Source organism: Papio anubis, unplaced genomic scaffold, assembly GCF_008728515.1.
Source record: "Papio anubis isolate 15944 unplaced genomic scaffold, Panubis1.0 scaffold52, whole genome shotgun sequence".
In the NCBI taxonomy this organism is placed as follows: Eukaryota; Metazoa; Chordata; class Mammalia; order Primates; family Cercopithecidae; genus Papio; species Papio anubis.
Window position 1 is genome coordinate 17932 of NW_022165406.1, and position 72089 is coordinate 90020.

The 72089-nt window shown below is 43.5% G+C and overlaps 1 long non-coding RNA gene across 3 annotated transcripts; it reads right to left on the minus strand.

Annotated features, from left to right (window-relative positions):
* Positions 1-12458: 12458 nt before the first annotated feature.
* LOC103885863 lies at positions 12459-21497 on the minus strand. Of its 3 annotated transcripts, none has more exons than XR_649175.3 (5): positions 16502-21497; positions 16285-16364; positions 14366-14450; positions 13396-13503; positions 12459-12661 (listed from the first exon to the last, which is right to left on the minus strand). It is a non-coding gene; the product is annotated as an uncharacterized LOC103885863 (long non-coding RNA). The 3 variants fall into 3 exon arrangements; XR_649173.3 differs by lacking the exon at positions 14366-14450 and adding an exon at positions 15435-15701; XR_649172.3 differs by lacking the exon at positions 14366-14450.
* Between the last annotated feature and the right edge of the window lie 50592 nt (positions 21498-72089).

The following is a 72089-nucleotide window of genomic DNA, read 5'->3' on the forward strand; positions in this document are numbered from 1 at the left end:
TTTCCTCAAGGATTAGTGAGACAGACACCTAGTCACAATTCAACATGCTAAGTGCTATTAAATTTTGTGGATATTGGACATGTTTTCACTTGCGAGTGGAAGCTAAATGATGAGAATCCACGGACACATAGAGGGGAACAACACACACTGGGGCCTTTCAGAGGGTGGAGGGTGGGAGGAGGGAGAGGATCAGGAAAAATAACTAATGGGTACTAGGCTTAATACCTGGGTGATGAAATAATCTGTACATCAAACCCTATGACCTATGTAACAAACCTGCACTTGTACCCCTGAACTTAAAAATAAAAGTTTAAAAAAATACTTTCTGGATATTGGTGAAGACCTTTTAGAAGAAAGCACATCTCAACATAAGTCTGAGAAGTAGTTCACCAAGGCAAGTCAATGGGAAGCACACACCAGGCTGAGCATGTATGAAATCCAAACGCAGATTCTAGGACCTCTGAAGACCTAACGTAGTATTACTGAACATTGACAGCCTGTGTTTCTTTCACCTGCTTGGTGGGGTACACTCTTATCCTTCTCATCTACCTCTCTCTCCCCAGGACTTAGCACAGTGCCAGTTATTTTATAAGAATACAATCATAATGTCGAATGAATGAGTGTTCTTATGACTTTTTTTGGACACAAATGTTCTTCCCCTGAGATGGTAAGTTCTCTTAAGACAGGGTCTGAGGCTGTTTTGATATAATCCAAAGATAACTTAATCGATTTAGTCTGTGAGTAAAAATGGCTGTTATTTTTAAAATCCAGGTAGACGTTATCACTCTCATTGTTATTATAACACTGTTATCATATCCAAGCATTTTTAATGAAAACACCAAAGTTTATCTTACAAATAATGAATCCATTCCAAATCTAAGACTCTGTTAACAATCAAGATCCATATTCATGGAGTTCCTGACACTTTACTACTTCAGAAACATTAGTAAAATAAATTAATAAAATAAAGCAGTCAAAGCAATAAAAGAAAGATTTCACTTTCATGCTATGGAATTATGTCTGAATATACCCATAATTTCTTCCCTTTGCAGATATTGGTAAAATTGCCTAAATCATACACCAGTGGTGCTCTAATGAGACCCGATTTGGATTCACTTCTATTAAAGGCAAACTAACTGTATACAGAGGCCTTGCTTCAAATATTCACAATATTATACAAACTTTAACAACAAATCCCACTGAAGTGAGTTTGGCCTGGTGAAGAGTAAGGTGTGGAGACTAAATTAAGAATTTTCCAGTGTTGGCTGGGTGTGGTGGTTCACGCCTGTAATTCCAGTACTTTGGGAGGCTGAGGCGGGCGGATCACAAGGTCAGGAGATCAAGACCCCATCCCGGCTAACAAGGTGAAACCCTGCCTCTACTAAAAATAAAAAAAAAAAAAAATTAGCCAGGCATGGTGGCAGGCACCTGTAGTCCCAGCTACTTGGGAGGCTGAGGCAAGAGAATGGCGTGAACCTGGGAGGCAGAGCTTGCAGTGAGCCGAGATCGCGCCATTGCACTCCAGCCTGGGCAACACAGTGAGACTCCAGCTCAAACAAACAAACAAACAAACAAAGAAAAAAAAAAGAATTTTCCAGTGTTAAAGAGGACAGGGTGACTTTCTCCTCACCAGCCTCACCCTCTGGGGACACAGAGAGAGCTGCGAATTTGGCCTTACCCCGTTGGTGGCTGGTGTGACTCACACGGAGGGAAAATCATGGCTCAGAAACTGAAGATGTGTTGAAACCACTTTGATCTTTTGAGGCTCTGCCTGCTCACCCTGCAGTGGCTGAGTCCTGACCACCCTGGGAGGTCACTCCTGCTCCCGGAAAGCTCTGTTCCTCTGCTAGTACTTTTTAGCCTTCTTAGCTAACTCTTGACTTATTATTATTGCTCAAACCTCCATCTGAAAACCTGGGCCCTGCAGAAACAGCAGCTATTGGAAGCAATACTCCTATAAGGACCTACTGTGCTTATTTTTCTAGATGAAGTAAATTATGTCTGAGGCAATGTCTTTTCCCCCAAGTTCACGCAGTGGGTTGGTAAAGGAAAAATTTCCGTTAGGTAGGCCTCCCTATAGGTATCCAGAATTGGTGTCTTATCCTACAATCTTTAGTTTTAATTTTCTTAATTTAAGCTCCTTGGATTCCAGACCTCCAGACCAACGGTGGATCTGCTCATCAAGCTCCAACTCAGGCACTCATCTGTTAGCTTGTGCAGGTTTTGGGACTGGATCTGAAGACCTCCAATGACCTTTCTAGTTCTTGGAGTCATGATTTCTAAGATCTGGCTGGCCTTGGTCTTCTTGGCTACCCAGGTCCTCTACTGCCTAAGTTCCTGTGTGACAAAATCAACTATTTCCATGCGTTAGAAGCATACACTTCATCTCCACTAGCAGCAGCAAAGAATGATCATCTGTCTTTGCAGGGGAGTAGGGGTTTACTGCAATAGAGAACCAGGTAGTGTGGTCCACAGTGCTGAGTTTCAATCTGTTGCTAGTTGCTAACCAGGTGGCCTTAGAGAAGTTTTTTTTTTTTTTAAACCTTTCCAAACCTCAGTTTGTTCATCAGTCAGTAACATAAGAATAATTATGGTACCCATACATCATGGGACTGTTGGGTAGAGTATGTGAGATAATATATTTAAAGCCTTTAACAGAGCCAGGCACACAATCAATGCTAGATATATTAGTTGTTCGTGTTAGTGTTACTTAGAGAAGAGAAAGCAAATAACTATCAAAAGTCAATAAAATGATACTCTAAACATCTAATTAAATGCAACTCGATAATCACATAACTGTACATTTATATGATTGGAAGCATTTTTTCCTAAAAAGAACAGTTAGTTTCTATGATTAATTATTTAGATTACAGAAACAAATTGGAGGACTCACTTTAAGAGGACATGAAGTGGCACCAATGGAGATCAGACATAAGAGGATATCAACGACATTTATGTCTAACAGGCTAATAGCACTGAGGGCTAGGGTCAGGGTTCTGGAAATTCCTCTCTATTAAAAGGAAATGCTTTTAAATGTTACTTAGCAGAAACAATTTCCTTTTTCACCCCTTGTAAAATAAGTCACGAACATAAACTTTCTACCTCTATGCACCATTTCAGAATGCCATTTCCTTTAAAAGCAGACATACAAGCCATCCGCATGAATGTGGGATTGTCAACTGGGTCAGTAGATATAGGAGATTTATAAAATCTGTGACAGAATTTCCTGTAAGCATGATTTGAAGAAGTAATCTACTCCTTCACCCATGGGTCCTGGAATATGGCCTGCACACAGACAAATGTGTAAGATGTAAGGAGCAGTTCTGCCTACCTCAGAGGCTAAAATTCTTTCTTCTGACCAATCACATCTCACTTTACCCTTTGGTTTCCAGGAACATTTAAGGATCAACTACTGGAAATCCTGTAGGTCTATAAACCTATGTATTTCTATTCCCTCACCCACTCCTCACCCTGGCATTGGTTTGGCATCCACCTCTTCATTCTATCTTACTTTAGGTCCTAATTTCTAAACAATGATTTCTAGTAGGTCAACCCTACTGTCATTTGTGTAGGTCAAAAACCATTGAATTTCAAGAACTTCATTTGATTCAACCTATTTTCTCTCTTGTTAGCATGGATTTGTTGTAGGCCAGCTCAAAGCCTCTGGAAAAGGAGAAAATATACGCATATAGCAATAAACAGCAATAGACTGGTTTTTATAGATATTCAACATAATACAAAGAACTTAAATTTAATACATGTCTGACTTGAGAAAGCCAGAAATAAAAAAACTCTGCCAATGGGTTTAACTTTTTTTCTTAGGGTATGCCTTGCTTTAAAGGTGAGGAAGGTACTAATCTACAAAACAAATCTTGCCACCCGACACCTCAGCCTCTATCTCTCACCCCTATTTTAACCTCAAGGCCTCTTCTGTAGACCCCACTATGGGTTCCTCAATGGTTAGACAAATGCTGATCTAAACAAGGATTAATTAGGAGTTAGTTGAAAACAATGCTCCGTGCTCTGCCTTTCTCACACTGAGTCATGACTCCAAACTTCATCATGCTCTTCGGACCCCTGCTGCACCTTTCTTATCGTCAACCTGGCCTCTGCTTTTGGACTGCACTTGTCTTTCTTCCAGCTGCCACACCACACTCCTATGGCCTCCTAAGCTGCATGGCTCCTGCCATTCCCATATCTGGACACACCCAGCATGACTGTCTCTGCTGGGGGCTAGAAACAGCCCCACTAGAGAGAGACCCTCATCAGGCCAGGACGCCCCAGACAGGCACCTCTGACCAGCCCTGCTGGGACCTAGTGCTGCCCCACCACTTCTCCCAAAGGGTTTTCTCAATATATTCAACTGTCCTGAAATCCCTACTCTACCCATTGGATGAAACACCATTTTACCATTACTTAGAAAATCAGGATATGGCTTAAACTATGAGGCTGGTCATTAGAGTTGAGGCTCAAAGCACATTTCAAAACCCAAAATGGCCACTCTGTCACTGTCATTTCATTTTGAGTAAACCTCTAGCCTTTCTTTTACCACCAAAAAAACAAGAAGAGAGCGAGAGAGAGAGAGAGAGAGAGAGAAAAGAGAGTGGGAGTAAAAGGGAAAGTGTTAGAAAACAGGGTGACTTTTTCTGAACAATGGTTGCATTAAAAAGTGTCCTTAAGGCAGAGAGACCACTCAAGAAGGAAATAAAACCTCAAACCAGGGGGCCATTCACCAAAAAAGAGTTCACATTTGAAGCTCTTTGCAAAATGTTTTCCTGTATCTGTTTTCCCTTGTTCACTACAAAACTGATGAAAAATAAAGATGATAAATATGTTTATACAAAAAGAACCCATTCAATAATTCATCACCTTGTTGGCTTACAATACAACTACTCCAAAAGAAATGTGTTTTCCTACCCACTGACCATGAATGGACACCTGAGACTTAAATATGACTCAGAGCATTGTCTTCCTGTGCACGTGTTGTGGAACTGTCCCCAGCATGCTGCCTGTGCTAGTTAACCCAGGTGGGGCTTCCTCCTCGATTTGCCCCGCTGTTCTGTATCTTCCATCTCTTATGTCTCCCACTACAAAGCATGCTGGCGAACACCCAAAGTTTTGTTTTGTTGCAAACACTAAAATTCACTAGACATGGAATTATAGTATTTTTCAGCCTACCACAACATTCTCAAATAGGGGCAATTTTGTCCCCCAGGGTATATCTGGCAATGTTTGAAGACATTTTTGATTACAACAACTAGGACGGGTGTATGCACTGACCTCTAATGGGCTGAGGTCAAGGACGCTGCTAAAAACATCCTACAATGCACCAGAAAACCCTTCATGATAAAGAATTTTCTGGACCAAAATGTCAGTAGTGCTGAGATTGAGAAACTCTGGCCTAAGTGGAATACGGTAATAAGCATCTGCTAGGCCAAAGCCTAGGGAGGGAAGGGATGACAGGATTTGCCTAGAATTACCCAGTTTGGAGGTGGTAGGGCTATATGTGGCACTCAGGTTAGGTAGTACTATACATTTTCTCTACAGCATGTTTATTCTAAAAGGATTTATCCTTCAGATGGAGCTTAACTACACACACACACAAACACACACACACACACACACATACACACACACACGGTCTAGAAGGATACACACCTAGACTCATTGGTGATTATTGCTGGACATGGTAGGATTGTACTGAATTTCCCTCCTTGTTCTGATATGTTCAGCCAAAATTTATTTGGTTTGCTACTTTTGTTTTACTTTACAATAAGCACTTACTGCTTTTATAAGCAGAAAGAATAAGAAAATATTTTTATTTTGAAAAACTATATAGGGAGGCTGAGGTGGGAGGCTCACCTGAGGTTATGGGTTAAGAGTTTGAGACCAGCCTGGCCAACATGGTGAAAGCCCATCTCTACTAAAAATACAAAAATTAGCTGGGTGTGGTGGCAGGCGCCTGTAATCCCAGTTGCTCGGGAGGCTGAGGCAGGGGAATCACTTGAGGTGGAAGCTGCAGTGAGCCGAGATCGCGCCATTGCACTCCAGCCTGGGCAACAGAGTGAGACATCGTCTCAAAAAAAAAAAAAAAAAGAAAAAGAAAACCTACATAAAAATGCAGTTGAATTTAGCTCGATTACTATTTACTGCTGGTGTGAGCACAGCAAGGACAGCAATACAGAGTCATAGGGAAAGGATGGATATGTGGTACCAATAGGGATTCTTCCAGAAAACTGACAACATGGATTCAGAGTATTAAAACACATTCTGTCGTTGACTTAGCAATTACTCTATAAGGGATCTGTGCCAAAGAAAAAAAGGACGTCAAAGATGGAAAGCTAAGCGAAGTATTATTTTATAATAACAAAACAATAGAAATAATCTAAATATCTAAAGTATGGCTTAATAAATTCTAGTTTGAACAAAATATATAAATTATATTAAAAAGTGTTGGTTTAACCCCAAATATGTGCAAATGATGGAATGGTATGCAGCTGTTAAAGATCACGTTTTCTATTATTTCAGTGTTGATCTCCCCATTAAACTGAAGTCCATGAGGCCAGGGATCTTGCCTTTTCCGTTCCTTCTGCATTCCTGATACCCAAAGCAGTTCACACAGTAGGTGTGTAATAATTATTGTTGAATGATTACAATGAATAAATGAATATGATTATCAGTGACAGTATTACAGATAATTAGAATCTTTTTATTTTTCTATTAATATGTTTATGTTTCCAAGATTCTCCAATAAGCATATGTTACTCTTATAAATAAAAGATAGATTGTGTTGTTTGTGCAAAAAGTAAGGGAACAGAGAACTTAAATTAAAAACAAAAATGGAGTACAAAAGAGTATACGAAAGGGTGTTGAGTACTTGGGAAGCCCATTCCACGATGCAACTGAGGGATACAATGATGTGGCTGCCATGGATTCAAAGTGTGGGGGTTATATTTAGCCAACTGATGGCCAGCACTCCTTTGTCAAACTGGTTTTCTCTTCCAGCATTCTTCCCTGATTTGAGCTTTTCTCCCACTGGTAACTCAAGAGCTAAAACAATGGAGAAGCTACAAATCAGGTTCGTTGGTCATAGCCTCCAGTGTCCCCCACAGTATTGGAGGCATTGTGGCAGCCGTAGAGGCTGGGGGTGCTTTTCAACTGGATTGCGTCTGTGGCTGACAAATGGAATAAAAGAGCTATGCTGTGGTGCTCAAAATAGAACAGAAAAAAAAAAGTATCCCAAAGAGAGAAAGAAAGAGAGAGAGAAAGACGAGAAGAAGAAGAAAATGGCACAGACATGAGAGGCTAGCTTCTGGAACAACCTAAAAAGACCAATGTTAACCCAGACCCATGGATATGATTCTCACATCCTTTGTAGAACTTTTTTTTTTTTTTCAAAAGTGCCTCTTTGGGACTGCAACCCTGAAAAATGTCATGTGCCCCTTTGCTGGAATGACTGGATCCTTATGTCACCCGTAGAAAAAAAATGCCTGGTGATTTTATGTATATTTGACTACTTGTGGTCATCTGGGTGAGGTGATTGAAGAAACAAACAAGTCTAAAAATATAAATCCACATACGTGTATGGAGAGAGAGCAAAAGAATCTGAGTGAAAAAATGAAAGAGGGATACAGGGAGGGAGACAGGGAGATGTGGACAGCCTATAAAACAGGGTGGGCCCTGCAGTAACTGTCACGGTTTAGAGTTAGCAGTTACTGAAGTGGTCTGGAGTTTATTGGTTCTATTAAGGTCCTATGTCAAAACCCATTCTCTCTTGCCTTCTTCATCCCCCCAAAACTTTGAGATAATATGTCTTTACCAAGAGAATAATCCTTCCCTCCTTCAATTAGAGCTATAGCTCAAGATGAAAACAGTCCCCAAAAGAGCATGGGAGTCATGAGTGTCTCGTTGTTCTTGAGCACAGGTTTTAGTGACAGAGCAAGGGTGACTGGGAATCCGGGGGTGAGAGGAAGGTGGGAGTCACTGAAGGAATAATAGGCCCCCAAAACAAATGTTGCTTTCCTTATAGTTTGGACAATAGCCCTGTCTTTAAAAGCAGCCTTTTCATTTCATTCTATGAAAACAGCGTATGTGACTGTAGCAGATTAAAGATGGCTATATATTTTTGACACTCCCTTCAGTGAGAAGTGGGTTTGATTTCCACTGGCCTTGAATCTGGGCTGGTCTATAATACTTTGACAAATAGAATACAGTGGAAGTGACACCATGCCCCATGTAAGAGGACTGGTAGCTTCAATCACGCTCTCTTGTAGCCCTGATCTTCTACATAGTAAGTCCAAGTTCTCTGTAGTAGAACCATGTAGAGATAACCTGAGAAAACATGGAGTGTGCAGTTGAATCCCAGACTTCCAGCTATCCCTGCCAGGTTACCAGATATACGAGTATTGCCATCTTGGACCCTTCAGACCAGCCTGGCTGCAGTTGAATACCAACAAGTGACTCTAACTGATGCTAGGCAGAACAGAAGAATTGCCCAGCCTAGCACTGTCTGATTTCCTGACCCACGAAACATTGCGAGATATAACAAAATGGCTGTGGCTTTGGCTACAGAATTCTGGAGTAGCATGTTATACAGTGATAGACAGTCTGGTCCAGGCAAGAGAATGACAATGTCTGTCTACTTTCAATGTTGGCTTTGAATAAAATATATATATATTTCAGATAGACCGACAGAACGAACACGATTTTCACTCTTTATGGAATGCAGCACAATGCAAACGCTATCTGTTTGTCTCAGCTCAAATCTTAGCCTTGCCATTTGCTCCGTAGTATATAACTTTGACAAACTACTAACTTCTTTGAGTCTCAACTTCCTCATGTGTAAAACAAGGATAACAACATTGCCTTGATAGAATGGTTGGAACTGTTACATGAGAAAGCAAATGTGAAGCACGGAGCTCAGGAAGAGGTGTGCACAGCCTGTGCTCCCTGAGCCATCTTGTCTGTGTTAACTTCCAATTTTCGAATCTCAGGCAGCTTCTCTGCTGCCTCATTTCCTGGTCACTCCGACTTTTCCTAGGGAATCACTTCCCCATGGTTTGTCTTATTGACATTTCGACCTGACTGACTGTTAGACCTTCAGCAAATAGAGGGAATCTTTAAAAGAACCATATCTGGTATCCAAAAGGTCCTTCAGTAGCAGAGAAGTTGTTATATGTGGAGATTACATTTCTCCAAAAAATCAAACAACATGGTTTGTTGTAAGGCAGATTATCTAAACATCCATAATATGAACATTAAAAAAAGATCAAAAAGGAGTTCTAAGAATTGAGATGGTAAGAAAAAGAACAAGAAGGTTCTAAGTTGGGATTTCATTGAAGTGACTGGACAAAGGTGAGCAAGTGGGGGCCCCTGGGTATGTTTCCCATCTCCCTGTCCTACAGCTCACGAGGGCTGAGGCAGTAACTAGGTCTCAAAGGCTATACACTGCAATGTCTTTTGCCTACAACCAAGTGCAGAAATATCCCACATGAAAGGCTCGAATTCCATGCCTGGGTGGTTCCTGTGGAACCTTTCCTTGCACTTGCTTATGTTAAACTCCTTATAGAGTCAGCCTGCCAAGGGCCACCCAGTGACAACCATGGATTTCAATTCTTCCTGCAAAATATGTCAACCCATTTGCTTAGTCAATATAGACTGCTTTGATCTCCACCTGAGGTGGCTCTAAGAGTAATGAAAAAAAGCAACTTTTCTTGCATAAACAATTGTAAGGATGATGAAAGAATCAAAACTCTGAAAGAACAACTTAAGACATTACTAAAAGGACTGTGTCCTCATCCAGGTTTTGCAATGGGGATATTTTATAGTTACAACTTCTTCCTAGACAACCGAGTCTCTTTCTGAAATGGTTTGGCACACCTGCTAAGAGTTTGTGGCATAGACTTGGAAGAGGACTGAGAACTTTGAAATCCCTACCCTTTGCAAGGACCAGAGGAGACTCACAGTTGCCACATTTAAACCTAACAGCCCACTAGAACAACATCATCTGTGATTATCTCTCTTGTGCTCCTCGGCTACAAGATCGTCTTCCTTGATAGTTTTCATCGCTTCTGGAAGTAATTTGCTCTTCATCAGGTTATCACAAATGAAAACCAAGACAGGTCAGAAGAAAGCTGCCTTCTTTGTCAGCAAGACACTTCCCTTTGCCAGAGCTGAGACAGAGAGAGAAAGAGAGAGAGAGCTGGAATTAGAAAAAAAAGATTTCAAGTCCCTTTCTGACGTCTGTGATCTTTTAACAGAGATGTAAAGCATATGAGATTTGCAACCTTTCGTGGCCTGAAGGCATCCAGTTATTTGGTCAGTTGTGAAGACATACTCTTGTTCCTACTCTCACTGTCATGCTGTCATAGGGGGGTGCATGCCTGTTTCATGATAAAAGGAAGCCAAACTGGGTTTTTACAGGAATTTCAGAAGTCTCAGAATTATTGAAGACTCATACCAGGATGAAACCCAAGTTCCTCATACCAAAGTGAAGCAAATGTGACATATTATAGACCAGAGCAGAGGAGCGGGAAGAAAGAGAAAGAAATGGCAAAGAAGTAGGAGGACAAAATGAACAGGAAAAAAAGCACATTTTCATGCATGTTGGATGTAACTCCTGGGACATCAATTTCTTTCTATGTGGTTATACGTTCGTGGTTATTTGGCATTTGGACGGGCAGAATGGGGGGAAGGGGTTTTTAAAAATAACACACTCTCTTTGGCACAGGACAGTACTAGCATGAAAGGATGGTTGTTTCAAAGGACTAATCCAGGCTGTGGGGCTGTCCTGCAAACACTGAATCATGACCTTGCTGGCACCTTGCTGCGGGCATCAGCAGGAGATGATGTAGAGGTTCCAGCAATGGTATTTTGTTCCACATAAGACCAACCACATTCCCTCACAACGTACTTCACATAGTCTAGCACTCCGTGTAGTCCAATATGGGCATGTAAGAAGCAACAGGCTAATGAGAACCCAAAATGAAGAAAATCTAAAAATTAGCCCTACTTAGCCAATAAAAAGTAGCTCCAGCTAACCCAGCCAGACCTTTACGAAAGAGCCCAGGAAGGTGTATCTCCATCCTTGCCCTGCTCCTCAGCCTCCCCTTTGTTCACCAGGCTCCCAACCTCTCCTTGCCTCATACACACCCGGCCAGAGATGCTGTTTCATTGGCTGGATGCACAGCACTTGCACGGAGCAAGGGCTTTCTGTTGTTGTTGTTGTACCTGCCTTCTTGCTCCATCAACTCCAGGTGAGTATTTCAGGGCCCCAGCTGGGCCGTCCTAAACCTGTCAAGTCTGACCACCCCACCTCAGGGCACACCGGCCTGCCTGAAGCAAGGGCAGCAGGCCGGTGGGCCTGGTCACCAGTCCCCGGAGAAGGTGTTTCTACCACGTTCTTTCAGTGTGGTGAAAAGGACATGTGTGAGTGCTAAGGAAGAGAGTTACATGGGGTGAACACGGAGAGGAAGATCACGTGTGCACATGCACACACACATACGCACACACACTCACACCGGCAATCTTCTCAGGGAAAATAGCTGATGATCATGTTTCCGCAATGCAATAACATCAAACCCAAACCACAAGGTAACAGCAGCCGTCTGGCCTGTCCGACACATGGCATTTCTGGGCACAGTGTGGCCGATTATATCCTTCACCCCACGGCTCTTTCAGCCCTGCTGTTTCTGGCTCTCCTCAAGATTCTCTTTCCCTTTAAGACATCAGGCAGGTGCTTGTCAATTAGAGTGAACCACAGAGAAAAGCTGTCTGTGCCTTGGGAGAGGTGAACCTGCTTCTTGATGAGCCCTTTCTGAGCCAGCAGCAGGCCTCCTGCCCAGAAAGGATGGGGCAGAGAGATCCGACCAGGGGATGGGCAGAGGAAGCCTCACATTCCTGCTCCGAGGAGTGGGAGGGTGGAGGCAGAGAAAGAGCCTTCACCACAGAAAAACAATGTGTCTTCAATTGTACAGAAAGCCACTGGGATCAGAAACTGCTCATGCTGTTTAAGAGGTGCTTAAGGAAAATGGGGCCACCTCAGAGGCACCTCTCCTGACCCATCTCTGCCACCCCTAGCCCTGTGCTCAGGGTCAGGGTGGCCTCCCATGTCGCGCACTTACCCAGTGTTTACCCCGCCATTATCCTGGCTGCAGCTGACTACTTCCCACTTGATGAACTCCTGGAGGCAGGAACTAGATTCTCCGGTGCTGTGCTTCCAGCACCATGCCCAGCACAGAGAGGGGGTTCACTCAATGCTTGTTCAAGGACTGACATCTAGGCAAGCTTCCTTTTGCAGAAGAGGAAACTGGTGCTTAGAGAGAAAAGATGGGGAAGGGAGTTGGGGGCGGGGGGGAAGAAGCCACCCCTTCTGGAATACCAGGGAGTATGTTAGGCATCTGGCGCTCATTTGTTAATTTTCCTCTCAGAACCCTGGTCAATTAGGCTTCACTGCCTTGCAGACTTCCTAGTGAGTGCTGGGACACCCATTTATTCGGGAGAGAACAAAATGCACAGTTGTACGAAGGCAAAGGCTGAACAGTTGGGGAGAGTGACGGTTGGAGAGAAGAGCATCAGTCGCCTCATGGTGAACCGAAATGAGAGCTGCGCTGTGTGGGAGGATGCCTGGGAGGCACCAACACCCCTGGAACTCAGATCTGGCCTGCCTTGCAGGCAAAGATACACAATCCTCCAAGTTAAAATGTTGAAGGGCAACAGACCAAAACCAGAACAACACAGTTTCCACCTCCTCCCCTTCACCTTTGCCCATTAGCAGAGTTAAATTTATACCAGGGTTAAATTTCTATGTATGAACTCACACACAGAAACCAAAATACACTACTACTGGAAACATAAATCATAACAACTCTTTTGGATGGCAACGGACGTAAAAATACCTTAAAGATACAAAATTACTTCTGACACACAAAGAATAAGAGATTATTAAACAGCACCAAGTAATTTACCAATTTTGAAAATAGAGGAAAATGTATCACACATGTATTCATGTACTCTGGAAGGTTCCCTTCTAAAGGCAGGCCCTATTAGGATTCTCGGAGTCCATCTTTCCACAGTAAGTCCCTTAGAGGTCACTGTCTTATTTTCTAACTGTCTGTGCTATGCACATATGCATCCCTGCATCATATCAGCACTTGTTTAAAGTCACCTGATGTTAGAGCTGAAGGCACTTTCATGATCATTTATTCTAACCCCCTTATTTCACATTTGGGAAAATTGAGAGCTCAATGAGTTTTCTCAAAGTTAATAGTAGAGGTGGGCCTGGAACACTGCATATTTCTAAAATGTCCCATTTAATGCCATTCTTTAACTACAGACCACACCAACTCCTCTCAGAAGAATGCAAGGTACACAAATTTTAAATAAGAAAGAAATTACATGCTTGCCATCAAGAGATGTACCGCTTGTCCACACCATCTCCACTTTTCTCTTGCCCTGGAGGCCCCAGCAGTGGAATCGTGAGCACATAAGCCATGGAGGATGACGCTGCAGAGGAGAACATGTGTTCCTGTGGTCAGGGCATCAGCCACCATCGCCCTGCTTGGGGCCCTTTCACAGGGACCGCAGAGAGCAGTGGTAATAAGGTGTGGCTGAGGGCTGTTCTTTCTGTGCCATTTTAGTGATGCTGGGATGTTATGCAAGGAAATCTTTGGCATTGCAGTAATCCTGGATTATAAATAATTTAGCATATTTCTTTGTAAACTACAGGCCAGAATCCTTGCAAATAAGAAAGGATTAACTTTTTTAGAAGTACTTGCTCTTGAGACTTTAAGTTCAAGGCAGAACAATGCTTGCCGTGGTAATTCCATCTATTTTAAGATCACAAAACCATACCAAGTTGAAACCAGAGCAGAAGATATTAATGCAGTGCTCTCTCTGAAGTGCCCAATAGTGGGACGAGAAAGCTTTCAAAGGGAATTAAGTAGACAGAGAAAGCTCCCTGTTCATGTCCAAATCACAAGGAGGCGGCTGAATAGGATTCACAGTTCTCCATGGGAAGGACCCACACCACAGCTAATGTTCAAAACAGGGGGGAGATGTCTCGGGAAGATCAAGGACCCAGAATTCTGCTGTCAGAATCAGCTGCCTGCCCATTAGAGCCTCAAAAGGACCCTCTACCATGTATGAGCCAATATGATCCTGCAAATGAGCCCATTTTTCTTTTTGTAACTGGTCCAAACTTTATCTAAAGGAAGCTATCATTATGTAATATTTCCAAAGCACCCTTGATGTAAACTTCAGATCTGATATGTGGGTGTACGCATGTGCATGTGTGTGTGCTCACTGTGTGTGTGCATGTGTGCAGTGGGAGAAGGTGAGGGGACAGAGAAGAGTCAGATGTACATACAAAGTAGAAAAACTGATGGGCAGCTGCTCTGAGTACGGAGGAACAGAGAAGCATCCAGGGAGACCCTCAGGTCAAGTCTCAGCACCTGGTACATCACACAGACAACAGACGTGAGGGGAACAATATTAGCTCCAGAGAAAGTCAGAGCCAGGAACAGCAGAAGAGTCAAATGGGCAGCAAGAGGCGGAGACTCAGAAAACATCAGCCAGTAAGTAGGTGGCAAGGCAGGGGCATGAAGGACTAGGACAGTCAGTGAACTGCACCTCCAAAGCCTGTCCTCCAATGCCCACTGTGCTCTGCCCTCTGCCTGTCTTTCTAGCATCATTTCCTGCTATTCTGCACGTGACTCCTTTACACCACCAAATTATATATGCAGCCTACTCTGCATGCTGTTTTCTAGCTTCTTGTCTTTGGTTTTTCTGTTCTTTGTGCTAAGAAAATCCTTTCTCCCTTCTCCTAAAAATGTATCTCACTTTCCAAAATTTAGCTTTATGGTCACTACCTCCTGGATACCTTTGTGCCTTCCCAAACCTTCAGGGTGGGTTTAGTACCACTCCTACATGCTCTGATGATATCTTGCCAATTTCCAAGCTTCCTCCAGAGGAAGACGGCAAAGAAGTTTCATCTTTGAAAAAAGCTCTAAAAGAATTATGGCTGTTTGGGGCAGGCACTGTGTTGAGAATGATTCCAAGGCCTCATCCAGAATCCATTGGAAAGACTGCGGCAGTCACTAAAGATGCCTGCCATTTAAGGGTGTGGCTTGAAGTTTAGCCATTCCTGATGAGGCCAACATCTTCATTAGGCAGATGAGGAACCTGAGGCTGAAGGATGGGAAATGCCTTGCCCAGTGTTACAAGGCTGGTTAACAGCACACTCAGAGGAATTCCAGGTCTTGGGATTCCTAAGCAAGTACTCCTTTTAAATAAGATTCCCAAAGATTCTAAATCTGGAATGTTGAAACTCTTAACATATTTTTAACTTTTTCCAGGGGAGGAAGGTAATTATATAGTGATGGAACCAGTGAAGAAAAACTTGAAGCTTTTGCAATTTTGCTTGGACACCCACTCACCTGAACCCGTGTCTTATGATGTTTTCTCCTGTCCAATCCTCCAAAAGTCCCTGCCTTTATGCTTTTTTTAAGTGAGCACTGTTGGTACCGCCAGTGTCTATTACCCAGGTTAAAACGAAGACCTCTGAGCTGACTCTCCTGATATCACTAATATACAATCAAAATGGATGCATACACCTCTATGTCGGGGAGGAAAGGTAGAGGAAATTGAAGTCACATTTTCCAACTTCATCCTTCACTCCTCTCACTCTGGAAGCTGAAACTTTCCTGACAAAGAAATATACTTAGAAAGGTTTCATTAGATAAACTCTTTCCTTATCTTACTGTGAAAGAAATTTTCCAGTGAGTTCCAGTTTCTGGAGGTTACAAGGTAAAAGGGAAGGAAAGTTGGCATGCTCCCAGCCTGACAAGAAGTTGTCGCATTACCATCAACGTCACATAAATTTAGCTGGAACACTGTATCGGATTCCATAACGCACTTACCTGAGCCATTAAATGGTGAGAAACACGTAACATTTGCCTGCCCACCCCCTCTCCCATTGCCCTCTGCTTCCCTGAGAGTTTAGATTCCAGATGAATTCTCCCAGCATAGCCTCAGCTTGCAAAAGGTCATCTAACCTTTAAACTTCCATCCAGCAAAGCAGGCTGAAGAGAATCACCAGGGTGTCTCCTGTTATGTGCTTCAACATCAAATGACCTGCTTCACCAGGTTACCCAAGGACACAGCTTTAACCAAAGACGTGAGAATTCCCAGAACTGGAAGCAAATGCGGGCTGATGATAGGACATTCCCTAAACCTCCTATCCCAGGATGCTCGACAGCAATTAGCAGCCATGTCCTTTTGTCTCACCTCCGCTGTGTTTTTAGCAGCTCAGTTTCTTCAGAGGACAAGGCCAGAGGGAATGGGATTAGGCTGGGAGCCCTGATTTTCTGAGGGAAGAGGGTATTAAACATTTTCATTTGGAGTTTCTCTGAAGGGTTTCTGGACAACCAGCACCCCCACCCCACGCCCCCGCGAAACTTCTCCCCGCACCACCCCTCTCTGTTTCTTTAGGTGCCCACCTTACCCCTCAACAAGAAATCAAAGCAGCCAATATGCAGTTGAATTTCCAAGTCGATGAAGAGATTCCCCTGTATCCGTTTGTCTGGGTGTGTGCGTTTTTTCTTTAAATTTTAAATTTTGGATAAGCCCTCCAAGAAAGAGGCTCCTAAGGGAAGCGGGGGCTGAAGGAAGGAAGAAGTGGGTGACAGAGTCTCTAGGGGATCAATAAATTCAGCTACTCCTGTGTACAAGGGGAACGACAGTGCAGGAAGTCAAATGGGAGAAGAAATCCCAGAATCATAAATTTTAAAGCCGAAAGGATCTTTAGAGGTCACCTGGCGTAACCTCCTCTATTTTATAAACGAGGAAACTAAAAGGCAGACATGCTAATGGACCTGCCCAAGGTTATGCAACTTGCGATGAGAAAACGAGGACCCAAACCCAGACCTCTCAATTCCCCCGTCTGGGTCCCTTCATCTTCTTCACAGCCCAGAGCAGTTGCCACCTCGGCCAAGCAGCCATTTTGATCGCCGAAGTGCCTGCGGGAGGACCCCAGGGCCACCCCGAGACACCTCCCATGATGCTCCTCTCCTCGGAAGCCACATCATGGCTGCCCACTCTCTCCGAAGACTCCCTCCGCCGGCCACGCGGCCCGCAGCCAGAGTTCTTCCTGTGAAGAGCCTTCACTGCTTCACTTTTTATGTGAAGCTGGCAAAGCTGCTTCAGCGATCATTTTTTAACACGGCAGCTCCCTGACAAGAGGATTAAAGCAGGCGGCTTTCAAAAAAGTATCAAGAATAATTTAAAACGCAATATGTTAATGCTTGTCTAGAGTTTTGTACACTTTCATGAAAAGTCATAAATCTCTCCCGCCACACCCTAACGACAATCCTGTAACTGGCACGGTTTTCTAACATTAAGAAAAAAAAAATTAGTGAACACAGTCATAAATTAGGACCAGAAATCTAACTGCAGATGAGGCTTCCGAAGTCACAAAGCAAAATTGGGCGTGGAGTCACAAACTGAGGATTTTTGAGGGAGTAGGTGGTGGTTATTTTGGAGGATGGTTCCTTTGCAGTCTTCCTGGAGGATGAGCAAGGGGACTAGAAAACTACTGCTCAAACGCTAGTGTGCATCAGAATCACCTGGAGAGTTTGTGAAAACAGATTGCTGGGCCCCCTCCCTAGACTTTAGTATTCTGCAGGTCTGGGGCAAAGCCTGAGAATATGCATTTCTAGCACGTTCCCAGGAGCTGATGCTGCTGACCTGGGGAACCATGCTTTGGGAATCTCTGGGCTGGAAAGACACCTTTAGGCCTCTGCTGGTGTTAGGACTTCATTAAAACATGGAAGCAAGAATGTGAGGTGCAACTTCAACATCCCTGCATAGGCACAGCAGGCAGGGCGGGAAATAAAATCGCACACACACGAGGGCTCGTCATCACAGCATCAAGCAGTGCCTTAAACAGGGAGGTGAGCAGTGTCCTCCAGCTGCTACAGTCACCTCTAAAAAGATAATGCCTGTCTGAGCAAAAGTAAACACCAGAAGGCTTAAAAACCCGGGGTCCACATGCTCATTCCTCAAGCAGTAGAAAATGTCTTTATGTAGAGAAAGTGCAGTGTAAATAGAAAGTAGGGCTCGATTTCCACAAGCTCAAGTCAAAGAATCTGCTGAGAAGGCCACATGACACACGAAATGAAATCCAGGTCCTTGATACCCGGAGGCAAGAAAGCGAACGGAAGATCCAAGAAAATCCAAAGGTTCCTGAATTTTTACAGTAAACAGTTCTGATCGGATTCACTTGCTATTTTGGAACATACATGAAGTTCATTAACTGGCATACATTAAAAAAGAAAAAAAAAATAGAAAAAGAAGGAGATGTAGGACAAATCAGTAATTGCTCCTTTAGAGCAAACCAAAGTTACTGAGAAAATCTCCTATAAAGGCTCTGTCAAAACAAGTCACTTAAGGATTAGTGAGAGCTAAATCCTCCGTCAGAGAGATTTTTCTCAACAGTCGTAAATGGGTTTTAGTATCGGAAAATCTTAGAAAATATACTTCTCCTGCCTCTACCCCCCTGTCAGAACGGCTCTTTCAATAGCTCGGCATCTTGTGGGAGCACAGTATTTCCTTAGGCTGAGGCCTTTTATTTAAAAAATAAAATAAAATAAACTCTGTAATTCATGGCAAAGTCAGTGACTGGAAATAAATCTTTATGGGCACCAAGTGCATGTTTCAGAGGCTTGCCCATACAACGCACATGGTCAAGTACAGTCTCAGCAATTTCCCTCCTAACAATTAGTATAAGCTAGGGCTCTTACTTCAACTTTTTACCTTGTTCCATTTTTGGTCTCTTTTTCTTAAGGTTTCACTGCTCAATTTGTTCATTTTGTGAGGCAAGAGCTTAAAGTTCATCCTTAAAATGCGTAGGTGATACAGTTTTTTAATTAGAAAAAAGCAAACACTGCTAATCCCAAACCTTTTCAATGGCAGCCTTCTAGGAGCACATATTTTAATTCCATCAGTAAAGGGTCATCTTATTCATTCTCTTACAATCATCGTGGTGGCCCATGAGGTATTTCTGGGCAGTCTCTGGAGTCTATGACACTGGATTACCGAGGTCTGTCTCTGTTCATTAAGTGAGTGTTCAGAGAAGACCCACTCATCCTTTAAGCACTTACAGACACTCTGGAGTTTGATCCTCATGAGACGGGGAGACGGCAAGGCCATTTTCCTGTCTGCTTCCCAGATGGTCACACTCTTCTTTGTCTGCCCAAGCCTTTTTTCTCTTATCAGTACTCAAAGCTAACGCCTCTTAGACAACATTGGTACCAATCAATGGAAAGCTAACACACTTACACAACAGTCCATATGTGAATAAGCTTTGATTTTACCCCCCTTGGATATAGACTGCGTTTCTAAACTTTGCATTTTCTCCATTAGACCCTTTAAAAACATCCACTTGTCAGACATGAATATTTCTCCTGATACCCACATAGCAAGTCTTAGTTACAGGCCTGGTTTTAGGCATTACTATACAAGGTCATTCCTTAGCATGTGTGACATGAGTGAGTAATCAGAAATCCCAACCCCAAAATACTTCCCTTCCCAAACTACCTTATGCCCAAAATTTCACCACTGCAAAATCCTTAAGACACTTTTAAGTCCAGAAATACCCTTTTAATATTAAATTATTCTGAGAGGCAACCCATTAAGTCTATTTAATTAGCAAGACTCTGGAGAATTTAGCTTTTTTTTTTTTTTTTGGCTGCATAGCCAAGGGAATTTAGGGTTGGAATGACACAGGCCTGAGTGGAAATTCAAGAGCTGTCATTTCCTAGCACCATGAACTTGGGCAAGTCACTTAACCTCTAAGAGGCTCAGCTCTATCACTTTATCTAAGTGGGGCCTGACACTTGGATAGTACTCAATAAGCAAATTTCCTTTCTCATGAGCTGGCTGGTCAGGGAGAGGAGGTCAGGACAGAGTATCTACCCAAGGTTGAGAAGACAGGAGAAACCAGGGCACATCCTGGAGAGGGCAGCTTCAGGAGTGGGTCCTGGGGTCTGAGGTGGGGTGGGAGATGTTTTCAATGTCGTTTAATGGGCAGTAGTGGGAACAAGGAGAGTTTCGGTCACTTGGAAAAGAGGACTGCAGAGTGGAGGCAAGAGCCACAGAAAAGAGAGAAAGCCCCAGAAGGGGCTAGAAGGGCCATCTTCTGCCTGCTTCTCTCATCTGTGGATCACCAGGTCTACCCACAGTTTTACAAATTTCACTCCAGTTCTGCCCTAACTTGATTACATATCAGGGCCTTTCACTCATTATCTCAAAAATGACATACTGAGATCTTTGCCTGTGGGGTTAATGAGTAATCAGGAGGTATCACATTAATCTCCATTTCACTATAGAATAAGTTAAACAGTTGCCTCAAATCCTTTTCCTGTAGAGGAAGAGAGGTATGAATACTAGGTGAATATGTAAAGAAAAGCACGAACCAATGACCTCGGTAATGGTTCCAGAGACCAAGATTCCCTATTCTGGGGGTGATGATAAAAGTTTCCATGTCTGATGTATCCTTGCTCAGGGATGAACCCATGTTTCTGTATTCCACATCCACTGGATAGATGCCCTGTGGCTAAAGACATCTTTTTGAGCCCCCAAATTGAAGCCTTTGGATTTCCCTATGACATGTGAATTGAATTTATGTAGGTATTCTGATGAAATTGCACTTTCCTCAAGAAGATGAAACTTAAATGAAAGAGGATGAACCCAGAACATGTACAGTGTGAAAATTTACACAGCAAAAGAGCTAAGTCTCAGCCACGATCAGTCTATATTGAGCTTCTTGTTAAGCAACAAAATGATGGAATAGGACAAAGAAAAATTGTACCCACAATAAATAGAGGATGACCCCTGTGGAAGGTAAAGATAGAGCCCATATTGAATTAAAAAAAGACTTGATGTTTCCCTCCACCTTTACCTCCTTCTATTTCTATCCAGGAGTAACACAAATGATGAACATGGGAACTTAAGTAGTCAAAAAACTGTAAGATTAGGAAAGGAAGCTGTAATTGTTTAGAATCTACTATGTGCTAGGGATTTTATGTGTACTGGCTCATGTAATAGATGAGAGGAGAACACAATGAAGCAGAATCCTTTTCTCCACTTATGGGACAAAGAAGCAGAGGCTCAGCTTGGCTCAACTGCATATCAGTAAGTGACTGGCCTAAGATTCAAATTGAGTTCTGATGACTCCAAAGAATGTGTGGGGCAGGGTCAGGATGGTCTTTAGGCTTTAGAGGCCTTCTCTTTATTGGAGGCACAGGCTTTGTTCTAGGCTGTAGGAAGAGAAGTAAACAAACTGGTAAATCTTTCTGTATAATTTTCCCAGGGTTGAAATGGTGGCAGGAGAGCTGGCCCCAGTGACTCACAACTGCAATCCCAGAAACTCAGGAGGTTAAGGTAGGAAGATCGCTTTGAGACCAGCCTAGGCAACACAGTGAGACAGTCTCTAAAACAAAAAAACAAAAAAACAAAAAACAAAAAACTTTTAAAATTAGTCAGGCCTGGTGGTACATACCTATAGTCCCAGCTACTCTGGAGGCTGAGGTGGGAAGATCACTTGAGCCCAGGAGTTTGAGGCTGCAGTGAGCTATGATCATGCCACTGTACTCAGCCTGGGTGACAGAGTGATACTCTCTTAAAAAAAAAAAAAAAAAGAAAAGAAAAAAAAGAAAAAGAAAAAAGAAATAGAGGCAGGAAAGGCAGAACTCTTCAGAAAACAAGGCAATGTATTCTGGCTTTTTTGGTTTTTGTTTCTGAGAAACATCACAGGGGTTGGATGGTGAAGTGCTCTAAGAATATCTATTCAAAATGATTATGAAAAGGTTCTGTCTAGCATACAGTTTTCAGGGCGCAGATATGAGGGCACAGGGGATGGGTTTGGGGACAATGAATGCATGTTCTCAGGCTTACTAATAGATGAGACCATGGCAGATGTTCCCTCGAGCTTCCAGAAAGTACCCAGCAAGTTACTGCATTCATGCCACTGTAAACTAGCATTTGAGAAAGGGGTGGTCCACACCCTACTTATGGGGGCAAGGAGCAGCATCTCATCTGCAGGCCACTAGGGGTTGTTCGCAATGCAACAGAAACCACATCTTATCTTTGACAGGGCAGCTGATATGTAATCATGTTTTACATATATCATTTCCCAACTTCATCTTCTTCCATCTTTCTGTAGTATGTCCTAGGGAAGATCTCAGAGAAGCAACTGTATATGCCAGTTTCAAAAACTCTTAATACGAAGAGCATGGAACTCTGCATTCAGCTACCTGGGCATGTCAAAAGCATATCATGCAATAAGCCAATGTTTAGTATATGGCCCAACATGGACATGGTACCTTCACAGCTCTTATCTGATTGAAATGCACAGATGTGGATAGGAAATGACATGATTACTAATTTTCTGAGAGGAAAAAGGGGAAATCCAGTATAGTGACTGAGTGAAAAGTTAGTAATAAAAGGTAAGTGACCCAGACAGGGAGTTTCCTGAGCAAGCATAACCCGGCAGTTCTTAGCCACACTTCTTTCATGGCGTTCTCTTCAAGTTAGGTTGACAGATATCTGATCCAGTGCTTGGCCATCTACTGAAACCACCTCTTACCATTCCACCAGGTAAGGATGTCAGCAAAAAGCCTTTTCACCACAAGTAGCAACCTACTTTCCAAAACAACTCCCCGTGCTTCAAACTAAACCAACGACTAAGTAAACCCAGATTAAATAGAGCTTTATCAGGATGGAGTTTCAGTAATCTCTGAACCAACAAATTCTAGGGAATGTGTGTACAGAATATCCATTATACAAATGTCAGACCACAAAGTCAAACTCTTTGTTGAGATGCTGTTAAGACCCTCCCTAATCCAGTCAATATAGGAGAGTGGGAGAAGCAGGGTCATGCTAGCTGCTACTCCAGTGCCTGTTTTTCCTTATGCAAAGGCCAGTAAAGCAAATTTTCTGCAGAATTATTTTAGTTGTTCCTAAAAGAAACAAGATAGCCTTTTCTCATTAGTCTGAATAGATAGCTCCTTTTCTGAGTTGCTTTAATTGCTGTGGGTTAAGCTTCACTATCACACATCCTCACAACCATAATACAACTGGCATCATTTGGCGCTTTTTGACTTGGTTAAGTACAAACTACAAAGTCTAACATGGAAAAGGTCATTTATTGTCTGCCAGATGGGATGTTTCAAAATGAAATGATTTAGTCACATCATTAGGAGAAAAAGGAAGAATTAAAATGTATGCTCACATACAGATTTAAGTATGCACACAAAATGATTAGCACAGGAAAACATAAACAGTAGCCCAACAGCACACAAGTTACTTGGATTGCCACAGACTTCCTTAAGTGATATCTTCTACATTTATGTTGAAACATGTGGATTGCTATTTTAATATTGCTATCATAATAGTGTAGTACAACTGGTAGCATGAGGCTGAATATGCCTCAGAATCAGACAGAGCTGGGTCCAATATGAGACTGTTCACTTACTACCCATGTGTGTTTGGGGCATATATCTTATTTCTGAAACTGCCTTATAATCTATAAAATGAGGACCATATGGGCTGGGCACGGTGGCTCACACCTGTAATCCCAGCACTCTGGGAGGCCGAGGCGGGCAGATCACGAAGTCAAGAGATCGAGACTATCCTGGCCAACATGGTGAAACCCCGTCTCTACTAAAAATACAAAAATTAGCCGGGTGTGGTGGCGTGCGCCTGTAGTCCCAGCTACTCGGGAGGCTGAGACAGGAGAATGCTTGAACCCAGGAGGCAGAGATTGCAGTGAGCTGAGATTGTGCCACCGCACTCTAGCTTGGGCGACAGAGGAAGACTCCATCTCAAAAAAAAAAAAAAAGCATTAGGACCATATGGCCTTCCTCCTAGGTTTTTGTATAGATATAATAAGGTTACATGTAAAGTATCTGCCCCGACACATACTACTTCCTGAATATTATTCCTTTCCACCTCTCCTTAGGCCAGATACTTTGTGTGTGCATGTGCATGTGCATGTGTGAGAATATGTGTTTAGTATTGAAATTATGCCTATATGTAGAAGGCAAACAATAAATACTTCTTGTCATTTACTCAATAGTGGACATTGATCATTTACCTTTTACATTGTCTAACTCAGAAAGTCTTAAATGCTCTTGACTCATGATTTTTTTTTTTTTTTTGAAATGGAGTCTTGCTCTTCTCACCCAGGATGTACTGCAGTGGCATAATCTCTGCTCACGGCAACCTCTGCCTCCCAGGTTCAAGCGATTCTCCTGCCTCAACCTCCCGAGTAGCTGGGATTACAGGCACCCGCCACCACACCCAGCTAATTTTTGTACTTTTAGTAGCGATGGGGTTTTGCCATTTGGCCAGGCTGGTCTCGAACTCCTGACCTCAGGTGATCCACTCACCTCAGCCTCCCAAAGTGTTGGGATTACAGGTATGAGCCACCGCACCCGGCGATTCATGATGTCCCTAATGGTTCCGTCCATTTTTACAGCCCACCTCGGCGGAAAGAAATACCTAACAGTTCTGTTTATTTGTAAATTAGACTCAAATAACTTAACAAGTATTTATGTCCTAACAACTTGATTTCTGAAAAAAGAATACACATAAACTAAAAGAAAGATGAGTCCTATTCATTGTTAAATAATCATAAGTGCTTAATAGTGAGATGTATGGGCCTGTTAGGCACTACACAACTTCTCAAACTCTGGTTGCATGCCCTCACCCTTGTTTCCTGCTCCACACTGATTTTCACATGGTGCTGTTTTATATTATAGCAACTGACAAAAACTTAGCTTCTCAAAGGTATGACATCACTGAAAGAAAGTTATGCATTCCAGTAGTGAAACTGTGAACTACCTTGAGCTAGTAGTTCACACGGGTGTCTGACAGACGTCAAGAATTGCTATATTTTCCTCAACTATTTAAAATATTTCCTGGCACCCCTTTGAGGCCACTGCAATGTCCAGGGTGCCTCAGCTCACACCTTGGGAACCCAGAGGCTAATTAACCATATTGAATCAGATTCGTTTTCTATGCTACTACCAAAATACGAATTGGACAATATTATAGATAAAGCTGAATAATAACATGACTTGTTTTAATGCAGTTCTAACTCGATTTTCTATTTCGATTCCATTATTCAGCCATTGATATTTGGCTTTTTAAAACCTGTCCTCGTAGTGTCATATGGTCAGCAGATAAACTCTGCAGTGAAGGCTCCTTAGATTCAAATCTATGTTAAACTCTTTCAATTTTATGATTTTTGTTTTTTTTAAAAAAAAACACAGAGTAACCCAAAGCTTATCAGGTGATCCTTCTTGGTAAAAGGGATTTGTGGGCTGTGGATCAGCTTCCTCATCTGAGATGAAGACAGGACCCTCCATCCTGCAAAAATGGGTTTGAAAAAAGAAAGCAACTCTCCTTTTACACGTGAGAATGGCTCAACCCTAAGAATGCTGCTTCCAGGTTCACTGTTCTGCATTTAGAATCCAGGCCTAGAGAAGCAGCAGGGCTTGCCTCTGCTGTGAATCAGACTCTATCTTGTGTTGTTTTAGAGTCATGTCTACATAGCTGAAAGATGATTTAGACCTTTTTCAAGAAGAGAGTGGTAAGGAGAGGTACAGTGAGGCAGAAGACAATGCTGGTCAGTGCTTAAAGATGACTCTCTGAGAGGAAAACCCTCGTTTTCTACTGTCTGCTGATTTCTGTGTTAAAAATACTCCCACCATGGTTGAACGAGGTCACTGAATTCAGAGTTAGGGAAAGAGAAACACAATCAGCTCTCACGAGCTGGCTCTAGCCCTTCACTGGGCGGAAGGCTTTTCTCCTCTTCTACAGCTCTTGGATGCTCTGAGTCTAGGGGCATACTCTGCTGAAAGGAAGATTTGTAAATGCTCACGTTTATTAGCTCCTGATTGAGGACATCTGCCAGACACAATAAATAAAGTTGAAAAAAAGAGTGCTTTGGAGAGAAAGTAGGCTAATCCGAAGCTTTCTATTCAGGGGATGAATTCTGGTCTTCCTCTCTGTGTATGGGACACTATCTTGACCTTTCTGGCTGAGCCTATTAGCTCAGAGGTGGCACTCTAGGGGTCAAGTCAACAGGTATTCATCAAGCACCAACCACAGGCTTGAAATTTATATTAGTTGTTCTGGAAGGTTCCAGGAGAAGACAATGTGGACCCTGAGGAGGGGATGATGTAGGCGAGGAGAGAGGCTAACGGCACATGAAGCCCTCAAAACTGGGCTCTAGACTCTTCTCATTGCAACTTCAGAGTAAATCAAGTAACACTGCCTGTCTTCCCAGAGGTACTCTTGGCAGCGACCAGCAGGATCTGTTGTTTCTACTGTTGGACGCATTTATGGGCCCTACTGTGGCAAGCAGCTTTATATAAAACATCTTCCGGAACCATCCTTTTCCCTGTGAGTCAGTCATCCTCAGAGTCCTAATTCTGTCCAGTTTGCATCAGGCCTCCTCAGTCTCTGCAGCCCAAAGCACACAATAGGGTACCAATGTTCAAGGCTCTGCTTTATTTTGAAATTCAACTGGCAAAGCTATTATATTCTACCTACTATTTCGCCAAGTAGTATGCAATGCAAAGTGGCAATTTTACACCGTGCTAGCCCAACAAAAATTCACAGATGAGTGCACGCCTTATTTGGAATAAAGAGAAACACAATAGTTATTAAAGGGGTGATTACCTTCCCTGGGACCGTGAATTTAAAATTATGCAAAATTGGAGGTCGGTCTCCACAAGTTCACATAGTGATTTAAATGGGGGTAACAATAGATACAGTATCTTCTAACATGTTAAAACTTCCACAGCAAAACCTCTTATATAATGCTTTGTTGCTTCATTAATTTGATAAGCTTGTGGGGGTACATTTTGCATTCATATATGATGTATAAAGTATCTTGTTTGCTTACAAAAATGAAAGTTCAATAATAACAATCCTCAGGTTGCTATGATTTCTCTGTCATTCATACTGAGTGCTCAGTATGCATGTGAGTGATCAGCATTTGTTTTGCCTTTGAGGAATTTGCAGAGCAGTTAGTAGGTATCGGTGTCCTTTGTAGTGGTTCAAATAACATATAACTATCATAACATATTTGAAACAAGCCAATTAGTATGCCATTTGAACATTTATCCTCCTTAAGATATATCCTGGGTTTTACTGAAGGCCTTCTCCCTTAATAATGTTTTTCTTTATGATATGAGAGTCGTGGCTGGAAGAGAGCTGAGCTTCAGATACATGGTGTTGGAGTAAGGGGAGAGTCTTTTCCCTTGATGGTTCCTTGTATGGGGGTTAAGGAGCCTCCTAGTTGGGGAGGTGAACTTGAACTGTAGCAACAATCAAGATTCAGACATGTATAGACAAGTATGATGGCTTGAGGAGGAGACTGCAGACAGAAGTCAGGAGATAGGGATGGGAAAAAAAGGGTCACTGTGAGAGAATCTGGTAGGGCCAACAGACTCAGTCACAAGTCAGCAAGTAAATGGGGAGACGTTGAAATGGGTGAGATGTTCTTCTTCAGTATAGTGGCTGGTGTTTGAACTCATTTGGCCCTCTCTTCCAGGGGCTGTGCACACCTTAGGTAGAAAGACCTATACATGTGAACTGAAAGAACTCTCTCACCAAATTCTAGGACACTTTGGGGCTCAAAGTACTCTATTCAAACGACTCTATTCAAACTACCCGTCTACATGAGCACAGAGACAGAAAACTTCTTCCTCACTTCAACACGGGCTGCTATCCTGTCTTGGTAATGAGTGACGGAAGAAGGTTGGTGGCTTGGGCCTTCTCCTCATAACCGTGAGAAGGAACAATAAAGAAAAATAGGGGTGATGTGGTTTGGGGTAGCCAAGGCCAATGTTGAAGACATTGGTAGAACTCAGAGTAGCAGGCAGCATCCAAAGTGAGTGGAAACCCAGATTAATTCTGAAACACACATAAAACATGTCTACCTCTTTGGGAACTCAAAAAACGTGAGGTTGGGAGGAGCTGCATGAAGGACTGCATTACCTGAACAAATGGGTGAGGGCTTGAGGCTCTGAGGGCGCTCCTCTTGAATGTTAATGAGACTCATTCATACCATGGGCTGGGAAGGCTTGGAAATATTTTCGTTACATAAGCTGACATCAACCCCTGTTCTTCTTTTAATTGATATGCATTCTCAGCCCTGTTATCATCTCTGATCTTGACCATTTCCCTGTGCCACTGGGCAACCAATGTCTCTTTCTGAACAGTTGGGAAAAATGTATATTCACTGGTTTTCTCTAGAGCAGCCAGAGGTTCCTTAATTTGCATCGTTACATGAGTGCAAAGCACAATGATAAAAAATGCAGTTCTTAAGAAACGTCAAAGACAGCTCATTAGATCAACTTTTTTTTTTTTTTTTCTGTGTATGTGTTGTTGTTGTTGTTGTTTTTAAACAGGGACCACTGTGCTTCCTTTCAAGTGACAAGAGTTGTGACAGCTGCTCTATAAGGTATTCAATGGTTAATTAAGACACGAGTGTCATCACTGAGCTCTTTTGTGTTTCATAGAAAGCAGCTGCTAAACAGATGAAAGTAGGTCTGAGGCAAGGGGTAGCACAACTATTATTTCAATTAATAAATAGCTCTAAAAGTGAAGGAAGTGATAAAGGCCTCAAGAGCGTCTGTATCTGCCCCGGTTCTGTCAGGAAAATTAAACAGAGCACTTTTGATTGCCATTGCTTCTGTTTAAGAGATCCAAGCAAGTGGGGTCGGTCACCTGTGCTGAGCAGGTTAGAGCCTGCCTGGTTCCTGGGGCACCCCCTAGTGACATGTTCCTATACCCTAGCATATCCCTTTCCTTGCTACTGAAAGAAATGGTGCTGAATTCACCTTGTTCTTCCACCCGCCTCATCCTCTATTCTCCCCCTCTCTTCCACCAAAGAAGCCCTAAAATGTATTTTCAGATAAATATCAGGAAAGCATTTATAAATATTTCAGAGGTGTTTCATAAATAAATCAGCAAATCTACAAAAAGACTTCTCTCTTTTAATGAGATCTTGGCTGTGGTATATGCCTTTTATTTGAGCATCATTAAAACCAGTTGGGAAGATTTTTATACTGGACTCTCTTTTGGGGGGCTTCATAATATATGAACAAGCCTGCTTTGCGTCTGTGAAACATGTAGCCTCTTCTTCTGACAGATTAGGCAGCCCTGGCGTGAGGGAATAGCTTTTACTCTTTTTAAAGTAAATACTAATCAATAGGAACTGTACCGACAAAAACCTTCTTGCTGCCTAATTGCACCACAGCTACTCATAGACCCCAACAGAATTTTCCCCTGGATGTAACAAAATTAACTACCAGGGGCTGAGCTAGTGAATTATCACCATCTCTCTATTCAAATGTAATTAACACAACGCCCCAACTACCACATGTACCATTAAAGTACCATTTGTATGTGTAATTTTCAAACAGGGTCTAAAGGTCGTGCCCACATCAATCTTTTCAACACACACATCTGCACAGGAAATCAAACTGGCAGGGAGGTGGTCCCAGTCATTCTAGGAAATCTCTCCCTCTCTGAAATATTCTTTGTAGTTTTTCTTTCACAGCTTAATGCTCTCTGTGTTCTCTTTGGCCATGTAAGAAATAGCCAGACTGTATCAGAGGCAAACAAGTGATTTAAGGAATCTTAGCAAGCAAATCTAGTACCCAGATCTGGCCAATCCAGGGGCTAGCTATGCAGGAATCTTACCAATAGCCTGGGATGGATACTATGGCCATGCTGGTTAATAATAACTAATATTTTTATTGCACATTAGGATTATAAAAAAAACTTGTACCTGCATTTTTCGAACTCACTATTGTTATTGGCAATTATAGTAACAGCAGGGGCTATATATTGAGCATTTGAGCTAAGAGCTTTACATATATAGTTTGTCAATTAATCCTCATAACAACTTTATGAGTTAGGAATTATTTCCTCTATTTTAAAACCAAGGAAACTGAGGCTCAGAGTGAGTATGTGACTCAAAATGCTCCAAGCAGCTAGAAGGAGGGAGCACCAGGGTTTGAACCCAATTTCTGAGGCTCATTCTGATACATGATCACTTTGTGAGGGAGGTATCATCATCATCCTCAGCCCCCCACCAACATTATCATCATCACCACCATCATCATCAACATCGTCTGCCTTTCGTACATGAGGTAAACAAGGTACAGAGAGGTGAAGCAACTCATCCAGGGCTACACAGCACAGAAGAGTTTGGAAGAAGAGGGTTGGAGGCAAGATAAAGGGAAGGAGCAGTCATGGGTGATTCATGGAATGGACGTCTCTCTAAATGTCTCTCACGTCCTGGTGGCCATTCCATCTGTCACCTTCAAAAGTCAGTGGAAAGAGCAATGAAAGAGGAGTCAGGAGACAGGGACCATCCACTCAGACCAGACACCAGCTGGGTGACCTTGACCTTGACATTCCCTCTCTGGGTTCAGTGCCCTTGATTACATAACAAGCTAGATTAGAAGATCTCTCAAACCACTTTCAGATGTAACATTTTAGGCTCTTAATTTGTGAATTCTTGGTGCTAGAAGAGGCCATACGTGGAAATTTAACATAGCAATACTTTCTCAAAACTTGACCTGTAATGAGCCTGTCAGAACTCAGACACCCATGTTGTCACAAAGCCATCTCTTGATAAAAGGAGGAGCCCTCGGCTGAGGATGCCCACATTTAGTGTTTTTGCAGAAATACTTCGCCACTTCCAGAGCCAACATGTACAAATAGCATTGGCTGCACGCCCTCCACTTCCCGCGTGTCATTTGCAAGGCTGCCCCGCTCGTCAAGAGGGCTATGCAAAGTCACCAAGGTCTGTAACTCCAGTTAGAGCTCAAACATTGTAATTTTTCAGCAGCAGAGTCTGTTGTGAGAAACCTTGCTCCCAGGTGCACAGTGAACCCAGAGGGTACTTCTCTAATGGGAGTCCCTCGACTGCTTCCACTCAAAGACGCCTGGTTCCGGCCTGTGAGGCTGTGCACGGGGTCAGCTCCAGTGCTCGGAACGCCCCGCCTCCACCCAGATACACACTGGCCACATGTGTCTGGGGCTCCTGAGTTTTTTCCTCTGGCCTATAGGTCACCCAGGGCATGGGTGCCTTCTGCAGTTTAGTTTATAGTCGATCCATGTTGGTGAGGCCTGCCTCTGAGTCAGGGCCACCATTAGCCTGGCCTTGAGGGGACATGCACCTTCATGCCTGAGTTGACTGTGGGTGTGTGTGTGTGGAGGGGGTGCTTTTGGTGTCCAGAGGCACTTGACATCACATTATATCCGTTTAAATATGTTTTCCCTTGATTCAGAATGAACTGAGAGAAACAAAAATTACTAATCAAAATGGAATGCAAATATCCAAGGCTCTTCTCTGTCAGAAAATGCCCTATTTTCCCCCCTCCATGGTACTAATGTTTTAGAAATAGAAGGCACCTCTGGAGAGACAGGATAATACCAAATTTTCAAATCTGTAGAAAATGAGTACAGGGGTAGGCGGCACTATTAGTGCTACTAAAAATAAGCTTTGGGAAGCTACAATAAATGGAAAAACCAGAAGAGTCATTCCTTTTTTAAACTGTACTGAAAATCCTGTATGTTCGGGAGCCATTTTCTCCAGAGATTCCAACAATAATACTTCCAATTCAATATCCATTTCTACAGCGGTCTCTCTCCCATTTTGTCCCCCTCCCTTCACCACTGCCCCAGTAACACAGGCTAAATATTAAGCTTATTACCCCCACAGAAAGCGTGGTTCTGCCAACTGAACATTGTGCCAGATGCCAAGAATTGAAGCGATTATGCCTTGCATGCTGCTTGGTATACTGAAGATAGGGATTCTTTTACTTGATTTTTATTTCTTTTCTTTTCTTTTTTTTTTTTTTTTTTTTTTACAGAGAGTTCTAAGGTTACTGTAGACAAACAACTCAGAGATTGTTTGAAGAAAAGGATTGTCCCCTCAGACTTGGGGATTCATTTCTCCCTCAGTGGACAAACCTCTTTGTCATTATTACCTCCAGAGAGAGACACCCAGGGGTCTGCTCACACCACCCATCTCCAAGCAAGTTGAAGCATGTCCTGGAAAGCCACCTGAACCCTGGACAGCTCCACCTGACTACAGAAATGGTGGCAAAGGAATTTTTGCTGTGGTCCCAGCGGTGAGCATAACAGAGTTAACCTCTCTCCACCCCAAATATTCAGACTGCAAGGACACAGGCTCCCAAGTTTCAACCTGCTTGGAGTTCCATTCCAGGTACTCTGCTGACGGTCAGCCTCAGCCACAGACCCCCAGCTGAGATGAGCTGTTCCGAGGAGTCAGGAAATTTGCGGGATTTTAACAGAAAAACAGAGCCTGGTACCCCATGTGTCGAAGCTCTGGAGACTGGCTCCTTAGAACCTAGGTGGGCTAATGGGAAAAGTCAAAGTTAGCAGTAAACCCAAGACCAAAACTTATTCCTGCCTTTCCATCTTCTCTTAAACATAGCCTTTATCAAACTATTGAACCCTCACACACATAAATAAATAGAGAAAGATGTACTCTGAAAAAAAATCTATGGAAAATAAAGTCACAAGTTATTTATAAAGGGGGAATTTGTTAAAGTAGTTGATCTACTTCCCTCATTTTAAAGGCAGAGAAACAGAGGAACAGAAGGTTGAAGGTTCTGAACAGGATCCCCACTCAGCATGTGTCACATTTGGGGACAGAACCCTTGCATGGTGCTTTTGCCTCCTAATTCAGTGTTCTCACCACCACACAGGGCCCTTGTTCCATAGAGCCTCTGGAAAGAGACTGGCCTCAAGTGGGACAGGAGTGAAAGGCCAAGATAGAGAACACCTCCCTATTTTTTACAAGGCGATCTGGAATGTATTATTCTTTTTTTTCCTTCCTTATTTCAGTCTGGGCATTTTTGCCTCTTAAAAGCAGCTAACCCTTTACCACGGAGGTGATGCAGAAATCTACTCATCAAGTAAGCCTGAAAGCCCTTTGCTTCCTGCAGAAAAATCTATATGTGCCCTTCAGCCTCATAATTGAGTTGCAAAGGGGAAAAATAAAATTGTTTCCTAGCTGTGTGGAGCCGTTCTACCCAACATGCCAATAAAAAGCAAGTGGTGTTTTTGTCCATAGGATGTCCAGGTTCAGAGTCAGATCCATGAGGCTAAACAAGGGCTAGGTTATTACCAACAAATGATTACACTCCAGGTTGTATTGAACAGAGTGAGATATTTGAACTCTTGAGACTAATTGGAAGGGTTCTGAAATGTCAATGTTGACATCCCCTGTCTGGATTCCCTAAACCACAGCAGAAACTAACCCAGAATCTTAAAAATGCTAGCTTCCAGAAAGCCCTATTTTTATCAGGAAATGTGGATATTAATCCTAGGCAAGTCACTTAGCCACTACTCTGTTTCTTTGCCATCAGGTAGTAATAGCCATCTGCGATATCTTTTTTCAGAAAATTATTTGGAAGATCGAGTAAATAGTGTAAAGCATTTTAATTTGTGACATGCTCCTCTTATTCAATCACAATTATTCTCTGCAATATGTGGAAGCAGGTGAATACCATGCACCTCAAAACAACCTTGTGAAGTTGGGGGTCCCATTGTAGACATGGGAGGACTGAGACTCAGACAGTTTAGGTGGCTCTAAGTTTACAAAGAACTTAGAGAGCACCAGACAAGGTACAAACCCAGCTTGGCTAGTTCCATCTCATTTTCTCCATGGAATCACATGGCTTCTCTCTTGATACATGCAAAATGCTTTTAAAGGTTAAAAGAGTGATACTGTAATAACTAATTAAATTCATCCCCACACTGTCAGTCATGTCAATATTTAGGAGTTCACACTTCTCTCCATGGACATAAATCATCTTTATGAGTCTCTGGCTGTTTTTTTTTTTTTGAGATAGAGTTTTGCTATTGTTGCTCAGGCTACAGTGCAATGGCGTGATCCTGGCTCACTGCAACCTCCACCTTCCGGGTTTAAGCGATTCTTCTGCTTTAGCCTCTTGACTAGCTGGAATTACAGGTGCCCATCACCATGCCCAGCTGATTTTTTTTTTTTTTTTTTGTATTTTTGGTAGAAACAGGGTTTCACCTGTTTTGGCCAGGCTGGTCTCAAATTCCTGACCTCAGGTGATTCACCCGCCTCAGCCTCCCAAAGTGCTGGGATTACAGGCATGAGCCACCGTGCCCGGCTGACTCTGGCTGTTCTTGTAACTACAGTAAGCTTCTCTGTGATGGAAGCTCCTGGTCATATCTGATTCACTGGTGGACTGAAGAAGGGGCTGGACTAGTCTTCAGCATACCCTTTGCTCTCAAGGCCATTTCCATGGCCATGTTTGAAAACATCAGATCAACCCAATTTTCCATCATACTCAGTCAGCTGACTTTACTGGTGGACAAAATAGATAGCTGTCTTCCTGTTGTGATTTCTAGGATCTTAGGGGAACGCCCTTCTTCTTTAATACCCTTCTATCCCTTCCCTTAAGGTTTTAAATTCTTTGAATAAATATTTTAAAAATCATTCTACAATGAGAGACAGGTTTAAAGTGCAAATATATTTAAAAAGCCAAGGACACATTCATTAATGAGTAAGTAAAATACTAAGCAATTCTTTTTGGGAGAAAGAGGGGCTAAAAGAGAAGTGTCAGGTAATGGATTATTTATTCATTTTTTTTTTTTTTTCAAACAGAATCTCACTCTGTCACCCAGGCCGGAGTGTAATGGTGTAATCTCGGCTCACTGCAATCGCCAACTCCTGTGTTCAAGCGATTTTCGTGCCTCAGCCTCCCAAGTAGCTGGGATTACAGGCATGCACCTGGCTAAAATTTTTTTTTTTTGTATTTTTACAAAATACAAAAAAGACAGGGTTTCACCATGTTGGCCAGGCTGATCTCGAACTCCTGACCTCAAGTGATCTGACCCCCTTGGCCTCCCCAAGTGTTGGGACTACAGACATTAGCCACCACGACTCGCCCAGTAACTGATTTGAGGGAAGGTCACAGAGGTGGAGAAAGGGCACAACAGGCATATTAGAAACCCCTCCATTTGTCCACTATTTTGCTTAAGACAGTGCCTGTTAAACCCTCTGAACCAGATCAGATGCAGTGGTTCACGGCTATTGTAATCCTAGTACTTTGGGAGACCCATGTGGGAGGATTGCTTGAGGCCAGAAGTTTGAGATCAGTCTGGGCAACACAGCAAAATCTTGTCTCTACAAAAAAAGAAAGAAAAAGAAAAAAAAAATAGCCAGATGTGGTGGGCTGCATCTGTCGTTCTAGCTACTTGGGCGGCTGAGATGAGAGGATCACTTGAGCCCAGGAGTTCAAGGCTGGAGTGAGCTATGATTGCACCACTCTATTCCATCCAGCCTGGGCAATGGAGGGAGACTGTCTCAAAAAACAAAATAAAACAAAAAAATCACCCCCTCGCGGGGCGCAGTGGCTCACGCCTGTAATCCCAGCGTTTTGGGAGGCCAAGGTGGGCAGATCATGAGGTCAGGAGATTGAAACCATCGTGGCTAACACAGTGATACCCCATCTCTACTAAAAATACAAAAAATTAGCCGGCCATGGTGTTGGGCGCCTGTAGTCCCAGCTCCTTGGGAGGCTGAGGCAGGAGAATGGCGTGAACCCGGGAGGTGAAGCTTGCAGTGAGCCGAGATCGCGCCACTGCACTCCAGCCTGGGTGACAGAGCAAGACTCTGTCTCAAAAAACAAAACAAACAAACAAAAAAAACCCCACCACTTCTAGGTGCTAGAGAAACAGTGTTTGGGGAATTCATTAACAGGTGTGATTTAAAAATTTTTGCCAGGCGCGGTGGCTCACGCCTATAATCCCAGCACTTTGGGAGGCCGAGACGGGTGGATCACAAGGTCAGGAGATCGAGACCATCCTGGCTAACACGGTGAAACTCTGTCTCTACTAAAAATACACACAAAAAAGAAAAATTAGCCGAGTGTGGTGGTGGGCATCTGTAGTCCCAGTTACTCAGGAGGCTGAGGCTGGAGAATGGCGTGAACCCGGGAGGCGGAGCTTGCAGTGAGCTGAGATCACGCCACTGCACTCCAGCCTGGGTGGCAAGACTCCGCCTCAAAAAAAAAAAAAAAAAAATCTTTTAGAACTGCTTTACTGAGGCATAGTTTGTATACCACAAAACCCACACATTATAAGCATCCAATTTAATGACATTTAATGATTTTCAGTAAATGTATAGAATAGTACAACCATTACAATTTAGTTTTAGAAACAAGTTCAATTTGAAAAAAAATAGTGCTCTGAAAAGGTATCACTGCTTGCCCATTATAGCACTATAGGGTTTATTCTTACTGATAATCTGCCTAAAGGGGGCTCCACAAAACCCTGGGTAAGGGCAGCCATGCTTTGGAGGACTTCCTCTTTCCCTGGCTTCTGAGAGATGATGTGCTGGGATTCAGGAGTGAGCTCAGAGCTCACTACCCCATGCTCAGGCTCAGGGAGGGGCCCTTGGTATGGACATGGAAATCCCTGCCATGTCCACAGCCTCCATGCTCACCACCTGGAAAGTTACAGAGAGCTGCTGGTTACACTTCTGGTTTCTAAAGCCAGTAGAGCAAGCCTGTGTTCAGCCCCTCCACCCCAGCCTCCTACACCCACCTCTCCTACGAAAGCCTGGAGGAAATTGGGCAACGTCTTGGTATTCCATTCTGGTTGCCAAGTCCCCTTATTGTTTTTACATTTCTAAGAGACTGTCAGTACAACTTCCCCCGTGACTGCCACGTGACAGGCTGTGCTGTCCTTTATCTCAGGGCACCAAATGACTTACTTCATTCCAGGTCTTTCTGTTGCATTGTGAGTCAGGTGGAAAACAGAAAGGTGGCCCTATTTTAAGGCAAATGTTAAAACAAAGACAATGCTGTGCTTTGCTGGCATTTGTTAGCAGCAGACATGGTTAAAGAATGGCTATGGGCAAATATTTGGATGAGTATAGAATCTGCTTAAATACTATGGATTTACTGTATAAGGTGTCAAAGTAACAGCTGTAGAGTTAGAGTCTATTAAAGGGGCTCTCAACAAAAAATATGCCTTTATATGCATGCTGTTTTGTCTTTTGAGAATTATCTTTCCTCTTCTTTCCATCTCATAGTTCCCTCCAAACAATTGACCACTCCTTTTGTCATGTCACTGCTTCCTATGGAACTCAGTCTGGTGGATTAAGTGTTTCTGTTAATGTCTGTCTTCCTTTCACACTGTGAGTTTTGTACAAAAGGGACCATGCCTATTCACCTCTGTAACCCTAGTGTATACCATGGTGTCTGGCAATAGATGATCTGCACTCCATTGACTGGAAAGAGGCTGTGAAAACAAAGAGGGGTGCACATTCAGAGCAAATATTTCCTGCTTTGGCTGTGCTAATTTGCTGTACTTTACACAGCCAGGGAATGATGTGTGATCATTTGTTGAATTAAGAAATTGTTTTGGACTCAAGAAGCACCAAATGTAAACTGCAACATCAGATTGTGAGAGAAAGGGCAGGAGGCTTTGGGGAAAGGGCTTTCCCAAAGTGCTTGCCCATGGGGAGGTGAGGGAAATTCAGGCTCCTAGCTACAGAGAATGAATTCACTAAGTCCACCGCCATGCTTTGTGAGAACCAGGTAGCCACTCCTCCTTACATACATTCCCAGTCAGATCTATAGCCATGACAAGAAATACAAAGGTGTGCTTTCTATTTGTGGTTTATGGAATTGCATTCAGGATTTGAATTTTATCTACCATGTCCACTGTTCTGTCTCCAAGACTTATCACAGTACCTGGCACACAGAACGCAGTAAATATTTGCGATGCAAATGAATACTTCATAGTCCAGCTGGCTTCTTTCCCATTTTTTTTTTTAAATTGTGCACTAAAACCACAGTGCCCTGGAATAAATTTTCTATTGAACATCTCACTTGACTGGGAAGTAATCTGTGAATGTGATTAATACACGGATAGTAAATCCATGGAAACCAAGGCTTGGGAGTTCCATCATTTAGAAAACAAAAGCAGTCAAGACTAAAAATCTCAGACATCGTAAAGTGCTTATTCACCTTCTGGGTGACCCCAGAAATAGCAGAGGACTCCGGGGGCCAGTGGACCATCCAGGAAGCAGCTTTGGTAAAGGGGAGGGCACTAATGTTTCTTTGGCACTTGCTCTGAATCATCTATTGGGCCAAATGCTTCCACCTTTCATTTTGGTACTCACAACAAACCCTACCAGATGGTTATGGTGATCATGACTTTCCAAATGAGGAGGGGAGATCAGAGAGACTATCACACCCAAAGTTGCCCAGTTAGAAAGGAGCCACACCAGAACTTGAACACTAGCCTATCTAATTCTAAAAACTCAACTTTTTCCAGCACAATATGTTCCTCTGGATTTTAAGTCCCAGCAGGGCAGAAACAAGGCTCTGGGCAGTTATCTCTGTAGCATGCTCTCCCCAGCATGGGCCAGAAGAAGCATCAAAACATGCCTTCTGAGCTGCATTTCGGATCATGAGCACTGGGACTTCTTTCCCCAATAAGTGGTCTGACTGATTCCTGGCCACTGCCTCCACAGGCACACACCTACAGAGTGCTGGCCCTGGAGGAAGTTCTCAGACAGCACTGATTCCACTGGTGGGGCACAGGTCCCAGTGCAGAGGACGGGTTCATTCTTAGGCACATCACTTCTTCTCTCTGGACCTCGGTTCCTCATCTAAATTGAGAAAATTTGCCAGATTGTTTCTCGGCATTGTCAAAGTTTCCATGGTGGCGCGAATACTCTTATTTCTGCACACTGCAGTACATTCACCACTAGACATATATGCCTACTGAGTACTTGAAATGGGGTATGACTTAAGAACTGAATTTTTTATTTTATATTATTTTAATTAATTTAGATTTACATTTAAATAGTCACATGTGGCTATTGGCTCCATGATTGGGCGGTGAAATGAGGAAGCTTCGGCTTTAAGAAGTGGAAAAAGCAGCAGCATAAGATCAGAATTCTAGCTCACTCGAATGTGGGTTCAAATCCCAACAGGCTATGGGGCCAAGAACAATGTATTTACTCTCTTCAAGTCTCAGTTTCTTCTTCTATAAAATGGAGCTAATAATGGCTTCCACATGAATTTGCCGGGAAAATTAAATGAGACAAAGCACTTAGCGCACTGTCATCACATAATAAGGGCTCCTAGAGGAAGGCTATTAGAAAAAGTTCATAAAACAGCAGAGACCTGGGGGTGTTTCTTTCCCTGATTAACCCATTATTACACTCACCAACATGTCACATCTAAAATTGAATGGAAGGAAAGAAAGATTTAAAATCTACTGGGTGGGGCACTGGAGGGGGAGGTGAGGAGTGATGGAGACAAGGCAGTTCTGCCGACTTGACACTTTTCCCAGGGCTGTTCCTGTATGTGTCGTTTGACTGATTGGGTCAAATTACACAAGATCTAGCTAGATATTCAGATTCTCTCCAATGCGTCTGTGTTGTGTAATCCTCCCAGCCTTGTAAAGGAACAGATCTGATTGACCAGGGATTGTATAGGAGGCATCTTCACTGAGATTCACAAGGCACTGAAAACAAGAGAAGAGACCCTGGTATTCTATGACAAACGTGCAGACAGTCTAAAACATCAGGACAACATTTTCCATACGATTTAGCTGGTATTTCTGAGTTGGAATAATTAAACAGAGATTTAGACTAAAAGAGGAAGCAGTCGATGAGGAAGTCAGCCCGTAGCTCCCTTTGCCCCGAAATATGCCAATTCTGAATATTTCACATCAGCTTCCTCTTAATAAATAGCTTCCTACTCATTCTTCCCTTGAAAATATCACCAGAATTGCCTGGATATATATTTTTTTTCAATACCAATGCCCAGGCCACATCACCTTCAATTAAATCAGAAAAGGTGTGACACTCAGGCATCAGGCATCGGTATTTTTTAAAGCCCCCCTCACCCCCTGGTGATTGTGACGTGCAGCTAAGTTTAAGGCCAAGTGTTAGAGATCAGGGTAGAAACTCAGGAGTTAACTGCACGGTGAGCCCTGATCTACATCATACACTCAAGGTCTAATCAGAACATGCTGATGTTTCGCTTAGCATACATTGCTTATTGCAACTAGAATATTTCTCAACCAACATCCGTCTTAATAAAGTCTAATTTGGGCCAGTTCTACACTGTTAGTGTTGACAGGGAAATTCCCCATCGCACTGGCGATGGGAGGGGGTGGTGCTTTAAAATCAAGCCTTGAAGAAATATCCGGCTTCCAGAGCCCAAAACCCTCAACAGAGGAGCTGCTTCAACAACTTCTGCATACTGCCACCTGGTGGGGCCTGGGCCCAACTTCATCACGGCTCTTCATCCTTGGGCACCTACCCGCCTCCCCAAACAGATGTAATTTAGGAAAATGTCATGCATTTTCAATCCAATTTACTGGTGCCTTCCACATTCATCAGACTTCCTTCTCCTTTTTCCTCCCATCTGGTTAATATAATTATTGCTTTTACGTGGCAAAGCCATTTTATGTAATAGCTTTGTTTGTTACTATGGTTACAAGTTTAGTAGCCCTTTGGAATATAAATCTATCATCCCTGAAAGTAGCTTTCTGTTTGTCAAGGTGCAGCCCTTAGGTGCATCAAAAAGCAGAGTAATGGCGTTAGTTTTCCGTCATAAGGAAAGTGGCCTTTCTTGGTCTTATTTTTGAAAGTTCTACGAGCCTGGCCTAGACACTCCTGGGAAATTGCTGGGTGCTGTCCCACTTTTTCCCTCTGGAATTTTCCTAACTGATGAGGCACCCACAAGCAGCTCTATCTGGGAGAAAGTAGGGAAACGTCGGCCGAGGGGCAGCTGTGTTTGCTGGGCCAGAGCCCTCACATTGCATAACTGGTGTTTTTCCTGGTCAGTTTACTCTTGGCTGATTTATTCACCAGTTAAAGGCAAGGGCTGAGAATATAATCTCCCAGGAGTTAAGTTTCTTTGAGTGTAATCCCTTTCTCTCATGCATCTGAAGCATCGGCCCTTATTTCCTGAGGGAAGTGGAGTTATAACCTCCCTTCGGAAAGTGGTAAGAGTTCAGTGCTGGGTTCAATCTGCCACCCTCAAGTGACAAAGCTTGACAGCGTCTCTGCTATAGCGCTTCACACCCAACTGAATCAGACCCAGCCCTCTGAACACAAAAGTGGGATGGCCTGTGAAGCTGGGCTTTCTTCCCATTCTCAGCCAGTAACAGCGAACCCTGGAGAGTTTATAGCATGCGTCCATGTACGTAACCTCATCTAATCCTTGTGACAACCCCAGGAGGTATGCATTGCCATTAAGCTGGCATCACTCCCATTTTACAGAGAAGGAATTTGAGGCTCAGAAGGATCAAGCACCGTTCCAAAGTCATATAACTAGTGTGTGGGACTTAACGTCCTTGGAAAGTCCTGGTTGCTAACTTAACAGAGCCTCACTTTCCAGATTCAAGGAACCAAGAGAAAAGAAAGAGCAGGCAGCATCCATGCCTTCACTAAAGCCTTGATTAAACCAAACTGAACAAACATCGACCATCTTCTTCTCTCTTCAGGAGAAAGTTATTGGTTTGGTAGCCCATTGGTGAATTTCCAATGGCTACTAATTAACTAACCATGTCATTCACGTTTATTATCACAGAGCAGGTATGTATTTATTTACACCACTCACAGGGCAGGATAATTTGCAGTTATATAATTTCACGGTAATTACGATTGGAATTGCCACGTAGAAACTGGGTACTTTGGAGGTGCATGATTACCAACAACTCGCTACCTTGGAATTACCCATTAATGACATGATTAGTTGTGGCTTTGTAAGAAAATGTTGTTATGAAAGAACTTTATCTTTTCATTCCCAACTGACAGAAAAGCAGGAACCTTGGAGATATCAGAAATATTTTTTTTCTTCTTCTGGCAGGTGAAGAATGTAGTTGTGCAGGTTTGTCCTGTTTCTGGGCATGTCTGGGGTGCCTCGGTGACAGGGAGGGAGGAGAAAGAGATGTGTGAGCTTGAGCAAAGGGTGCAGGCCCTGAGTTGTACCAGGCTAGTCTTCAGGTCTATTGAGCCAGGGTACAGCCAGGAATTACTAACTTGTTAGGCAGGGAGTAAGGAAGCTCAGAAAGCCTGTGCTTGGGCTAAGGGGTTCAAAACCCAGGAGACTGAATGACTGCCTGTCCTCTGCTCTATGGGGACCAACAGAATATAAGGCAGGCAGAAGCAGAGGAGATGGTAGGTTCCATCTACTTATGATGCTATGAGAAGACATGCGGCTTATATAATATGCACTAAGCAGGAACCACCCTGCCCCCAAAGACAAAACTGGTCTCCAGGCTGTATTTCTTGGCAACAGGGGCTTCCTTGGCTTTTCCTTCACATCCCCTTGAGTTGACTCTCCTCCTTTGAGGTTGCTCTTACTGTTGATTCTCACTGGGTATCACCGGGCATGGGGAGGAGAAATTTACACAACGGGGTGCCTGGCATATGGAGAATAAGAGAATCTTTAGCTCTTAGAACTGCAGGAGACCCCTCGTTTAATAGAGGAGAAGCCCAGGGCCCAGAAGGGGTGAAGGAAGGTATGGTCCAATGTCACAAAGCAGACAAATGGCAGAGCCAGGGCTGGAGCCCACACAGGCCACCTCCGAGTGATTTTCCATAATGCAATTTCTTCATGAGGGAGGAGTTGTTGATGCTTCAAAATTGAGACTAGGCTAATATAGATAATACCTATATAGGGAGTGCCTCGGCATCCATTATAGAAGCTACTCTGTGATTTTTAATACATATTTTTTTACCTGATTACAGCACAAAGACTCCTGTATCAAATTCCTTTCACTGGTCAAGAGCAGGCAGACATTTGCACCCCCTGACCTGCAATGCCCCTCTACTACTAGATAATGAGAAATCTGAAGTCCACAACGATTCCCTTTTCCTCTAGCTGCTAGGAAACTGAAAATCCATCTTTTCTTTAGGCAGGAGTTTTCATTACGGTTTTCTTTTCCTCTCTTTTGCTTGATATCTGCTTTTGTTTTATATATTGTTTTGATCTTTTTGTACCTGTGTTTTCAGTATAAAATTTCTGGATGCAGGTCAGTAACAAATAAACAAATAATAATCTTCATGCTTGGTGTTCAACCATGCAGGAAATAAAAACTTGTAGAATGTACAGAAGAGCCAGGAAGGATCACACACTCTCCTGTGCTACTACATATGAAGGAGAAGGGGAAGAAGGCTCAGTTTTAGTGGAAAGGAATAGGAAACAGAAGAGACCTCTTCCTTTATCAGCACAACCACAGCTTCAGCAGCGCTATCTCACCCCACTAACCAAACATCCAAAGGACTTGGAGGCAGAAAAGAAAGCTTCTGGAGACCCTGGAACTAAGTGTGCATCCATCTATGTATCTACCTATATATCTAAGTATCCATGTTTCTATCTATGAATCAACCATTTTATCTTCCACCTCTATCATCTGAGTTAACCTTTCTCCAATATTTCTCTAAGGCTAATCTCATCATCTTTGTCTTAAAGAAGGAGAGACTCACAATTAAGTAATATTTTCAACATCAAAGAATAGATAGATATGGGATTTGAACCTATGCCCATTTGCATCTGAGGCCCACATTTTTTTCTGTCGTATCACCCACATCCTCAGACAATCGCTGTCACCTGGAACTGTCAGTAGGCCATCCATTTTAGGTCTCTCTTAGGCCGCAAGTCACCAAGCTTTACCAGTACTCAAGCTGGGTGCTAGGAACAACAGGTTGGGCACTGCAGGTGTGACAGATGTGGATTACCACTTACCCCAGGGAGAAGCCTACATACATGGGTTCATAGTTAACAGTGGGCTATTACAATAGATATTGTTCATCCTCAAAGATGAAACTGTGATGAGACCATTGCTATAATGTTGACAAATCTTCAGGTACACCAAATGTCAAGATGAATTTTATTGAAATTTTCGTAACATTTTTCCTTTTGCTGATGGTTTAAACAAGTATGTTCATGTTTCTCTCTGTGAGATGATTTTTGGTGTCCTGAAATGACATGCTATTGTGTGAAACTACAGATGCAGGACACTTCAGTGGAGTTCTTTTCTTGCATTAAACTTACTTCAGTGAAGATTTATGAAGCCTTGAATGTCTGGATTAGGCCTTGGGGCTCATGATCAACCCTGGACCAGAATATCAAGGCCCAAAGTGCAATCTTGGTTCTACCTCATAACCTTCCAAGACCCTGTGTTATTCTCCAGTCTTATAGAACTAATCACATAAAGTGGTTAATTTCTTAACCTATTTGTAGAGAAAAATGGGTGACAGAAAGAAAACTGGAGCTCCTGGTTCACATATGCCTACCCCATGCCCCCTGCAATTCCACTTCTAGGATAAATCCAACAGAAATCCATACTTAAATCCACCTGAGGACATGTATAAGAATATTCACAGAGCCACTATTCATAAAAACACCAAAGTGGAAATACCACTAATTCCATCCATAACAGAGTGGATCAATCATGGCATATTTCTACCGTGGAATACTACACAACAACAAAAAGGAAAGACCCATTACAGGCATCAACATGGACAAATTCTACACACAGAACATTAGGCAGAAGAAGCCATCCATAAAAGAGTACATACCACAAGATTCAATTTAAATAAAGTTCAAAATATATGCAATAAGGTGCTAGAAGTCAAGACAGTGGTTACCTCTGAGGAAGGGTAGGGACCGGCAAGGTCCCGAGGTGGTTTTTTTGGAGATGCTGATCCTATTCCATGTCGTTATGTGGGTATAGGTGATGTGTTCACATACAAATTCATTGAGCTGCACAAAAATGATCTGTATACATTTCTTTGTATGTGTTATGCTCCAATACAATTAAGGAAAAAACAGGGTTCAATTCCCATCTCTGCTACTCACCATGTGGCTTTTAGAATTCACTTTACCTTTACGCTACATCTTCCTCATCTGAGAAACCAGCATAATACAATTCACTAACAGAGCTGTTGTGAGGATCTAATAAGAAGCTGCATGTAAAACACCTAGCCCTGAACCTCACACATGGCAGGTACTCAATATATGGTCATTCATTATTAAAATTTAAAAAATTTGATAGACAATATTGAATATATACAAAACTAAAGAGAACAGTGTAACAGACCCCCATGGACCCCATCACCGAGCTTCAATAATTATCAGCCTATGGCCAGTTTTGTTTCATCTGTATGTTTCCCCAACCGTTAAAAAATGTATGCATAGTCTACAGATGTATGCCTTTTTTGCATATATACATCAGTTTGTATCTCTAAGAAATAACTCTTTGAGAAAACATAATGAAAAAGATCAATGGTTGCTGGGGCTTAGGGGGAGGGAGGGATGAACAGGCAGAGCACAGAGGATTTTGAGGGCAGTGAAACTGTTCTGGATGATACTACCACGGTAGATACGTGTATTTATAAACTTGTCCAAACCTGTAGAAGGCACAACACCAAGAGTGAACCCTAATATAAACTATAGAATTTGGGTGATAATGATGTAGGTTCATTGATTATAACAAATGTGCCAATCTGGTGGGGGATATTGATGGTGGGAGAGTGGGGGGAAGGGGTATGTGGAAGCTCTTTGTACTTTCTTTTTTTTCTTTTTCTTTTTTTTTGAGACGGAATCTTGCTCTGTCGCCCAGGCTGGAGTGCAATGGCCAGATCTCAGCTCACTGCAAGCTCTGCCTACCAGGTTTACGCCATTCTCTTGCCTCAGCCTCCCAAGTAGCTGGGACTACAGGCGCCCGCCACCTCGCCCGGCTAGTTTTTTGTATTTTTTTAAGTAGAGACGGGGTTTCACCGTGTTAGCCAGGATGGTCTCGATCTCCTGACCTCGTGATCCGCCCGTCTCGGCCTCCCAAAGTGCTGGGATTACAGCTCTTTGTACTTTCTGTTCAATCTTTCTGTGATCCTAAAATGGCTCCAAAAATAAAGTCTATTTAAGAAAATACTCACATCCATGATCATTAAAGACTACTACTACTATTCTACTTCTTACCCAGTTTTCCTAACTCATAAACATATTTTTACAACTGTTTTGCTCAAATCAAGATCCAAACAAGGTATGCTTAGTATGCATTTCTTCATTCTTAATTAATTCAATGTCTTAATCACAAAGGCAATAGATAGGAAAGCTGTTTATGACTTTGGTCACCAATCACAGAATACTTTGTGGAGAGAAAAAAGGGTATTGTCATGAAGCCTCCTAAAAACATTCAGAGTTTCCGTCTGTAACACTCTTCTGAATTCTTTAGAACCATGGATAGTTGCTGTCACCGTCAAAACTACGTCTAATACCACAAAGGAAAGACCCTTTAACACAAACAAGACTGAACACAAATGGCAGAGCAGATCCTATTGTCACACATATATGCAGAAGAAATCCTGCAAGGGGTACTTCCGGGAAGACAGATAAGGTGTGATATCTGGTGTCACTGTTTGTATGAAACAAACGTTTTAAGATCCTCAAATAAACATAGCGCCCAAATTAAGGTGAAAGTAAAGCAGACAGGACCCACTTTTTGCACTTTGTATCTTTTCTCTCTGCTCTTTCAGCGTGGCCCAAAGAAGCTGTCGTTTTCATCTTGCACACTGGATGCCGTCCTCTGAAGTCTGAACAAAGGCCGGATCACATGCCTAAGCAGTATTTTACCTTGTGCTGATTCCTTAAAAAAACAGATTGTCTCCTGGATTGCATGCATCTAAAAGTTCTTACTGCGTTTTATTAAATAACCAGCTAATGTTTCTGCTTCCTCTAAGGAGATCATGAGTCCCCCGCTCCCGAACAAAGGGTCTTCATTTTATTCATCTGTATATTCCACATCCCAGCACAGCACTTGGCACATAGTGGGCCCTCGAACAAACGCATATGGGATAAACGAACAGACGAGAGTGAAAAGAGGCTGGTGAGGAAAAGCACTGGACAGGGAGCTGGAGGCCTGCGGTCATCTCGGCCCTTGACATTCAGAGTGACTTGAGTCAAGGCACCAACTTCCGTGGGCTTCCAGTGATTTCTAGGGTCTCTCCCAAGACTTTTTTAAAAAGCACATAATCCTAAAATGTGTTTACTTACTGCTTTGCTGTGTTGATCCACCTAGTGACTTACATCTAAAGACTAACCGCTAAGCAAATTACTGATGCCTTTCCGAACGCTCCACAGCAACAAAACTTTCTTTTTCCAGTTGTCCCAAACCTTCTGTGTCAATTGTGTTCCCACTACAGATCACAGTGGCAACAACCCCACCCAGAAGAGCCGGGAAAAAACCCTCCCCTCTAACTCACCACAGGGCTTGCCATGTGCTAGATGTGGTTCTGTTAAGTTGTGCTGGAAGCGGGAGTGGGCAGGGGCTCAGATGCCTTCTCTTTCCCCCTTAGTCCATGTCTGGCCCTGCTGGGGGCAGAGCTATGATGACTGACCATGATCATGTGTAAGCACGGGGCAGTGTGTTTCAAGGGGTGAGCACTGGCAGAGGTGGGTCCAGAGAGGGCCAGCCCGCTGAAAACTTCCCAAGTGGGTGAAACTCACCTTGGCACTTGCTCTCCTCTCTCCTGCCCTCTATCCCATACCCCACGTGTAGCATTCCATTCCAGAAAAGAACTCTGACTTTTAACTTGTTGACAACTTATCTCCCGAAGGTGTTAGCTGATGACTTTTCTGAGGCTGAAGATGTGACCAATATAGGTGCTGGGAGAATGGAAGGAAGGGGTTGAGTTACATTTATTCAGTACTTTTTCACTCATTTAAAATTAAGCACACAACTGAGAGGAGTACTCTTCTACTTTTAAGAAATGTTCTTATTGTATCACTGCCGCTAATATATGCTTGTAGTCTAAAAATATAAAAACACAGACTTGAAAAAAGAAGAAAACTAAAGTTACACACACTACAGTTCTTTAAAATTTTAGAGCCTTCTAGATCTCTTCATATATTTACAAGTGAATATATCCGATTTAATGGAATTCTACTGTATCTGCAATGGAATAGAAATCCTTGTCCTTCGATAAGTCACTGGCCCTTTCCGTCCTCAGGTTCCTCATTAATCAGTAAAGCACGAATACACAGGAAAATTAAGTCGTGAAGCACTAAACCACAGGGCGATGCATGCAGGCCGCCAGGCCATGTGGTGGAAATACTGTGAACTATAACAACCATAGAGATATGAGGAGTGATTACTGATAGGACATATTACCATTTTCAAGGATTTAAAGGTAATCTGGCTGGGCACAGTGGCTCACACCTGTAATCTCAGTACTTTGGGCGGCCGAGGTGGGTGGATCCCCTGAGGTCAGGAGTTCGAGACCAGCCTGGCCAACATGGTGAAATCCCATCTCTACTAAAAATACAAAAATTAGCTGGGCGTGGTGGTGCACACTTGTAGTCCCAGCTACTTGGGAGGCTGAAGCAAGAGAATCCCTTGAATCTGGAAGGCAGAAGCTGCAGTGAGCTGAGAATGGGCCACTGCATTCCAGCCTGGGCGAAAGAGCAAGTCTCTGTCTCAAAAATAAATACAGAAATTAAATTAAATTAAGGTACTCTAACAATTGAGGAAGTGCCTCTCTAGCACATCCTGACAGGTGGACCCTTGCTGCAGCCACAGGTGTAGACTGCTCTCTCAATGGCATCTTTTGAAAGTTGTTACCTCTCCCAGCTCAGAGGTTGTCACTTTCAGACTATCTATCATCTCTAAATGGGATTGACTTTGAAGAGAACATTTGAAATGTTCCCATATTCAAACTGAAAGGAGACAGGCTGGACCAGTAAGATCAGCCAAGAGATGTTGAGTTACATACATTGTTTGGGGCCACAGAGCCTTGCTCTGTTTCTCCTCCACCTGTCCGATCCCACAGTACTAACAATACATTGTCTGTAGACCCAGTCATAAGGACTCTGGCCCCTGTGGAGTGGCTGTCCTCAGAGGGGAGCCAGGAAATCCCCAGAGGGGCTGTCATGGAACTTTGGCCCAGCAGGCCCACAGCTCACTCAGAAATGCACTGTGCACCTGATAAAGTGAGTGATCATCAGACTGGCCATCGGCGGCTGAGCACTTTGCGTTTCTGGGCTTCTGTTTCCTCATTGGAAACATGAGGGTGTGGAACCCAAGGACTGTCAGAATTCCTTCTTGTGCAAATGCCATGAACCTGTATATTTCTGTTCATTTTTGTGTTCTGTAGGTACCCAGGACAGTGCCTGTAATAATACAGGTACTTTGTAGTATCTGTTGAAGGAATGGGTGATGAATACATGGGTGGAAATTCTGTGCTTAGCATGAATGAAAACACAATGGTTGGGGGGAATTAAATTCTATCACATGGTGACCAAAAATGCTGAGGCCATATCTGGCCTGCATGGTCTGACATGATTGGAGGCACCCCTGAAGGTGGGAGGATAGGGTAGATTGAATGAGAACTGATCTTGAACACCTAGGATACAAGGCTGCTATATCAGGGGCCAGAAAACATTGCATGAGGGCCTCGAGATGGTAACATTTATGACAGGTATACATCTATGGTTTTGGAGGCATCTCCATATCTGCATTTCTTATGAGCTTGTGCATACAGTGACACACAGCTATTTGAAAGCCAAATATCCCTCTATCCAGCGACATTTGGAGCAGAATCTGGAGCATAACCTGGAAGGCACCTGCAGCAAAACCTGGAAGGCACCCTATCTGACCTGGCACCAACTGACACCCGGCTGTCTACAGCTTTCCATAAGCCCTTGCCAAAGTCTCACACTCCCCAACAGGCCCATGGACTCAGCAGTACTTGGAGATCGAGTCACTGGGTAGATTACAGAGTTATCCCAGCCTCCATCTTGCCCAACCCCAACCTTGGGTGCATTGACTTCCCAGTGAAACAGAACATTAAATGACATTTTAAGTACAGTGGTACATCTTCTCAGAGACGGTATTTGGCTATAATGTGCTGCAAATTAAAAAATGTGCATATACTTTGCCTCTGCACTTTCATTTCTAGGAGATCATTTGAGAAATGTACAAATATATATGCACATGGATGCTCCTTAGTCTGGTTTATAAGAGAAAAGTTGGGAACAAACTAAATGTCTGTTACCACGTATCAGCTGAATACATTATGATCTACTGATGAATGAAATATCCTGCATCATAAACATGATGCACAAAAATATCACAAAAGATGTCCACAAGCTACTATATCATTGACTAAATAAAGCTGTCTATATGATGTAATCCATATATGTAAGTACATGCAGATAGACTATACAGAGAGAGATGACTGGAAGGATCCTTATGGAAGTTTTAACTTACTACCAGGCTCTTGAGATTTGGGGAAAATTTTCCTCTGTACTTCCTATTTTTCTTTACAGTTGGAACACTTCACGGTAAGTGTGTTGTTAATATCAGGAAAAAATTATTATCATTTTGAAATAAAAAATAATTTTATTGGAAGCCTTGGAAGGGAAAAAGAGTGGAGATCTCTCCAAACAGTTGAAATGAACTTTTAAGTGGGTGCGCACTAGTCACACACATCCTTTCCAACTCACTGACCAGATAGGAAGTGCTCAACACGTGTGGACCAGTTCCCTGCTAGCTGCCAGGTAACCAGTACCTGAAGCAACATGGGGATTCTACAGAGTGAGAGTCATAAGGAAGCTCTATCCTACGCGATTTGGAATGGAGGCAAAGGATGTGTCCTATTGCCATCTGTAATGTTCACTGCCCAGGACCCATCCATATACTCGGCAGTCAGCAGCTGATGAACATTCCAACCATTATTAAATAACGCTTCTCTCGATTTCAAATATAGTCTTTGCAGCTTCCTCTTCCTTCCTACTTCTAACTACAGGGGAACATGAAAACCTGAAAACCGTCTGAGTGTGGTGGCTCACACCTGTAGTCCCAGCACTTTGGGAAATACAGGTGGGTGGATCACTTGAGGTCAGGAGTTCAAGTCCAGCCTAGCCAACATGATGAAACCCCATCTCTACTAAAAATACAAAAATTAGCCAAGTGTGGTGGTGCACACCTGTAATCCCAGTTACTGGGAAGGTTAAGGCATGAGAATCACTTGAACCTGAGAGGTGGAGGTTGCAGTGAGCCACGATCACACCATTGCACTCCAGCCTGGGTGACAGAGCGAGACTCTGTCTCAAAACAAACAAACAAAAAACAAACAAACAAAAAACACTGAAAAACCTAACCCCTGCAGAATGCAAGAGTCAGATTTTGAGACCATTCAGTCCAATGTTCTCATTTTATAGAGCAGGATACTCATTCTGGAGAAAATAATTCAAGTTGGCTATTGACAGAGTCTGGATTAGAACCACAGTCTTCCAGCTCAAAGCCCTGTGTTCCCTTCGCTTTCCTCACAGCCATGCCCTTGTTTGGGGCCCATGCTTTCTCTTGTTTGGACTACTGCAACAGTCATCAAGCAAGATTTTCCTCCCATCCTCCCATCTTCTCCATGCTAAGTCACATACCCTGGCACTAGAGAATCTCTCCAAACACCGAACTGCCCTGCCCATATATTTCCCCTGAATAAAGCCCTTTAAATCTTCCTCATAGACTCCAGGACAAAATCCAGACTCCCCTGCATCTCACATGAGCCTTTTGCACATATTCATGGACCACAGCGGCACCCTGAAGAAATCATCTTTCACACACGACAGCTGGAAATACTTCATGTTCCTTTATTGTCAAGTAAATGAGGGTTTCTTCCAAGGGACTATCCTGTAACTACTTAATTTAAGGATTAACTAAATCCGGAAGTGCTAATCAGCTCCTGAAAACACAAGCAACATTCTAGACAGGAAGCTCACGGAAGCCAACAAGAAAAGCACTCACGCTCGGTATGCCTGCCTTCCCCTTGGAACCTAATACATGGTAGGACCTCAGTAAACACTACTTGCCAAATAAATAGACCAAGTAATAACCAGAAGTGGAGAGGTTAAACTAATACAATGCGCAGTGAAGAGAAAAGCTGTTTTTCATTTTCTTAGACCCCTTAGAACTGAAAAAGACTCTGAGTTTGTCCAATCCAACTCCCTCATTTCACAAGGAAGGCATCTGAAGCTCAGAGAGACCAAGTGACCACCCTTGAAGTCCCACAGCACGTTCACGGGAGAGTCAGGACTGTACCTGGAGCTTCTGACGGTTTCCACTGTGCCATACTGACTCTCCAGGCAAGTCTAAGGTAATGCTGGCAATAATGCACAGAGCTCTAGGCACAGGCTCCTCTGGAAGGTGCCAGACTGCACACAGGCTGGGGCACGAGGTGTACAGCTAATCATTCCCAGAGAGATTTACCTGAGCTTCCAAAAGGTTTTTTTCTTTTCTTTTTTTTTTTTTTAATATTGAATTTTTTGGTGAAGAGTGTCTCAAGTCAGGAGCAGACACATTTGTGTGCCCCCCTCCCCCTCTTCCCTCCTTTATTCTTCTCTTCCAGCTGGGTTCACTGGAGGAGCATTGTACGGTGCCCCTGCTGGGTCTACAAGGCCCCTTTTCGGTTCAATTAATGAGCCATAAATAACCCAATGAAGGTGTCAACAAAGAGGGTAATTTATCATACCTTGTCAGGACGGTGAGCCTTGTGAGGCAAGCGCTCATTCACAGTCTGGTACAACATGTTAAGATTTATTCCTGGCCAGGTCCTCCTCCTCCAGCCCTCCCTCCCCCCACCAAAATTTATCTTCCACAGGAATCCTCACAGGTGTGCTGCTTTGACAAATAAGCTATGAAGTCTGGTATTCATCACTGGCTGGTCTTTGTTGGGAGGAAGGCAGCGGGAAATAAATTTATTTTAGAGGGAAGGTACTTGTGATTCAAACACACTCAAGGGGAGCAACGAGGTTATTTCCATCCTCCTGGTTCTGCAAAAGGAGAGAAGGAGATAATGCTAGGACAGCCACTTTCTTCAGTTTTTACTACTTGATGGAAGAACAGCCAGGACTTTACTGAGATGGCGCCCTTAGCTGCCAGTCTGGAGGCTCCGGTCACATTCTCTTGAAAATATCGGGTTGGGAAATCTTACGGTGGAGTAGAAGGTGCTACAAGACATCTGATATGCCCACAATCGCCGTACCAGGAGCTTTTCCTGCTTCACTCTTCAACTTCTGGCTTCCCTCGGAGTGCTGATCCTGAAATGTGAGTTTGCATAACAGCCATCTGGGAGTGCTTGCTAAAACGCAGATTCCCAGGCCTCCCCTCCGGCCCCCGGAGATACCGACCTGGGAGGTCTAGGGAGGAGCCCAGGAATGCGTATTTTGACAAGCTCGCCTCCATTCTTGCCTTCAGATGCATATGGTTTATGGAGCACATTCTGGACCAACACATGCTCCGGTGCACGCATTTGAACTTTCTGCAATGATGGAAATGCCCTCTATTTGTGTTGCTTAATACTGAGGCCGCTGGTCTCTTGTGACTACTGGGCCCTTGAAATGTGGCTAGTGTGAGAGATGAATGGAATTTCTTAATAGTATTTAATTTTAATTTATTCAAATGTATGTAGCCATGTGGCTAGTGGCTACCCTTTTAGATGGTAGAGCTCTAGCCCATCCCTCTGCATTCTGCATTTTGCATTCTGCAGAGTAGATACAGACGAAAAAGCTCAACATAAGACCTGATATGCCAGTCTCCTTCTACTCCCCATTTTCCAGCTACGAAATACTGCAAGTCCCTGGGGTGTGCCTTACTTAGTCATTTCTAAACAGGAAGAGGGAGGAGCATATCCTCCCACCTCCACTCCCAAGGTCTATATAAGCAGAGAGACAGAAAGATCCAATTTCTTAAGTGCCTTCCATGTGGGACGGTGGGGGTCATCTTTGAGAATTACATATGGTCTCCCAATACAGGGAGGGAAGACAAATACACAAGTGACGCAACACCAGGTGGCCCACTATGAAACTGTAAAGAAAACTCCTATAGATGCAAAGTGCCAGGAGTCCTCAGCCTCCCCTAGCAGATGTGAACACTTCCAGACACCAGCCATTCCCTCCCCACTTTGGAATTAATGCGACGGCCTCGTAGTTCGTTGTGCCCAGTTCACTGAAGGAAGTTAGACTTCTGAATTCCTTCCTTGAAGGGTCCAAGGTAGGTTTCCCACTGTCTGCCCTGTGGAGATGGGACCCAACTCTGTGGTTACACTTTGTATGTGGTGACTGTCACCACCTGCTCAACTGCTCACCTGTAGACCGTGAGGTCCATGAGGACAGATTCCCAATCATTTATCTCTAAACCCAGAGACCGACCCTGGTGGGGCAAAACCAGTATGGCGTCACATCTGCCTATATGAGGCCTCTTACGTCTTGCTTAAGGCTGCAAGTAGCCCTTGAAAAACAGAAAGTGGTCTGTTCTCTGAGGGTAAAAGGGTGTGGGTGTTCCCTTTCTATGGTGTTATGAGAGGAACTTATCCCTTAAATGTATATTTTAAATGGTAGGGGGAAGACGGGGAAGACCACATGGAAGGGTGACTGGTCCAGGGTCTGGGGAAGAACTCCCTGTCTGTGAGAAAATTCCACCCAGGAAAGAGAAGGTGAGTCTGCCTATAGCAGCAGATAGGCTCCAGGTTCATAAGTGGGGCCAGGCAGGCTTACAGGAGCAGGAGGCATGGAGGCACACTGGGAGGTAGGCTGTTCACTGCCCAGAGGCTCAAAGCCCCTGTCCCAGAAGTGGAGAGCAGCCCACAGGCCTCCACTGGATACGCTACCACCCATGGACAGCCCCTCCTTGCCCAGGCACTCTTCCTTACTCACTCCTCTGGCTCCACAGGGAAGCAGAATCCCAACTCACAGCTGCAGGGGGAATAGCTGAAGAGAGAATAGGCCTGGCTTCAGCTTGCAGAGAGCTAAGCCCTGCCAATCTCCCAGACTCCTGCAGTCTTTCAAGTCTCCGACATTTGAGGCCTCCTTTCTTCTCATGAAGTGTCCTTATTTTGCCTCTACAAAATAGGCACTGGTATCAAGAGTTGTGTGGCTAATGCCAAGACTTAACGCTCCAGAGTGCCTTGCACAGGGCCAAAGCTGCCTCTTCTGACACACAGAGAGTTCTACAGAAGAGCCCCCTTATAGACCACCAGCCACTGTGAGGACCTCATAAGCAAATGTAAGGGCAGGAAGAGATAGGACATGGTCTGGCAAAAACCTCAGCCTTCTCCCTAAGCTCTTCTGCCTTATGATGCTAATAGCGCAGACTCAAAACAGTTGGCTCAGTTCTCCAGCTAAATATTCATTTCTCCAGCTAAATATCCATTCCTTCAGTATTAACGCCATGTTAGGAAGCCATGTTAAGCCATTGCCTCAACTCGGCACTGCAGCTGAATACAATGAAATGCCAGAAATTAGGGTCTAGAATTTATTGTGGTACCAATTCTAATCCTGAATTCTCAAAGCAATATCTAGAAAGATATTGAATCAAGAGATTTTTTTTTTTAAATGAAGATCGTATATTGGAGGGAGAGGGGCAACTTCTATTTGGAATAACAAGCAGTTTCAGTGTCTTTGAATTCACCTTGAAAACCACACTATGGTATCCTTTGGAGTAGAAAGAATTCATGGTATTTGAAATTTCCAAGATTACTAGCGAGGGAAAAGTCTGAGAAACCTGAGAAAGTGGGGTTGCTTGAGAAGCAGTAAAGCTTCTTAATGAAGAAATGGAGATGCTATGAGCAGCTGCGTTGGACCAGATTCCAAGGTAGTGTCTTGTAAACTCTTTCAGTCACGATTGGGGCTGGATCATTCCGGACCGTCCTACTAAAGAGAAACCATTAAAAACCATTAATTCCTTCAGCTATCACAGTTGTTTGCTCACAGTCACTCATTCATAGGTGAGGAAACTGAGATCTCCCTAAGATCAAATAACTAACAGGTATGTTAAAAAGTTTCATTTGTTTATGTGTTACTACCAAGTGCCAAGTTTCTCCATGTAGTGCAAGGAAACAATTTCCATGCAACAGCTCGAGATACACAACTTGAGTTTGCCTGAAGCCCTGGCACTGTGAATTGCGGCTCCTTCAGATCTTGCAAGCTACCAGTGATTTGGCGGGGTGGGGAACTGGTTGGGAAACCTCCCAGGAAACCACAGCTCCTGCAAATGACTCAGTAGGTGGTTCTGACTTCTCTGAGTCAGAACCAAGCCCATGGCCCAGCCCCATGCCAAGACTCCCTGGCATTGTTGAGATGCTCTGAGCTTGGCTGGCATGTGATACTGAGGACCTCTGGTGTTTGACTGCAAAGGGATGAATGCTCTTTCTGATAAGGAACCAAGGAGTGTGGAACAGAAAAGCAGCTGAACTCTCTCGGTGGCCTGGCTCTCTCTCTTGCCCCCTCAATCCCTGAAGAGTGTTGATGGCTTGCTACATCAGATAACCATTGACTTAAAAGCTTACTCCTCTTCCTTACCCAGGAGTTTCCAGGTTGCCTCCCACAGTCATGAACTTGTAGATACAGAATGCTTAGTTCTAGTATTGATTCTGCTGCTTCCCAGGGCTGTGACCCTGAACAAGTCTCCTACTGTGGGCCTCAAGTATTACCCATCCCAATTTCATCAGCAGCCCAATTGTCCTCTAGTGCCATGATGATCACACTAATCTCCCAACCCAAATTCTCCACTGGCTCCTACTGCCTATGGAACCATGTCCAGACTTCTTAGCCTGGTATTCAAATCCCAATCTATCTTTTAAGCCTCAGCTTCCTCTATTATTCTCCCTATAGCCTACATTCTCAGCAAATTGGACCACTTACTCTCCCGAAATGCACTGTGCATTTCCCATCCCCTATGCCCTTGCAGTGGCCTTTTCTTGAGATGCCCTCTCCTTGCCTCTGGAAATTTTGCCTATGCTTCCACGTTCAGATCAAATGTGACCTCTTCCTCCAAGCAGCTTCCCCAGATCATCTCTTGTGAAGCCCCCTTGATCTCTCACATCACACTTTGTTGGTGCCTTCCTAGTGACACATAGAACACATTGTTCTGAATTGCAGGCATTTGTGTGGATGACTTCTCTCTCCTCCTGGATGGCATACTCCTAAAGGAGGAGGGCTGGGGGAGGATGTCTTATTCCCCTTTCAATTTCCCATCACGCCAGGGTATATAAATCTGTTCTAATGAACAAATGAATGAATCTAGAAAATCTAGATGGATGTTCTAAAATTATCTACAGCTGTGGTATTTCATACCAGAGGTGGCTGCACATCAGTAATAAAAACCAGCCCAGACACAAGCTTTTCATACGGGAAAAAGCAGAGGCACTGGTGCGATCCATTCTGTTGGCCTTGAAATGTCTTTGGGTGTGTGCACACAGACTCCCACAAACCAGATGCAGCATCTGCTTTTGAAGGGCCCAGAGAGGCTGGGCTCCCTCATTTCTCAATGTGATGAGAAGCGCATTGGAGTCTTGCAGCTGACAGTCGTTCTGGTAAAGAAACACCTACTTAGCATAGCCCCAGCTCCAGCTCCACACCACATGCATCAACAGGGGTGGGTCACAGTGCCCTCTTGGCAGTAAGCCAGGAGGAGATTTGAGGTTTGGTTTTGCTATGCTCAACAGGCAGTCCTGATCTACATTAACAAGGTTTCTGCTTCGTGTGACTAGCTAACAAGGAGACTACTGCCTGCCTCATGCAGGGAGACCTTTCCCAAAGCTTGGCACCTGCCCTATGCTGGCCCAGTGGAGGCCAAATGGGGGAGCAGAAAGGAAGACATTGCTGAAGTTCTCTTTTCCACTTTCCTTCAAGAGATTAGACCAGTATTCTCAAACTTTAGCAAGGGTCAGAGTCCTCTGGAGGGCTTGTAAAAAGAAAACACAAAAACACAGATTGCTGGGCCATAACTCCAGAGTATGTGACTTAGGAGCTCTGGGATAACTCTGGGATAAGGCCCAACAGTTTGCTTTTTTTTTTTTTTTTTTTTTTTGAGAGGAGGTCTCACTACGTGACCCAGGCTGGTCTTGAACTCCTGGCTTCAAGCAGTCCTCTTGCTTCAGCCTCCTGAGTTGCTGGGATTACAGGTGTGAGTCATCACACTGGCTCAAGAATTTGCATTTCAAACAAATCTCCAGGTGATGCTGATGTTGCCTGTCCGGGAGCCACACTTTGAGAACCACTGTATTGCCTACCCAAAGAAAGGCAAATGAAAGCCATCAAGCCATCACTGGCTGGACAAGAGGTGTGACTGTCTCCCTGCCTCCAGGCTCTGCTCCATTACAATCTATCCTCTACTTTGCCAAGAAAGCACCTTTCTAAAGCACACATCCACCTAAGCCATTGGCTGAATTGCCTGTTCCATGCCTATAAAATACAAACTCCACAGCCAAGCTTATGTGGACTAAGCCATTAACTGTGTGCCAAGCACTGTTCTAAAACCTCTACACATTATTAGCTCATTTAATCCACATAATTCTATGCAGTAGGTACTATTACTATCCCCATTTTAGAAATAATGAATCCCACAGGGGGCCCTCAGGAAATATTTTCTGAATGAATGAATAAAAAGATGCTCACAAGCATTTACACTGTGTACTACAGAGGACGATCTCCACGCCAAAGGAAACCATCAAAAAGTGAAGAATTGGCTTGCCAACCAGTCATTTGTTCCTGCACTACACCAAATAACCCGTTTGCCTGTAATTGGCTGGATATTCTGGCTTTGGGTAGACATCTCCTTGCTGGGAGAAAAGCCAGAGTTAATCCTTCACAAAGGGTTGTTTAATAATAACCAGCAACCGGAGGAGAGCAGAAAAGAACACAGTGATCCCACACAAGCTGAGGAAAATGGACTGTTCAAACTCACAGCATCCATGGTGCCAGTAAGGGCCCTTGGTGTGGCCTGAGGTTTCTTAATTTTTATTATAAAAATAGAACATGAATATGTCTGTCCTGATTATCACCACCAAATGCACCAGTGAAAACATCTATGGCTACACATTACTCTAATGCAACACTAATGCTTACATTGGAACCGAAAATCAGGTCATCGTCGACAGTCTATAAATGGACAGCCCTCTCCATCCATTACTTATTTATGTTTCCCGCCTTTTGCTTAACCAGCCTTGAGGCCCAAACAGACAAACACACCATACATAAAGTTACCAGTCCAGATAAATAAAACATCAGACTCAGATTGGTAGCTTCATCCTTCATTGCTTTGGAGGAGGTGGACTTCAACAGCCAGATGCTGCACAAATGATTGGCAAAGTGTGACCCTTTGAGACCGCAGCAGGAAAAGTCATTCCTAAGGTGTATATCTTCCCAAAAGTTAGCTTTGCCCTTTTTGGAGAACATTCTTGTTTACTGCAGACAGAAGACAATGATTGCAAAATAAGTTTGAGCCCAAATATCTTTGAGTTGGGCAAACTGAGACTGACATTGTTGAATTCATCACCAGTTGAGGTCCAAGGTTTCCCCATGAGGCCTGTCCTACAATTACTCAGCCTCAAGGCTCATCATGGTAATATTAGCCATGGGGAGGTCTGCACATTAACGAAACCAGCAGAGTCCCTGTGCAAAGTTCCAGCAGAAAAACAATGATGCTAGGACCCAATCCTATCTGATGGCCCAGAGGTATCTATGGCCCTGGGGGAAGCCCTTCTGGGTAAATGACTTGCCTTGCTCCTTACAGTCTTCCTTCTGTCTACTCACAGCAGCCCTCTCTTAGCTTGAACAAAGTAGGATGCTTTTACCTAGTTTTCAGCTTAGCCTTGTGCTAGGCAACCTGTGAAGTGGCTCTGATGGAGAGAGCCGGTGCAATTAGCAGCACAGGGCACATGTCCAGAAACAGCCTGGATGGAGAAACAGAGGGCACCCTAGAACACCTGTCAGAGCTTCAACCTCTGCTCAAAAGTCTCCACCTTCTTTGTCCACAGTAGCTACAGAAGTGAAGATGTGTGCCTCGGCATCCTCTCCATCACCATCACCACCGCCTAGCCCCCAAACAGGGATCACAGTAGTCTATCCACCCCTGAGAGCGACTGTGTGCAGCCACCAGCAAGGATGGTTCTGCCAGAGTGACGGGCACTGCCTGTGACCACACACTGGCAGCGGTCAAGAAACAAGCCCTTCTCCTCAACACTTCTTTTTTTCCTTTGTGCTGAGAATTAAGTACCTCTTAGCTAGTTAGAAAAATGAGCAGTTATTATTGATGAAATGTGTAAGACAGATGTTTTGTTAGGGGCAGAGGAGAAGATGGCAGAAATCTCCACTCGCTGAGGACTGTCTCTAAAACCACTCAAATCAAACCACTTCAACAAGTATACAGCACTGTGCTGAGGTAAGGGATGGTCATTAGATAAGAGAAGTATTAGATCTTATGCTCTGTGAAGGAAAGGGGTATGGGTCTTATACTTTTTTTATCCAGCGATAACAACTGCAAACATTTACTTAACGTGTGCTGGGCACCGTGTGGAGTGCTTTATGTTGGATTATCTCATTTCATCCTCACAGTTTTATGAGGAATATACCCTTATTACCAACCCATTTAATGGATGAGGAAACTGAGGCACACAGTGGGCAAGTGGCAAAGCCAAAGTTAGAACCCAAAAGTCTGACACCAAAACTCAGACTGCCCCCTGTGCCACAGAACCTTTCATGGAGCTCAGTGAGAACTCTAGAACCAGTGTAGGCACTCTCTGAATTCTTCTAGATAGCACCGAGCTGGAGTCTGGTTGTTGTTTAAGAGTATTTACTGTCTGGGTGATTATTCTGGCTCATTTCATAAGGCTTTTATCTTGGTGAGGAAGCACTCACCCTCTTCCAGTTGGAAAGCCAAGGTTTTTCCAACCTTGGGAAAATCCTGCCTCATTATGCCATGAGTTACCAAACAGCACAGGAAAATATTATCGCAGATTTCCTGAAACTGGGTGAGATCATTCAGTTCAAAGCCTGGATAATTCTGTTTTACATGCATTGAGGGCAGAAAAATGTAAGATCAGTCCTTAGAGCTCATTCTCGTGGGTGATTCCACCAATTTCCCAGACTCCAACTTGGGTCTTCCCAGTAGTGTCTGGTCCCACCACAGACAGTAAGGTGCAGTGGAGGGAGTTCTGAACCAGAAGCCCTGGTTCAAGTTTCAGCTCCAACTACTGTTACAATTTGTGTGACCTTGAACAAATCACCCAGCTACTCTGGCCATCTAATATTATCAGGCAAGTGGGGGTGCTGATATTTGTGATAATGTTACATAAGCTTGCCTACCTCAGAGGCTCATAATTAGGACCAATGAAGACCCTATATGTGAAAACACAGGTTAATATAGATCACAACAACAGTGATAACAGCTAACATTTCTTTTCTTTTTTCGCTTATTACGTGCCAGGAACCTCATGAGGTGGATCATATTATCTGCATTTGCTGGTGAGGAAGAGGAACGAAAGACTCACAGAAATAAAATTAGCAGAAGTAGAATTTGAACCTAGATTTCTAGGTTCAATAGAAGTTTCTCTAGCTTGTGCACACGAGCTAACATTGCCCTCAAGGGAGTGAAAATTGATTTTTGAGGACAAAAAAGTTGCTGTTTTTATATACAAAGTACAGATGTACACGTTGTACATAAACAAACACATAGTGTATCTGTATCTGTGGTATTACAATCTAATGGGGAGAGTGATTAGAAAAAACAATGTCTAAAACAGGTCTGTAGGAGGCAATAATGAAGACAAATTTGAGAAATACTTGTCTATCTTCACTCTATCATTCCATTTCCCGTAATTAATAAAAATGATCATTATTACCATGACAATTAAGTTTCTGCAGTGGAAGGTTGCATGCTGTATTCGAATACAGTCCCTGTGAAGGTGGTGGCCAGTTTAGTTGCCACGGTAGATGATCTAGCTTAGAGGTTGTGTGCAAAGAATTCAAATATCTTCACATTTAAATTCTAAAGGGTAAAACTTCTGCCAATCAAACTTAAAAGGTAATGTGTCATTAATGCTACTCACTCTACACCCCAGATACAGGTACATGTTTAGAGCAATTTACACAAACTAGAGGAGGGAAACACTCACTTAAACATTTTCAATAAGAAGGAGGTAAGGAGGATAGCTTGAGGCCAGGAGTTCGAGACCAGCCTAGGCAACATAGTGAGACCCCATCTCAAAAAAAGTTTTTTTTTTAATCCTGGGAAAAATAAAAATGGTAATTGGTGCATTTAGAACATTAATACAAATCTGCCTAGATCTGCCACTGGGGATACAGATTGCCTCTTTTCTTTTGGCTACTGAAAAAAAACTGAGATTTATGTGTAACTTCCAAGTAATATCGGTGAATTAAATAAAAAGGTACTGGCCCATGCCCTGCTTCTTAAACAAATCAGGCTTCTTCATGCAACCTGCTTCCAGAAACGTGTTAAAGTCCTGTCACCAGCGATGGCTCCATCAAAGTTATTTGCTCAGGCCATTGCTCGCTGGTGCATTTCAACTTGCTATGTCCTGCAGCCATCTTCCTCTCTCCGACCTCTTCCCTCGGCATCGCAGCTCCTGACCTCCACCTGGGCCTTCTCACTCCCACTTTCCACTTTGCCCTTAGCGCTCCCTCGGAGACTTCTTGTCATTCCAGTCATGGATTCACTCACTCACTCACTCACTCACTCACTCACTCATTCATTCATTCCATTCACTGTATTATATTCAACAAACTGTGACCTTGTTCCCACCATGAACCACACATTCTTTCAGCATGGTAGCCCTGCCTCTCGGGTCTGAGAGGTCCAACCGTCTGGGCCAGCCTTGTCCCGATTCTCTACTGGACAAAGGGGGCCGGAGAGGAGGGGCTCGCAGTCATCAGAGACTTCATTTTGTACAAATTGCCTCTGAGGTGTTCTTCTGACTGGAGCACGGCAGGGACGCACGTGCTCACTTGCAACTCCGGGCCAGGCTGGTCCTGAGGTACCCGTGATAATCAATCCAGTTGCCACAGTGGCCGTAAGTGTTCATTTACCACTCTGCGACCTGGAGCAATAATATATTACGCCTTTCGCAGAGGAAGCCGTGCCAGCCTCAGCACAGGGCCGCCGTGTCGGCCATCAGTCACCACTCCCCTTCACAACCTTTTGTTCCCCGCTCATTATGGTGAATTATAACGGGGGACAGCACATTTTTCAGGAGAGTTTCTCCTGTTAAGTCTGAGAGCTAACTCTTCCCGGGTTGTTCCAAGTTGGCTGTGCTAGCCCTGTGCCCCCGCAATGTTGAAGCATGGGACAGTGCCGTTCACTGGATTTCCCTCTTTCCCCTCCTCTTGCACTTAGAATGGCTGAAAAGCAGGGTGTGTGCACATGTCTACAAGGCAAGATAAAAAACCACTCCAGTGTATTTACTATAAATATTGGATACTGCATTTTGTTGCACTCTGTCATGTCCTCCAAGGCCTGTCCTGGAGGTAAATTACATTACAGCACACTAAATAGGCCATCATGTCAGCTTTGGGCCTTGGCATTGCTACTTCAAGATGAGTAGATCACTTCCAAAGTCACGGATGGGAGGATCAGGGGCCAACACCTCCAACCCTATCAGCATTTTTTGAAAATGTTTCACTATAACAGTGAACATTCTTAGAACAGTGAACATTCTAAGATCCTATAGAGGCTGGGTCACAAGATTAGATCACTAAAGGAAATTAAAAACTGTTGGCTAACATGATTTCCAATAGCCCCAAACCAGAAACAACCTCAAAGGCCATCAACTGGTGATGAACAAACAAACTGTACATCCATACGATGGAATACTATTCCAATAATAAAAAGAAATTAAATATTAATACATGCAACGACATGGATAAATCTCAAAAATATTTGCTAGGTGAAAAAAGTTGAACAAAAAAGACTATGTATTATATTATCGTATTTAGATAAAATTCTAGAAAAGGCAAAATGCAGACACACAAAGCCAATCTGCTGGAAGCCAGACACCAGGTTGTAGGGGGAAGGGATTGAGAGCCAAGAACCCAAGGGAGCATTTTAGGGTGAGGGAACTGTCCTATGTATTGTTTCTGATGGTGGTTATGATTATAAACAATAACCAAAATTCACCTAACTGTATCCTTATAACTGGTGGATTATATTGTATGTAAATAATATTGTAGTCAGCCTGTAATCCCAGCACTTTGGGAGGCCAAGGCAGATGGATCACGAGGTCAGAAGATTGAGACCATCCTGGACAACATGGTGAAACCCCATCTTTACTAAAATACAAAAAAATTAGTCAGGCATGGTGGCGCGTGCCTGTAGTCCCAGCTACTCGGGAGGCTGAGGCAGGGGAATCGCTTGAACTCAGGAGGCGGAGCTTGCAGTGAGCCAAGTTCGTGCCACTGCACTCCAGCCTGGTGACAGAGCAAGACTCCGTCTCTAAATAAATAAATAAATAAATAATAATATTGTAGTCAGTGGAAGAAAAGGAAAACAAATGTTGACTAAGGAGAATGGCCATGATTTTTCTCCTATGTGATAGTAGACCTGCAAAAGAGAAGTGGTATTGTATAGAAAAACAAGTTATACTCATTAGACAAAAATGAATGAGCCAACATTGTGAACCTAAGCTTGGAGACACCAAACACTTCATCATTTTTATGACATGGTGATAAGCTGTTACATACACCACCCGGAATGGAAGAGCCTTGTCAGTTTCCCTTCAACCTCTGGTTAATTCAAGCTGGGTCTAAAAGGCACTAAATTGAGTGTGGTTTCACTTCCTTGGACTTCACGTTCCTTGTCCTTGAAGTGGAAGGGTTGGAGGAAATGGTTGTTAAAGCTTCAAAATGATACAACTGTGCCAGTCTTTGCTCAACTCCAAGCTCTTTAATGTGTTGGCAACTTATGATTCCATTTAGCTGTTAGGATCCCAGGGCCAAATCTGACTTGTCCCAATGTCATTGTTCTCCAGAATGGGGTGAAGGGGCCTAAGATGCTTGGAGGAAAGTCTACCAGTGCCATGGTGAACAGTGGGCCCTCCCAATGAGACAGCCTCGGGCTGAGTTCCCTGTCTGGACACAGCAGCCAGTTTCTCTGATGCTTTCACCCAGAGGTGTTCTTGGAAGATCTCCAGTGTGCTTTATTTTTAGTTCCTTGGTGAGTGCTCACTTTGTATTCTAAGAAAACTTTTAGACCTCAAGACGAGGAATTTTTGATCTCACTTTTTTATGCAATTATGAGTCATTCCACACGTTAGCATTAGCAACCCAAGACCTCCCTCTCCTCACTGATCTATCTTTTTCATCTCTTCAAAGATCCTGGAGGTAAGGAAGGGTTTTAAATGTTTGCCCTTGAAAAGAAAAGATGTGCAAACCGGAAACTGGTGACTAGCACTGCTGTTGTTACCAAGGAATGGTTTTTAAAAGCAGACCTTTTACGAAGATAATTATTCATCTCTGCATTACCCACCAGTCCAGTGAGCAGGCAAATCTCCTATGCAAAAAATCTGCTAAGTCTTCAAGCAAACCCACCTTTCCTAAAGGACTGAATTAAAACTTTATGCATAATATCTTGAGAAGATTCCTCCTAATTTTTTGAAAATACGGAATTTTTTTTTCATGTGATAGATCTGGCTGAAAACTAAAATATCAGTAAAAGCCATAGCTAATCATAAACATAACCATTTATGGAGCCCTTACATAATGGTCAGCTGCTCTGCATGCAGTAGATCTTTCAGACCTTACAACTAGATGTGGAAACTGAGTCTTAGTGAGTTCATGTCTCAAGGCCAAGGCTGCCTAGCCTGTAAACAGCAGAGCTGGGATATACACCCATATCAGACCAAATCCCCAATCAGTGCTCTTCCCCCTACTGCTTATTGTCAAATTCCAGAACCAGGTTTCTGTTTACATTTCCATTCATAAGGCAAATTATGTGTGTTAAGCAAGATGTTTGGTAATTATTTGTCCGTGGATAAAAAGGTGTATGTTTAGGTTTCTTGTATCTTATACTTTGCTTCACATTAGGGATGTAGCCTCAGGCATACGTTCATGTGAGCAGTGACCTGTAATCAGTTTATAAGATTATCACTTAAAAGAATTTTCCTGTTCCTGATGATACTTAGAGATTGGCTGTTAGAACGCCGTGTGAACGTTATGTGCATATACATACAAACATGTTTTCTCTTTATCCTTGATCTTCCTATCCCCCTTCAAAACAAACACCGTCTTTAATCTTTAGGTTTATGTGTAAAAGTGATAATACAGACATACCCTGGGATGGGGGTGGGGAGGACACAGGAAACTGGGCATAAGGAGAGATAATAAGACACAATTCCAAGGCTGGCCTTTGCTGGCCTTACACATTCTGGAACAAATAAAGCTAACAATATTATCAAGCCCACGAAGCCCTGTTAGAGTTGAAATTGCAGCTCATTGAAGGTCAAATTTATTAGATTTTCTTTTCTGCCTTTGTAGAATCGTTGAATAACAACTTCCTATTTTTAGCATGAACTCTCCTTTGTAATTGCTTCACCCAAATCAAGAAAGCTGGAGTCAGGGTACCTGTATCCATCTTTGCTGGCATCATGTTCTAAATCAAGCCCAAGTAGCTATGCATAGCAGCATCTTCTTATTTTGAGACTTGGCCCTTCAACTAGTGGTTTAGAAAGAAAGGTGACTTTGCTAGGATGTTGGGGCGAAAACCAGGGTACTGAGGAAGACTGCAAGGTTCTGCAGGACATTTTAAAAGTACATAGTCAGGTATGGGGTTTAACCTCTCACATGTCTCTCTTAATTTTTTTTTTTTTCACTTTTAAAGTTAGCTTAGGAATGTCAATTCTGATTCTATTCAATCTTGTTCTGGCTCTTGTAGTCACTCTTCTGAGGCACTCTTGTTCTTTGCTGTAATCAAGGTCATACTTAAAAAGAGATGTTATTTCTTGATCAGGGTTTCGAGAGGATCACATTTTCAATGTGAAGGTTCAGCCACAGTTTTACAGGACTGTACTAATGAGAATAAGACAGAAGGTCTTGGCGCAGTGTGGACCCGTATTCAGTTCTATTCTCCAAGGATGACATCTTTAACCTCAGCCAGCTATTTTGCAAAAGTGAGTAATGGGTCAGCTGGGCACGGTGGTTCATGCCTATAATCCCAACATTTTGGGAGGCCAAGGTGGGCGGATTGCCTGAGCTCAGGAGTTCAAGATCAGCCTGGGCAACACGGTGAAACCCCATCTCTGCTAACATACGAAAAAATTAGCCGGGTGTGATAGCATGTGCCTGTAATCCCAGCTACTCGGGAGGCTAAGGCAGGAGAATCGCTTGAACCCGGGAGGCGGAGGCTGCAGTGAGCCAAGATCACGCCACTGCACTCCAGTATGAGCAACAGAGCCAGACTCCATCTCCAAAAAAAAAAAAAAAAAAAAAGGAAGTGAGTAATGGGTCAAAGGGGACCAGATGAGAGCATAAGTGAGCATAAATCTATCACTTCTATTAGCTAAACAAACCATAAAATGGAGTGCTTTTGCCATAGTCAGTCAGTCGTCCATTACCACGACAGGAAACATCACACATATGCTCTCATATGAGTTGTCCATCTGTCAAAGAATTTGTATAAACCGAAGAACAGTAACATGCACTGAACGTGAAAAGCACCTGGGGAGTTTTAAAAATTCCTGAGGCCCAGGCCACCCTGGTCCCACCTGGCAAGTCTGATGTAACTGGTCTGAGATGGAGCATGGGCATCAGTATAATTTAAAAGCCCCAGGAAGATCCTTCAGTGCAACTAGAGCTAGAACCACTGGTCTAGACCCAGTCGGCCACAGTGAACACTGTACTAAGGGCCAGGGACTTTGCACAAACTGCCTTAATGGGTGCAGTTCCAGGTGGTAAAAACCCAGAAAACTGTATACAATAAGCAGCACAGGGCAAGGTGCGGTGCCTCAAGCCTGTAATCCCAGCACTTGGGGAGGCTAAGGCAAGTGGACCACCTGAGCTCAGGAGTTCAAGACCAGCTTGGGCAACACGGTGAAACCCCATCTCTACCAAAAATACAAAAAATAAACAACTGGCCAGGTGTGGTGGCAAGAATCTGTGATCTCAGCTACTTGGGAGGCTGAGGTGAGAGGATTACTTGAGCCCGAGGGGCAGAGGTTGCAGTGAGCTGAGATCACACCATTGTACCCCCCCCAAAAAAAAGGCAGCCTGATGCTTCCCATATTCCCAGAGGGCAATAAACCATTTCCAATAATCGTCCCTGTAGAAGGATAGAAAATGTCAGCAACAAGACTGACACTTAAAACGGCACCCCAGACCCCTGTGGTTGAGATGCTGCACGCCCAGCATGGTCTGACTTCCCACTGACTGACCTAGGCATAGACCAGGTGGAGGATGCAGACATAACAAGGTTTCCACAGGGTCCATGGCTCGGAGATATAACAGATGCCCGATAGGAGCAAAATGAAAGACCGAAACAAAACCAAACAGGCCACTTTGGTTTTAGAGCAGAAAAAGCTAGGAGCTGATTGGCTTAAGAGCAGAGAGGAGGAAGGCTATGGTTTAATATACCCAGCAAATCCAGCAATATGGGGCTGGACAACCCCATATAGACAACCTATAAAATATAATTTCCCTCCCCACCCTCTCTCTGAAAATCCAAACTCATGATCACATAAACTGCACAACTCATGGGAAAGAACAGGAACTCTCATCTCTCTTTTTAAAGGAAAATATGTATTCCAAGGTTCCTGTTGGCATGAGCTGGGCATGACAGGGCTGGTATCTCGGGGGACGAGGCACAATGCTGGCTTCTTGCATGGAGGCAGGTGGTGCCAACTGGCCAGCACGCCAGGTTGGCTCTCTTCCGGGACACAGTGGCTTGCCTGAGCTCCTGTCAGGGGAACGTTGTTATATCGTGGCTGCTGCAGACAAGAAGATGACGGAAAGGATAAGGCTCTCTAGGCTACAACTACTGAGAACAGTGCTTGTTAGAAAAAATACTTTTCACCATTAGGGGAGGAAAACGGCTCTTTCTCCAAATTCCTCCCATTTGCTCTCCCTCCCCGCCATGCACAACAATATGTTCTATTCAGAAGTAGTGTTAGAAATAAAGGATTGTAGACAAAACTGTATTTTGGAAAAGGGAAAATAACTGGTTCACTCAAGGGGCACTTTTTTGGCAAACCCAAGGCAACTCACATTGGTACATACGCTTGTCTATCACACTGCACATGATGAGACCTGAAATCGAGATGTCACTTCTGTTTGCGGGAAAGCCAGGATCACTCAATTGGCCAGAAGAGCCAGAAGCCAGCCAGCCTATCAACCTAGTTTTTAATCTATGAGGCAGAATCTATTCCCTGACTTTTCCACCCAGGTGATGATGCTCATAAGTTCTTCCAACAGCTGGGCAGACTGACGAGTCAGGAATGCAGCAGGTTCCCCACCCTGAGTTCAGGCTGGGCTCACTCTAGGACTCAGGCAGGTTATATGCAGGAGAAACCAAGGAACCTCCAGGAGGAAGATGCATTCCGAGGGGAGAGTGAAGCCAAGTGCACCTTTCTGAATCAAAGATAATGAGCCAGGATCAGAGGGTGTGCTGAGGGTGATTCTGCACAGCATCCCCCACCCCGACTGTCCTATGTCCCATGGGAGAGCAGCTGCAATTGCATGGATGAATAAAACCAAAACGGAACAAAAAAGGGTCATTTTCCAGAAGTCATGGGTAGCACCTGGCTAGCACAAAGTGCGGTCTTGGGTGCTGTGCTGCCTGCAGCCTCAGCAGTGGGAGATGGTACCTAAACAAGGTATTGGGAAGAGTTGCAGCAGTAATGGCATCATTAACAGGCAGGGCATGGGGCCTTGAGGTCTCGGGGGCAGCTATTTGTGGGCATCAGAAGTGGCATTAGTGCTATCCACAGACAACAACACCGCACCTATGACCACCTGTGGGCATCTATAGTGTGGATGATGCCTTGATGATTTCCGTGGATGTCATGGCTAAGCCATTGTTTTTGGCAATCTGCAGCTTCTGAAGATGTTACTGAGAGCCACAAAGAAAGCGAAGACAGCTAAGACAACCAGGTCACGTGAGACATGCCCAAGATGCCCAGACTGCTTAAAAGGCATTTGGGAAAGGGAGCATTTAAAGTTCTTTCCAGAGGATGGATGGGGACAAAACTACCTGGAGAGGCTATTTTTTCCTCCCAGGCAAATATGACTCAAAAAAAAAAAAAAAAAAAAAATCACAGGTGTTAAAGAAGAAAAATAAAATGGGATGAAAAAATGTCTCTGCTTTTTCTGGTGATGCAAATACAAGGCATCATCCATTTAAAAGAAACAAATCCACTTTTTCTTTCCACTCCAAAATGCCAACATTTACAAATGAGTTATAGGAGTCACTTCTGGAAGGCAAAATACTCTCCATGGTTCATTTCCTCAGTCATTCAACAAATAGTAACTAAAAATAGACGAAGTTCCCAGCTAGTGCAAATGTCTGCCAGGGATAAATAACAACAAAAACAACAATATATAATTTATGCCAGACTTTTTTACATGAGCAACCTCATCTAACGCTTATGACCCTACTGTGACAAGTACTATTTTCTCCTGGTTTAAAGATGAGAAAACTGAGGGTTAGACAAGTTATGTGACTTGGTGAAGATAATACAAATATTAAGGGAAAGAACCAGGTCACACATTTGGATCTTCCAATTCTAGCCTTAGATTCTTCCCATCTCCCACAACAAATATAAGATACGGCCCTATTCTCTGCTTTCAAGAAACAGACACAAACCCATTACAGAACTAGAAACTAGAACCTGTCTCTATTCTCTCCTGGTTCTAAAGGATGGATGCAGAAGAGACTGACACCATAGTTCAGGCAGCAGAGGAATCAATGAAAGCTGGAATTGTCAAGCAGTTGTTCCAGAGTAGGAGAGATATAAGGCTCTGAACACGCAAACAGGAAACAGGCAGAGTTAAGTAGAAGTATATTCTGAGCAGTGGACAAGATGAAGAAATATAAGCTTTCTTTCTAACCTGCGCTGGAGTGATGAGATACAGCATAGTAGTGGTGTCCAGTCCTGCATTCTTTCCTTCCCCAACATCTCTGAAGCACCTAGCATGCACCAGGCACCTTGCTACACCCAGGAGCACACACCCCCTATGACATGGTCCCTTCCCCGTGAAGCTCACAGCCTAATGTAGTGAAGCAGCTGAACCCCACGTGATTCCCAGGCCAGCCAAACTGTCTCCTACTATCCATGATGAAAACATCAGAAGTTGCCAGCCGAAATCTTGCCTGGCTTCTCAAATCAGGCTGTTTATCAGCACTGCTTCACAGAGATAAAACCTCTCAATATGGAGCTAAAGGAGAAAAAAACTCAGCACATAAAAATAAACTGCCCAAATCATGTTCCCTCCCCACTCCATTCAGCGCCCAGTATCACTACACACGTGAGAATGCCACGCAGCCCTGGACCCGAGCAGCAGAACAGCTGCTGTGTGTGGACACAAAGCACAACTCAGAGCCCTCTCTACTTCTGCTCCAATTGTCGTAGCCTCGTCTGAACTCTGAGCTGGACGCTCCACTGCACGACACAGAGCATGGATCGAGAGAAAGCTTTCTACCCTTCATATTGTCAACTGGTGTCTCACTGCATTTGCCACAGATCCCATGGTGTGGTGTTAGAAATGGTGTTGACACACTCCCACAAATCTTTAGCATTACATTTTCCATTTTGCTCCTCCTTATATCTTTATCTGCACTTGGTTTATAAGTGAAATCAACTGATAAGGCTTCCATTCCATACCATCTGTTATGTGTCACCAACGCTGGTTTTGTAAAAGAGATGAGAAGGATCTAAGACTACTGAAACTTTCACAATCATTTCCAGCTCGGTAGGTTAGAAACTGAATCTTAAAGAGTCACTGGACATACTCACAGAACAAGTGGATGGTGAAAACAATTGTTTTATGGAGATCTGTCTTACGGAGGAGTGCCCTGTTTGGGCCCCAGTGGATTTGGGATTCATTACCTATTGACCTCTGTGGGGGTTTCTACCGGATTTAACAAAAGTGAAATAAGCCTACTGCCAAAAACTTCAAGGGCAA